We start from the raw sequence: 72089 nt of genomic DNA on the forward strand, positions 1-72089 counted from the left end.
GCCCAGGTTCGCCTTAATCCAGAAGCCTACTGTGTGGGTGGCAGTGAAGCCTGCACTGCTGTTGCTTACGTTGTCCCTGATCTGAGTGAAGCCAGACTCCAGAGCCACCACCCCAGCACTAAACACTAGCTTTTAAAGAGCTCAGCTCCCATTCAGACAGCAAAATAAAGTGGCCAGGTTTGCAAAATAGCTCAGCATGTTGTACACTGCTCACTTCTGAAAATCTGGCTATAAGCATCATAGAGGGAGCATCAAGGCTCAGCACTCCTGAAAATATGGCCCTTATTAGTTGCCTAAACAGGAGCTGAGCTATTCTGAAAATGTGGCCCCACAGTCACTATTTAAATATTTTAAAACAAATTGGCGAAACCCCTGCTTTCTCTGAGTGGTTCAGAGTAGTGATCAGCAGATGTTACATGCTAAACTGGGGGCAGTGGGAGGAGTTAGTGGTGCAGGAGGAGAGTCCTCTGATAGAGATATAAATACTAGTATGTCGCTTATGTTTGGGAGCCACATGTAAATAACTTGACATGCTGAGAGAAGCAGACTGGTGAGGGAGAGTGGGCAGCAAAGCATCTTTCAGGAGGAACTGCTGAGATCAGTTTTCGAGGAGGAACCAGGAGTCTGCCTGTTTCATTCCAAAGGAATGCATGCAGAGTGTGCTTGTTCTCCCAGTCTGTATTCCTACAGAAGAGAAGCCTGAGCCTGATGGTGCCACTGCTTCTCCTGCTGTTCTCAGAATTCAGGTTCCACTGCGGGGCACATTTGCAAGGAGCCTGCAGCAAAAGCCATGGCTCCCCTACAGCAGAGGATTTTGATCAAAGGGGGGAGAGTGGTGAATGATGACTACTCGCAGTTGGCTGATGTGTATGTGGAGGACGGAATAGTGCGGGCAGTGGGACCACACCTGCAGCCTGGGGCACCTGCTGGGCTCCTAGTTATAGACGCTTGCAACAGACTGGTGCTGCCTGGGGGGATTGATACCCACACACACATGCAGTTCCCCTTTATGGGCACCCAGTCCAAAGATGACTTCTACCAGGGAACAAAGGTAAATCAATCTGTCTTGTCTTTACCAGGAAGAAAATTCATTACCACCATCTCAACTCTTGCTCTAGGAGAGAAGTCATCTCCTGAACACCTTCTCTCCCTTTTTAGAGGGTCAGCACAGGAAGGAGGAGGGTTTTCTCTTCCATGTTTTACTACCTCTGTCTCTCTACCAAGGAAGGTCCAGTTTATATCTGCCAGTGATGTCCTCATTTTCCTGAGTTCTGTACTTGGGTTCTGTTTGCTTCACCTTTGCAAGCCAGGTAAATTACATGAGCAGCTCTAGTGTAGTGAGGTGTTTGTACGTTAGAATTTATTGAAATTAGTGAATCAATTTAATTCCTTATGCAACGTGCTGATATCGTGCCCTAGAGACTGAAGTTCTCTGTCCCCAGAGCAGCTACAGCACTGCAGCTGCTCAGCATTCCTCACTCTGCCCTTCCAGTAAATTTGGCCCATCACCAGCCTCCATGGGAGTCAAACTGATGTCCCAGAACTGAGTCTGTATACCATTACCAGTCCCCTGAACCATCCAGTCCTCTAAAGGCAGAATTGCTGTTTGTAGAAAAGAGAAGAATTGCGTACCCTCATAAGGAGGACTGGGTTAAATTAAGTCTAGATTAAATTCTTATTTCATGTACCTTACATTGTAAAATATATCCAATAAGTTAAATTAAACTTTAGTTCTGTTATGTAGTGATGTCATTCAATAACCCTACAATTATGATTTAAGGCATTTTAGTATCCGTGATCACAGATTAGATTTACCTGATTTTTAAACACAGATCAGATTTTCATTTCTCGCCCACCCTGTGTTTTCACCACAGATCAGAGTTAAAGTTGTTTGGGTATCTTAACAATGCATTTCCGTACTTTAACCTATTTGGGTTTCTTTTATGTTTAACCTTAACTCTGAATTTCAGAGTTTGTAATGTTTGTTTTTTAGGATAATTACAACGGTCTTGTAATGAGTGTTACCCTTAAGTTACCAGTATACACTGGACTTAATATTGAGAGTACAACATATTGTATAGGGATCCTTACACTGCATCTTTCATTATTAGTGTGCTTTTTCTTAACATGCACCAAGGCCATTTGCCATTGTTAAAATAGATGGATCTTAAATTTACTGCAAAGAGTTCGGTAAAGAATGATTTTTGTATCAAAGCAAAGCTATTTTCTAGCATAGTAAAATAACTTGTATGTCAAACGTGTCATGTTTCCTGTTTTAATGTAGATTTATAACAGTTTTAAAAGACACTAAAATATTTAATCTCTATATTCATGAATATTTATTAAGGTTGACAACTGAAAGAGCATTTTAAACTTAATCATGGGTGTTTTGCAAAATCCAAGCTCTGTGATGGGTAGCTGGTAGATATGAGAGAATAATTAGCAGTAAATCTATTATATGAATTTCATACCTTTTATATTTGTAAGCTGTCTATGAGCTGATTACATTTTTCTCAAAAACAGTCGTCATACAAATAATTTCCAAAAATAACTCTTGGTTTGTAAATTGTTCAATGAGCAGCTTTCTGTGTGTACTGGGTATTAGAAATTGAAAATTCAAGTAGTTAGTTTTCCTGGGACATATGAATCTCCTGGCATGTTTCTGTTTCCTGATTGGACAAGCAAAACTCTTCAAATCAGGTTTATGGACTAAATATTCATGTTAATATATACAACATTCGCTATCTGTGAATATTCTCCAAAACATAAGGCTTACTGTTACCACAGACATTTCTGCCCATAAACTTGTTCACTAGAATATACTCTGAATGGGTGAAATTCTAGATGTGAATAAAAATCTCAGGGTTGTGGTTCAGGCTTCATCTGTGGGAAACCTAGATGATGCTGGCTGGCAGAAGGAAACATTTTGAAGAGCTAGCAGAGACTATGACCTTGTTGCAGTTGAGGGCATCTGTCTTTTATTCATCAATGAGTCACCCAAACTTTGGTACCTGGTAGATTCAGCTCAACTTATGGATAACAACTAGAAGCAAAAACACCTTTACCAATCTGTGGATGGCTAAGTGATTATGCCTTTTCCTGTCAAATGAGGATCAGATTATGGGGATAATTCTTCTTCCCCTCCTGATGCTGCCCTTGAAGTTCAATGGTTATATTATGCCACTGTTCACTTGCTCATAAAGCATGCCATAGATTTCTAGGTTTTAAGTCCAGAAGGGACTATGAGCTGATCTAGTCTGAGCTCCTGAATAGCAGTGGCCATAGAACTTCATCCCATTATCCCTTTATTGAGCCCAACTGTCATAAATATAAAGGGAAAGGTAACCACCTTTCTGTATACAGTGCTATAAAATCCCTCCTGGCCAGAGGCAAAATCCTTTCACCTGTAAAGGTTTAGGAAGGTAAGATAACTCTGCTGGCACCTGACCCAAAATGACCAATGAGGGGACAAGATTCTTTCAGATATGGAGCGGGGGGAACAAAGGGTTCATCTGTCTGTGTGATGCTTTTGCCGGGAACAGATCAGGAATGCAGCCTCACAACTCCTGTTAAGTTAGTAAGTAATCTAGCTAGAAATGTGTTTAGATTTCCTTTTGTTTAATGGCTGGTAAAATAAGCTGTGCTGGATTAAATGTATATTCCTGTTTGTGTCTTTTTGTAACTTAAGGTTTTGCCTAGAGGGATTCTCTGTTTTTTTAATCTGATTACCCTGTAAGGTATTTACCATCCTGATTTTATAGAGGTGATTCTTTTACCTTTTCTTTAATTAAAATTCTTCTTTTAAGAACCTGATTGGTTTTTCTTTGTTCTTAAGATCCAAGGCTTTGGGTCTGTGTTCACCTGTACCAATTGGTGAGGATTCTTATCAAGCCTTCCCCAGGAAAGGGGGTGTAGGGCTTGGGGGGGTATTTTGGGGAAAGACGTCTCCAAGTGGTCTCTTTCCCTGTTCTTTGTTTAAAATGCTTGGTGGTGACAAGATAAGGTTGAAGGACAACGCAAAGTGTGTATCTTGGGGAAGTTTTTAACCAAACCTGGTAAGAATAAGCTTAGGGGGTCTTTCATGCAGGTCCCCACATCTGTACTCTATAGTTCAGAGTGGGGAAGGAACCTTGACACCAGTAAACCTGCATTTGACTGCCTTCCAAAAAATCTTTATTTTAAGACTTCAAGAGATGGAGAATCCACCACTTGCCTTGCAAGTTTGTTCCAATGGTTAATCACCCTCAGTGTTAAAATACATAAATTTATGCCTTATTTCTCATAAGGATTTGTCCAGGTTTAACTTCCAAGTCTGTGGATCTTTTCATGCCTTTCCCTTTAGATTAAAGAGCCATTTAGTACCTGGTATTTTCTCCCTGTGTTTATGCACTGTGATCAAATCATATCTTGGTCCTTTTCATAAACTAAATAGATTGAGCCCCTTAAGTCTCACTGTCTGACTTTCTCTCCAGCCTCAGTCTTTTTTTGTTTTTTGCTCCTTACTGCATCCCCTCCAATTTTTCAACATTCTTTTCAAAAGTGTGAACACCAGAACTCTATGCAGCATTCTAGTATCACTCTGCCCTATGCAGAGGTAAAATCGTCTCTTTCCTCCTACTCACTATTCCCCTCTTTATACACCCTAGCACCGCATTAGCCCTTTTTGCCACAACATCGCAATAAGAATCATATAGAATCATAGAATATCAGGGTTGGAAGGGACCCCAGAAGGTCATCTAGTCCAACCCCCTGCTCGAAGCAGGACCAATTCCCAGTTAAATCATCCCAGCCAGGGCTTTGTCAAGCCTGACCTTAAAAACCTCCAAGGAAGGAGATTCCACCACCCCCCCAGGTAACGCATTCCAGTGCTTCACCACCCTCCTAGTGAAAAAGTTTTTCCAAATATCCAATCTAAACCTCCCCCCGCTGCAACTTGAGACCATTACTCCTTGTTCTGTCATCTGCTACCATTGAGAACATTCTAGAGCCATCCTCTTTGGAACCCCCTTTCAGGTAGTTGAAAGCAGCTATCAAATCCCCCCTCATTCTTCTCTTCTGCAGGCTAAACAATCCCAGCTCCCTCAGCCTCTCCTCATAAGTCATGTGTTCTAGACCCCTAATCATTTTTGTTGCCCTTCGCTGGACTCTTTCCAATTTGTCCACATCCTTCTTGTAGTGTGGGGCCCAAAACTGGACACAGTACTCCAGATGAGGCCTCACCAATGTCGAATAGAGGGGAACGATCACGTCCCTCGATCTGCTCGCTATGCCCCTACTTATACATCCCAAAATGCCATTGGCCTTCTTGGCAACAAGGGCACACTGCCGACTCATATCCAGCTTCTTGTCCACTGTCACCCCTAGGTCCTTTTCCGCAGAACTGCTGCCTAGCCATTCGGTCCCTAGTCTGTAGCGGTGCATTGGATTCTTCCATCCTAAGTGCAGGACCCTGCACTTATCCTTATTGAACCTCATCAGATTTCTTTTGGCCCAATCCTCCAATTTGTCTAGGTCCTTCTGTATCCTATCCCTCCCCTCCAGCGTATCTACCACTCCTCCCAGTTTAGTATCCTCCGCAAATTTGCTGAGAGTGCAATCCACACCATCCTCCAGATCATTTATGAAGATATTGAACAAAACCGGCCCCAGGACCGACCCTTGGGGCACTCCACTTGATACCGGCTGCCAACTAGACATGGAGCCATTGATCACTACCCGTTGAGCCCGACAATCTAGCCAGCTTTCTACCCACCTTATAGTGCATTCATCCAGCCCATACTTCCTTAACTTGCTGACAAGAATACTGTGGGAGACCGTGTCAAAAGCTTTGCTAAAGTCAAGAAACAATACATCCACTGCTTTCCCTTCATCCACAGAACCAGTAATCTCATCATAAAAGGCGATTAGATTAGTCAGGTATGACCTTCCCTTGGTGAATCCATGCTGGCTGTTCCTGATCACTTTCCTCTCATGCAAGTGCATCAGGATTGATTCTTTGAGGACCTGCTCCATGATTTCTCCAGGGACTGAGGTGAGGCTGACTGGCCTGTAGTTCCCAGGATCCTCCTTCTTCCCTTTTTTAAAGATTGGCACTACATTAGCCTTTTTCCAGTCATCCGGGACTTCCCCGGTTCGCCACGAGTTTTCAAAGATAATGGCCAATGGCTCTGCAATCACAGCCGCCAATTCCTTCAGCACTCTAGGAAGAGCTCCTGGTTCCATTTTTTATCCAATATGTTCCATAAATCCTTTCCAGAGTAAGTGCTTTCCAGGAGCTAGTCTCCCATTGTGCAGTCATGGACTGCATTCTTTGTTCCTAGATGTGACTTTTTTCTGAATGAGCCCAGCTTACCAAGAGAGCCATATCATTCTATATAACTGTCCTGTCCTCATCATTATTCACCACTCTCCCAAATTTTATCAGCCCTGATTTTATAGTTACCTCTGGTGGCAAGGTGATGACTCACTGGTGCGATGCCTCCTGCTGGTCATCTCGGGAATTAGCTCTTTCCAGCCCAGCGTGCCCTCTGCAGGCCAGTGTTTCACCTGCCACTGGCCCTGGGTCCCTCCCAGACCCTGGTGCCCTTTACCCTGGGGTTCTGCCCCAGCAGTACTCCCACACTCTGGGTCTCCCCTCCCAGGGGAACCCCCAACCCTCTAAACCCACCTTGCCTCAGTGGCTACTGCCAGTCATTATCTAGCCCCCCGCTCACTGGGGCAGCCTGCAGTGTAATGGCCACTCATCACTGGCAAGGGGTTAGGACCTGCTTTCTTTGCCTATCCCCGGGCTGCATCTCTGCAGACCCAGTACCTTTTGGCCGTAAACAAGGCCTGCAGCCTGGGGGTTTACCAGGCTGGAGCTCTCCAGCTCCCTTTGCCCTTCCTCAGCACTGTTCCACTTCAGGTACCTTGCTCCCAGGCAGCTAGCTCTTCCCACTCCAGGGCTAGAGTGAGACTCTCTCAGCTCCTGGCCCTTAGCCCTCTTATAGGGCCAGCTATGGCCTGACTGAGCTGGCCACAGCTGTGGCTGTTTCCCCAATCAGCCTTGCCTTTCCAGGGCTGCTTTAACCCCTTCCGGGCCGGAGTGGGGCGACCACTCCACTACACCTCTAGATCATTGCCAAAAATATTGAATAGCATTGGGCCTAAAGTCAATCCCTGAAGAACCCATTAGAAATACCCCCATTCGATGATGATTCCCCGAAGACCATTACTTTTTGAGATCTGTCAGTAAGACAGTTCTTAATCCATTTAACATGAAATGTATTGATATTGGATAGTGATAATAACAAGAATACACCCACACAAGTACTCCACCAATGACACTAATGACATGTTCAGTCCCACATCCAAGTTATATAGTCACATAGTGGTGAAATACTGACAGCATGTGAACAGATGAAGTGCACAGGCTCAGGCAGCCAAGAGGGCTGAAGCACATTTGAAGCTATAAAGGCCAGACAAGCAGACAGCTGAAAGAGAGATCAGGAGTTCTGAGAGGGCCTGGAAGCAGCTGGGAAACACATTAAAATTCTTGTGTTAGTTGCTTATGCCCATATGCAGTAGATTGGATAAAAAGAACTGTCAGTCCTTGTGCCTCAGCATAATCTGATCACCAGCTGTATCAAGAAAAACTTTCCCCTATGGTGGAATATGCACACTTTGCCAGCTGCATAATAGATTTCATTTGGTTTTACTTCCTTTTAAGCATCTGGAATAGGCTACTCTTAGAAATGGGATGGTGGAACCCATGGATCTGTATTAGCTGCAGGAAACAGAACTGCTTGGTTGACTATCCAGAGAAGGGTTGAATCTTATGTGGGTTACAGCTGAGTGAAACATATTTGTCTATCTTTTTGACATGATTATCTGTGACCAGAGAGTAGTCAAGAAGAGCCCTCATGTTCTTAAGAGACCCTCCTTTTAAAGTGGACACAGAAATCTTTATAATGGTGATCCTGTTTACTTCTGCCTTGGTCACATTAGGAACATCAGATTTTCCATTCTGGATTAGACCTAATACCCATCTAATCCAGTGTAGGATCAGTGCTAGCCATTTAGTACATATCACTCTGTAGTTTCCCCAGTTTATCAACTGACAGAGCAGCCTTGAATTCCTAAATCTTAATCTTAAACTTAAATCAGAGAAATCATTTCCTGAGTGAATTAAATTGGGAAGCTCTGTTATGAAACTGTTATAATTGATCATTAGGAAAACTTTGGCAGCGGGAGTGGTATTGCGTTGTTTGTCCTAGGTAACTTGGAAAGGTTAATGCAAGTTACCTAATTTTTCTAGGAAGTTTACTTTGGGCCTGAACTTTTCCTCTATTATTCATGTGAGCAAGTTTTGAAACAATGGGCCTTGTATGTAACTACTTCATGTCTATAACTAATTCATGCAGAATAAACCAAACAAATTATTTATTTTGTAAATATAAATATTTCCCATGCAAAATGGAAAATAAAACTTGGCTCCAAACGTCTATTTAAATGTACTACAATAGCCACCAGACATTATTTCAGTGGAACAAACCTGTGTTGCAAAGAAACATGAAAACTATCCAGATGCATACAGTCTAGCAACTTCTCTGGACAAAGACATATAAAAGACGCGACACAGGTAACTCTGATTGTGAGGCTATAAACACATATACATCAAGAGGTTCTAAATTAAGAACAGAGTGCAAGTGTTTTATGTTGTCCCTGGAACCACTGAGTTGTGCATCTTTTAACCTGCGCAGGCTTGGATGAAGTTCTGATGAATCACAAGGTTTTAACATACATTGTATGCAGTATAGTTGTAGCTATGCCTGTCCCCGGATATTACCTCACCCACCTTGTCTCTCTAAGGTTTTAGGCTTCAAAACCGAGAACGAGGCAGGGTCCTGCAGAAATATCAGCGTTGCTATGGAATTTCAGGCCATGTTTAAAGCATGTGCACAAGCAGGCAGAGTGGAGAATGTAAATGCAACAACTGTGGCATTTTCTGAATGCCTCACATTGCAACCATGTGATTCTTTTGACATTGGTTTTGAATAGAATATATCATTTTACATATCTTATTTTGCATGTCTTTTTATAAGAGGTTCTCAACAGCGCTTAAATATTAATTGTCCTAGCCTCCCAGCAAGCTAGAGAAGTATTAGTATCTTCATTTATAGATAGGAAAACTGGGGCACAGAAATAAAGTGACTTGCCAATCATCCCCACATAGTACTATGTGGCAGAGATGGAAATAGAACCAAGTGTCTTGACCCTGAACCATTGCTTAACTCCAGGATCAAATACAGCAATAATAAATGTTTGATTATACAACAACATTTAAATATTGCAGTAAATTGTTCAGCATTATATAAGGCTAAATTGCAATTGTTCATTTTAACATCCCAGCTTGGTTTAGTTGAGTCACTTTCCAATTGCATGCAAGCTGTCCCACTGAAAATTATTTTAAACCAAAACATTTTCAGATATTGAAAGAGGATCCTGTGCACACTTCATTTGAGTTTGAAAATATAAAATCAGACAACGGTACATCAGAATGGAAACTGCATGACTTGCCCTTATGGTTTTTTTCTGAAAGAAAATTGCACATTGTGACTTTTCACTCCACTGAGCTTTCCTGATGTTAAATTTCAAGAATGAGCTGGGAAGTGGATTTTTATGAGACTGACATGACATCAAAACCCAATCATTGTGATTTGCTCACTTTTGCCATTTACTGTGCCTTGATCTTCCATAGGCACAGAGGGATTGAAAGGATGTGAAATTAATGCAGTGAAATCCTTGGAGAATTAAGTTACAAGAAACTAAGGCTACTTTACCCCTGAATGAGAGGATCCACACAAGGGTTAATACACTTTAATGCATATGCATTGACTTCACACCTCCAGTTTACATTTTTTCAAAGCTGATTCTAACAGTTTTTCAGAAATTACACAATTATTTAAACTTCTTTTCAAAATAATCTCCCTTTTAAGGGCTCATTCCTGTACATAGTATTCACATTCTGCTAGATTAACTTTTCAGCTGGTTTGCTCAAAAGTTTCCTAGGTCATGGGTTCTCAACCTGGGATCATGAACTTGAAGGGGTTGCAAAAAGGTCAGGGGAGGTCATGACTAGAGCGGAGTGACATTTTTCAAACAGAAAAGGAGTACTTGTGGCACCTTAGAGACTAACCAATTTATTTGAGCATGAGCTTTCGTGAGCTACAGCTCACTTCATCAGCTGTAGCTGTAGCTCACGAAAGCTCATGCTCAAATAAATTGGTTAGTCTCTAAGGTGCCACAAGTACTCCTTTTCTTTTTGCGAATACAGACTAACACGGCTGCTACTCTGAAATTTTTCAAACAAATAGTTCATTTGCTGGAAAACGTATCTTTGGTCAACTCAAAAACGTGTGTGAATTTGACACTAATTTGCTGCATGTTTTTTGCCCCCAAAATAATTGTGGGGTAGAGTGGTTAGATTGGAGGTAGTTATGCCACCCTACATAAAAATTTTAGCCCAGTGGTAACCACCAGGCTATAGAGTCATTTTCTTTCTCTCTGGCCCGAAGTATTTTATTCAAAGTGCAATAGCTCCAACAGGAGAGATTGAGCAACACACCCTAGAATATGCTATTGACTCGTCGTTAGGGCACTCACCTAGGAGAGGGGAGACTTGGGTTTAAGTTCTTGCTCCAGAGAAGGGATTTGAATTAATGTCTCTCACATCACAGGTGAGTTCCCTAGTCCCCGCTAAAGGTCATAAGGGGGTTCTTTTGGAATCTAGCCCTTCATTTCCTTTGCTGTTATTTAAAAAAATGCCCAACAATTAAACAAAACATTTCAGGTCAAACAAAATGTTTTTCTTTGTTTACCCAAAATGAATTTTTTTCAACTTGTTTGAGACTGAAAATTTCAAAACATTGTGATTTTGGTCCTGGTCAACCCAAATTTATTTTAGGGTTTTTGGAACTCTCAGGAAACTGAAACATCTGTTACTTGCACAGCTCTAGTCATGATCATCTTCCCTTTCTTTATGTTTAGATGGAATGGAAAGATCCCACATGTATGATAGAGGTTTATAAAATCACAAATGGTGTGATAAAAGTAAATAGTGAAGTGATATTTCCCTTTCACATAATACAAAAACCAGGGTTCACCTTATGAAAATAAGAGGCAGCAGGTTTAATACAAACAAAGGGGAAGTACTTTTTTTACACAGTGCACAACTAACCTGTGGAACTCAGTGCTATGGGATGATGTGATGGCCAAAGGTATAACTGGATTAAAAAAAGAACTGGATAAATTCATGGATGATATGTCCATCAATAGCTGTTAGCCAATGTTGACCACTGGCCTTGTTTCCTGCAAGTTTCAAAGTCTGCTGTAAGTAGAAGATATTATAAGGGTATAATATTAACCGGTATGCATTACTTGCTAGTTTGGAACATGCATAAGTAACTGGGTTACTTAAGGGCCTGCTATATTAGTTTGAGGCCTTGTAAGAGTAGTTATACTGAGGGCTGAGCCTGGTTGAGGTGCACGAGGGGATGCAAGCTCTGGGAAGCAGTTTGGGTGCTGGAGGGGGCTCAGGGCTGAGGGAGGGGGTTGGGGCGTGGGAGGGGGTGGGGGGTGCAGTCTCCAGGACGAGGCTCAGAGCTAGGGCAGGGGATTGGGGTGAGGGAGCATGTGTGGGCTCTGGGAGGGTGTTTGGATGCAGGAGGGGGCTCAGGGCTCGGGCAGGAGGCTGGGATGCGGAAGAGGGTGAGGGGTGCAAGCTCTGGCCAGGCGGTGCTTACCTTGGGTGGCTCCCAGTCGGTAATGCAGCAGGGTGAAGGCAGGCTCACTGCCTGCCCTCGCCACTCCCAGAAGTGGCCGACATGTCTCTGCAGTCCTGGGGGCTCCACATGGTGCCCCTGCCTGCATGCACTGCCCGCACAGCTCCCATTGGCTGCAGTTCCTGGCCAGTGGGAGCTGCAGAGTCGGCTCTCTGGGCGCAGGCAGTGGAGACCCCTGCTCCCCTCCAGGGACCTCTAGTAACCAGGCAGTTAGATCATATTTACACATAAGAATTAAGAAATATGTGGTCCTATAGAGAAAGAGACATAGAATCCTTTGTAAGAGAAACTTCTGTGTAGCCCAATTTGGGGAAGAACCTATGTTAATGGATAAAATATAAGTGTGATCATCAATAAACAGTATAGCAGTGTGAAATATACAGTGACTTAATTTGCCAGGGCTACACCAAGATGGTCAGGGATGGAACCCTATGCTTGGGGTGACCCTAAACCTCTATCAGAAGCTGGGAGTGGAAGACAGGTGGATAATTGCCCTGTTCTGTACACTCACCCTAAAGCTCTGGTACGGGCCACTGTTGGAGACAGGATACTTGGCAAGATGGACTTTTTTTTTTTTTTTTTTTGTTGCTTCTGTTGTATCATGGGATCATAGTACGGACAACATAAAAAACTGCTGCCCTAAGGCATCATTAAGCACATACTTTAGCAAGAAGGATCACAGGGCCACATTTATATCAGAATCATTGTGAAATGTGAGTAAATGATTAGCTAGGGGATTGAATTGTGTCCTTCTGGTTTCATAAATAAAAGCTTTGCATATCTGTAGTTGCAGATGTCAAGGAAAAAAAGATTGGCAGACAGACTAAGGAGGTGGAAATACCTATTTTTTAAAAGTGCTCACCAACAAGGTTTTATTGTATTTTGTGTTGAGAGATGGGCTGTTTTGTTTCAAAATAAAATTCACTATAAAGTGAATGCAAATGTTTGTGAAAAGTTGCACTGACATTGACAAAAGTGATTTGCAAAACCCAAACCAATTGAACGTTCAAAAGTCTCCTGACTGCTCTGTTAAGAGCCTTGTTTTGAAATCCACAAAGAGAAACAGAAAAGCTGTTGTGGCAAAAATTTCTCCAATTCTGGCATCCAGATAGTGGTAGGTAGAATATTAAATTGTTCTGGAAAACAAAGAAGGGACTGTGAGGTTGAAAGAAATAGCTCTACGGTAAATTCTGGTGGCTTCAGCAAACAGGTTTAGGAAAGGAGAAGACGCAGAAACAGGCTGACTGAGATGGAAATAGGAAAAGAGTATTGCAATGTTAATGTGAACCCCAGTGTATTTTGATCTGACCTGGGCTTAACAGCTATGCAAAGGGATACTATACAGAGGAGGAGAGCTTCTGGCTGATCAAACTAAATAATAAGAGCATTGACAGGCTGGAGCAGATTGGTGCTTTATTGGTGCCAGTATCCTATTTCTCACAGTGACCTACTACAAGATGTTTCAAAGAAAACTGCAAGAAACCCCACATGAATAATTAATGAATAATCCTCCCTAGAAGGCAAGTTCCTTCCTAACTCCATGCAGATAGTGGTTGATTTATGTCTGAAGTATGAGTGTTTGTGTCTCCACCAAAAAAAGATTTTTTTTCCATGTAAAAAAGATATTTCCATGTAACTATCTAATCTTTCTGGAATACAGCCATGCTTTTGCAGTTGCTATCTTGCGGCAATGAGTTCCAGAGGTTAAATGTGGACTGTTTAAAAATGTGTTTCCTGAATCAATCCTAAATTAGTTGTCAGTGAATGTTTCCTTATTTGTGCACTATGTATGAGAGAGGATGAATAAGAGTACCTGATTTGTTTTCCCTGCACCTCATGTCCCCTCTTAGTCTTTCCCTATCTAAAATAAATGGTCCCAGTCTTTTCAATCATTTTGTATTTTTGCCTTTCCTAATTATTTTTGTTGCCTCTCTCTGAATCCCTTCTATTTCTGCTACCTTTTTTAGATAGGGTGACCAAAACTGAACCTAGTATTCCAGGTGGGGCTGTTCCACTGATTTATACAAAAAGCATTATAATTACTGTTTTAAACGGAGGTTTCCATTCAATTGTCCACATTGAGATGGAAGTCTTTTACTGAGTGGTTACAGTTAAGGAAGAACCCAGCAATGTGTTTCTTCCGCCTGTATTACTCTACATTCCTCAACACTGAATTTCATTTGCCATTGTGAAGTCCATCACTTACCTTTTATTAGGTCTTTCTGAGGTCTCTCATAGTCCTCTCTAGTCATGACTTACCTAGCTAACTTTGCGTCATCTGTGAGTTTTGCCACTTCCCCGGGTTATCCCCTTTTTCAATTGAAAAATGCATTTAAAAATACGTTTAAAGTAATTTTGGTTTCCCACAGGACTCAGGTTTTTAAACTGATGCTGTTCTGTATTGGAGGTACAATAATTCAAAGGCATCCTTTCTGTATCCCTTGTTGTTCTGCTGATATTTGGATTTATTTTGCCAACTCATCAGACCCTGGAAAAACATATCCACTTTGATTTATGTGTTTCTGGCATTCTTCTCCCTGTTTCATGTACCAGCTGGTTACAGACGTTCAATGATGCAGGAATGCTGCAGACTCTCAAACCTTTAGTGCAGTGTGGGGCCTGTGTAACGATCTAATTTGTTTAGTCTTAGTTTCCTGTGTTTCTTCTGAATGCCTGGTTGGGACCTCAGTCCTCAGCCCTACTTCATTACTTGGCCCTTTACATCTGTGACACACCTAAGCAGAAAATTAACGTCCTATTTGATGGAAACCAAATAGGTCTCTGCACCATCACACTCTAAACTCAGATTTCATACAAGATGAGTCTTAAATTGCATATAGATTTTCAATGCATGGACAAAGGTGGGCATAGAGAGGAAAATTTGATTTTGAAGATATACAAGATGTATCAACATTATGGAGAAGGAGGAGTGAGAGGAACCTTTCTTCACTGATGGCTAAATAACTGCAACTCCTGTGGTTTCAGGCTGCTCTAGCAGGAGGCACTACTATGATCATCGACTTTGCAATGCCTCAGAAAGGCTGTTCCCTTGTTGAAGCCTATGACACATGGAGGAACTGGGCAGATCCTAAAGTCTGCTGTGATTATGCACTGCATGTGGCAGTTACATGGTGGAGCAGCAAGGTAGATACAATAGTGTGTTAACGCTATATTGATTTCTGAATGTTAAGTTGAATTATTCATGACTAGATTTCAGATGTAAAGTGTAACTTGCTAACATAAGTAAAATGTATAAATACTTACCTGTGTTTGCAAAGGCCTTCAGTAGTATTGCCTTGGTCTGTGAGAGATCTCCAGGAAAACCCCATTCATTCTTGTGTATACTGGGCCTTACCAAGAGAAGTGCTAAGACCCTGATGATCACCTAAAATTTCCATTGATTTCAACGGGACTTTCAGGAATTTTGCATTTCTTAGAACGAGACCCATTCTTTGGGATCATATAGAATATGAGGTGCTATATTAATAATGGTATGATACTAATATTAAATACCAGAATATGGTTCTTCTAGTTCCAATTTTTAACTCCTCAAATTACACACTGAGACCTTAGTCCTGTAACATCCCAGGCATGGGATTCTGTGCACTGAGCACTTAATGCATTGGTCACAACTTTGTAATTGTATAAAAGGTATAAAATAAATTAGCCAGTAAAACTTAATGCATGAGCCTTAGAAGCTCAGCCTTAGGACCGTAGAAATACATTGAAAATACCATTGACGCTGGCTAAGTGTAAATTAGTGAACTGCCCTGGTTTTATATTTATAATTCCATTCATTTTGTTCTGTAGTCTTGGGCTGCATAAATGCATTTAATTTATCAAGAAAAATGGAAGTCCCTACATTTTTCAAACAGAAAGGGAAAGCTAGGCAAACCAGATGAAGACAAGTACATATGTCATGCCCTTTTGATATGCCACCAGCTCCTCATGCTCTAGCAGCTACTGCATCTAATTCTAATTTAATGCAACAGAAAACTTAAATTCTTGAGAATTCCTTTACCAGATCCTAGAGTTTAGAGAAAGCAGACCTATTAGTTTGTCATCTCCACTGCCGCCCGTCCCACCATACTTATATGAATATAGCAAGTGTGCTAAATGTTTGACATCTCTGATCTCAGAGCGAATGTTCTAATATTTTTATCCAGTTAAGAAGTCTTTCTTGGGTTTAATGGGTCTCATAGGTTCCCTGGAATAGACCCACCCAGATGTTAGAGATCATAGTTAATGATCATTTAATAATAATCCTCAGAGGATTGCAAAGCACCATGCAAACTAACAATCAGAAGTATTGTATTATCTTAATTTTATTGAGCAGTTAATGCTCCAACCCCGCAACTGGTTACATGTGGGCAAATCCCTGCACCTATGCAGAACCCCGTGGTTCCCCCCATGCAGAGTCAATTGCAGGCTCAGGGTCTAAATGACTTGTCCAAGGTCCCAGGAAGTCTGTGTCAGTTCTGATAATAGAACCTAGGTGTCTGGACGTTCAGCACTGTTCCTTATCTATGACACTGCCTTACATCACTATATGAAAACCATTTTAGTGGGTGACCAAGACCAAGCAAAGTGGTACTGTCATGTGTCTCCTACTAATAACACAGATTGCAATTTATCAGGCATATTCAGGTCCGTGGGGAAGGAAAGGCTTCCCAGACTGGCATATACCCTGGAATAATGGAGAGGGGGGCAAGAGGGGCTTCCCAGATGGGCACATATGTGGATATTGGTGAGAGAGGTTTCCCAGATGGGGCATATTCCCTCCCTCTCTCCCCTCCAGTTCCAGGGTCTCTTCCAAATTCTGTAATTTAGCTGTTTTCAACCTAAATATAAATTGACATTTCAGCTATCTGCAAAACACACAGGGACTGGGTCTGGAAATCCTCACTTGGTTGCCCTCACTCTCCCAAGTTCCCTGGTGGCCTAGCAGCTATGACAGGCTTATGCCTTTAAACCAGTACATTTAACAGACCACACTACATGGGGGGGTCATTCTTCCTATTTGCTTCTGTCTTGTGTCAGTCCAGAATCTGCTAACTTCCCAAGCTGCCTGGAAAGAAGTTACCTGTAAATCCCAACAGTAAAATTCAACCTGCCCGCAAAACAAATTAAAAAAAGCAAGCTGAAGTTTTTAAAGCACCAGCCTGTGAGAACCCCTTGGTTACCATGGAGAGGGTTGGGGGCTTAGAAGATGCCTCTGGATCCAGTTAGTACTTAGGGCAGGGAACACAGGGGTATGAAACGTGAATCCTTTGCGGCTCCGGGATATACTGTTAGTGATCAGGACTTTTGATTCTACCGAGCCCAGAGATCCCATGACCTGGGATCCCATGCAAGAGACAAAGGAGGCTTCCATGTAGATAATGATTCGAGAATTGGAACAAAATATCCCAAATGACTGAATATTACATAGCCCCCAGGTCACATTCCTAAAGAGCAGAAACCTTTTCCTTGTCAGTCATTCCAGATTTGTCCTTACTCTTTGAGTGCCAGAGATTAATTCCCAGCAGGGACAAAGCAGGTTTAGCATCTAGTCTGAAAGATCTAAACTCCCGGATCAAAACTTGCCCAGACCTACACTCTGACCTTTTGCGAGAGAGAAATTGAATACTAATTAGCATACGGTGCAGAGCTCTTTCTACAAATTCCAGGCTCTTTGCACCACTTTCTTTGGTAAAAAGTCCAGTCTTTGAAAATCCTTTGTGTATTGGACATCTGTATGTGTGTATATGTAGTTTGTGAAGCACTTTGCTATAAAAGGAGCTATGTAAATTGGTCTGAAACATTTTACTTTCCATGCTTGCTTGGTCTGAGTAAATTTTTTCTTGATGGGCAAGTAAAATATCATTGGGTTGTTCATTATCCTGATCTCCTCATGGCAGTTTAGCAAGGCTGATAGAAGGGGAAAAGATAATTATATTTTTCATAGCTGCATTGTGGGAATTGTTGACACTGCTTTTCTTTCAGGTTAAGGAAGAAATGAGAATTCTTGCTGAAGACAAAGGGGTCAACTCCTTCAAGATGTTTATGGCTTATAAAGATCTGTATATGGTTGGAGACAGTGAACTGTATGCAGCTTTTTCCCAGTGTAAGCACATTGGAGCCATTGCTCAGGTGCATGCAGAGAATGGGGATTTGATTGCAGAGGTAGGTGTTGGATGCAATGATTTAAAATTTGGAAGTCAAAAGTACTGACATGTCCCCCATTCCCACACTACCTGGCTGCCTTATGTCTTCACAGTTATGTAGGAAGTGCTATTATCCCCATTTTACTTATGGGGAATTGAGGTTAAGTGACTTGCCAGAAGTCTCTGTGGTAGATCAGGGAATTAAAGCCAAGTGTTCTGAATGCTACGCTAGTGTCCTAACCAGTGGGCCCATTTGATTTTGGATAGGTGCTTGATGATGCCAAGTAGCCTACATAGTGCAAAGTAATCATCAAATTCTTTTTAGGGCCTGACCCAGACACCTTTGAAATCAACAGGAGTCTTTCTATTGACTTTGGTGAGCTTTAAACCAGGCCCTTAATGTTTCTGAATTTTTTTTAAGCATGTCAGATAACCACTATGCATGAACATGAAGGCTAATGTTGTGTTTGTTTATTGTATATGTAGTTTAGCTCCCTTAAGTAGTTAGTGGGTTGTGCTTATATGCATAAAGTGAAAAGCGCTGAGTAGGGCCAGGAATATGTGATAGGGTGAGAAATGATCCTTCTATAATGAGAGCATTACCACACAGCTGCCAAGAAGAGTGAGCACAGAAGAGCAGGAGTGAGGTCAGTGGGAGGAACACATGGCTAAGTGCTTCAGTGGCATGATGAGGCTAGGACTTAACTCCAGGTTTTCAGAGTTTCTTCAACTACTCTAGCCAAAGATACTTCAATAGACTCCCGAGTCCCTCAATAGGGAATGCATTTGTCACTAAACTACAAACCAGTGAGTGTTTAAGCTCTTGTAACACAATGACAATTATAATACTTTGTGCTCACCTAGACCCTTTTCATCCCTAGACCCCAAAGTACTTTACACAGGTAGTTAGGTATCTTTATAATGTGGGTAAGTATCTGTACTACTGATTGGTCCACTCAGGCATATAGATGTTCAGGGTGGGCTTTTCAAAAGCAGCTAAGCATCTTTGAAAGCCAGTGGCACTTGTGCTCCTAAGTCACTTAGGCATTTTTTAAATTGCACTCCTAAATATCGGAGTCTGACCTTTGACTTCAATGGTAGCAGAAGTAGGCCAGTGCTGAGTGCTCTTGAAAATCCCATCCTAAGTGAATTGCCCAGTGTCACTCAGGAAGTCGGTTGCAGCATCTGGATTAGAACCCAGATCAGCTGACAGCTCAGTTGGCCAAACCACTGCTGCACTTATATAATTAATGCTGCTAATTAAAGCAACACTAACATATATGCATTCTTGTGTGGTCTATAGGGTGCAAAGAAGATGTTAGCACTGGGGATAACTGGCCCTGAGGGACATGAACTGAGTCGTCCTGAAGAGGTGGAAGCAGAAGCGACACTGAGAGCAATCACCATAGCAAACTTGGTGAACTGCCCTCTTTATGTAGTTCATGTAATGAGCAAATCTGCAGCAAAGGTGATAGCTAATGCACGAAGAGAAGGTAACTGTCCTATGGCACGTTCATGCTTGGTCCAGAGCATGAGAGTAATGGTCATGCTTGTTGAAGGATGGTCGCAGGAAGGTGTCTTAGCTGGCTCCTCAGTTGGGGTTTCTGTCAGGGGCTGAGGGTGAGGATGATAGTTGGGAGGGTGGGTAAGGGCATTTTAAACTGCTGCTGGAACGGAGAGAAAGACAGTGGCTCCGAGCAGTGTATAGAGGTTGAGTGTACTTGTCCTCTGTGTGTTAAACATACGCGGCTGGTTACTGCTATGTCATGGCACAGAGATATAAAAATACTGTGACTTTCTGAGTCAGCTGCTGCTTTAATAAAAATAAAATAGTTTGTTTAATTGCAAGAGGAAAATCTCTCTTTAATTTTCACTATCTACTTGGTATATGAGGAATTGCAATAGCAGGAAACAGGAGCATTTGAGGGTAGCCTGGACATTAACTTCATGCTGCCCTTGTGTACAAAAGCTTTAGTCTGGCCCTTGCACTGATGCTCTGAATTATTAGTGCACTTGGTTTTTAATCAAGTTGTGGGATGTCACATACATGCTGGCGAACGCCAGTGTTTGAAAAAGTGCTCACTAATTTTGGGTGCCCAACTTGAGGCACCACATGCCAGGTGAGTGCTCTCCCCACTGGGCTAAAGTGTGTGTGTGGGGGGGTGGGGGCACTGTCTCCCCTGTCATTTTCTTCACTTTTAAACAAAGTTCAAAAAATGACTCAAACCAAAACATGTCAGTCAACAGGATGTGAAACTTTTCCAACCTTTTGGATTCACCAAAAATTTTGAAGGATTTTGGTTTTAGTTTGACCTGAATTAAATTATTTTCCAGATTTTCTGACCTGCCAGCAAACAGAAAAATCAGCTGTTCACACAGCTCTAACCATGATGGAAGGGGCCCAAATCTTTATGGATTACGAGCCTTTTCAGATCCCACTTGGCTTCCCTCTTGATCCAACTTGATCCAACTTGATCCATGTATGCCTCAGTTTCCCTGCCTATACATTTTGGCTACCAGCCTACCTTATAGGCTTGATTAATTTCTTTAAAGTGTTTTGAGATAGTGGATGAAGGTTCCACAGAACAATAGTAATATTGTTACAAATAGGATTAAAGTAATGTTTACCCACATCCTGTTTTGAAGTATAGACATACTGGAGATAGCCAATGTATTATGGTATTCTAATAAGATTCTGTCTTATTGATTCAAATATGTAAAGGAATCTTTTACCTGTATCTTATTTAGCAGCAAAGATTATCAATACTGTGCTAAACTAGATTTGTCCACTAGGTGACACTCCTGGTAGTAACGTGGAATCTAACTTGCTGTATGCCTTTGCAAATTCATTCAGTCAAGTGGTATCAGAATCAAATATAAGAAACTGCAAAATCAGTCAAAATATCCATCTGAAAGCAGAAATTTTGACAAGCAAATGTAAAGGCCTGATGACAGGAAACGCTGTGTCAGTACAGAAGTCTGTAATGCTGGCAAAACCTATAACACTTATAAAGTCTCCTTCATGTTATATGTATGTCCTGGAGTCCATGTAGGATTACTGGTGACTAGGCACAAAGAACAAACTGATTGCATTCTGCTCCCTGCTACCCTGAAGAAAACTGGAATTACTTCATTCAGTTGCTCCAGGCTTACATGAGAGAAATGAGGTCTGGCCTACACTTAAAAAGTTTTACGGGAAAAACTTTTACTTCAGTTGGACGTGTGGGTTTTTTGACTGAAATAGTTTGTACCAGTAAAAGCCCCAGTGTGGGTAGTGGTATAAAGGTGACTGGTATAGCTTATTCCGCTTCCCCTACAGAATAGCTATACCAATATACAGTAAGTACTTTGTTTCTGGTATAACTGTGTCCATGTTTTATGGGGGTGGGGAGAGAACCACAAGAGTTAAAGCACAAACCTTTCTAGTGTAGATAGGGCCTGAGAGTGGATTTTGACCAATTAAAAAATCCAGCCCCCTGAATTTTTAAAAGATTGATCCAAAAACAACATACCAAAATTGGCCAAATTATAAACAGAATGTCACTGTAGAATAAGAAGATTGCTGGACTAAACATACAGAACAAAGCCCTTAAAGACCACCCCAGCTAAGGCTCAGTTGACAGGTCAGATTAGGCTCTGAATTGCAGATGTGTGAATCACACTTCTGAAAATGGGACTTAGGCTGTCACGTACATGCTTCTGAAAATTTTATCCCAATAAACAACGTGCAAGGATCAAATCTTCAAGTGTGACATGATTTCAGCTGATGGGTCTCAAGATTATGCCTCTCCTTGAACTGCAGAGAGATTTGACAATAAATCTGAAGCAGGCAGTGAGCTTAGGGATAGACCAGTTCGTGGGGAAGCAGCCAGTGCCGGCTCAGCTAAATGTTTAGTGAAGAGACAACTAAGAACCTATTTTCAAAGAGACCTGACTCCAGAGTACAGCGAAAGCAGTCAAAAAGACCGGAAGGGGCTTGCTTCCTGCTTAGTATTTTTATTAAATACAAGAAAATGTGACAAAATGCAATGGTATTATGGGTCTGATCTGTCACGGCACTACCCATTATAGTGTCTTTAGGCACAAGCAGGTTGAATTACTAGAGCCTTCCCTCAGAATGTCCTTGCTTGTTGGTTTAAGGCAGTTTCTAATATTATTTTACCACTAAATCCAGTGAGTCATGGTCAGAATGAAATGCAAGAAATAGTAAAATCAGCAAAAATGTCCAAATTTAACCTGGCAAAGTTGCAGCATGCTAGACTCAAGGCCATTACTGAAAATGAATCTGCAGGTTTATGCTCTTTGCCACTCATGGGAGCGCCTCAGGTTATGTTCTGATTGCAGAAACTTCATCATGAGTGATGATACATGAGCCAGAAAGAACCAGCTTGACTCATGCATCCCAGAGGGTGCTGGGCTAAGAACTGAAAACATCTATGCACTTGTAAACACTGAAACTCAGATATGGAACTATTGGCAGACAATCACGGAACCCCCCCAGTGCCGTTTTTGCAGGCTTTTTTCCACAGTATTTCACGGTGAAGTTCACTCTAGGAGGAATTCTTTCCTCTGCTGCTGAGCCAGCCCCAGCAAGAGAGAATTCCCCCAGCACAGGCATTGCATAAGCACTGCCGCCACAAGACCCAGGGTAGGTGGCATGGTGAGCGTGGGAGAGGAGTGTTGCAGGTTGAAGGTGTAGGTGGAACTGCCTCCCACAGGCAGCTGAAGACAGGCTGCTGTAACCTCAGCAGACCCTCAGAAATGTCTGTTACGTCGGGAGGCCCCTGCGGCCTAAAGTCACATTACCACCTGCTCCCCACCCACCTGAACCATGGATGTGAATTTTGTGCTGTGTCTCTTAGAAGGCAGTGCAGAATCCCGTCCTTTAAAGTTTGAAAATAAATGGACATAATGAAAAGGATCTACTGCTTAGGTCTTGGAAGAGAGTCCTGGGGTTCCCATCCCATCGAAGAGAGGGAAGAGCATCTTTGCGAGCAGGCTGGCTAACCTAGTGAGCGGATCACTGCGGACTACGTGGCTCTGGGAAGAAGGATAAAGGAGTTTGAGGCGCAAGTGGTGTTCTTGTCCATCCTCCCCATGGAAGGAAAAGGCCTGGGTAGGGACCGTCGAATTGTGGAAGTCAATGAATGGCTACGCAGGTGGTGTCGGAGAGAAGACTTTGGATTCTTTGACCATGGGATGGTGTTCCATGAAGGAGGAGTGCTGGGTAGAGACGGGCTCCATCTGACGAAGAGAGGGAAGAGCATCTTTGCAAGCAGGCTGGCTAACCTAGTGAGGAGGTCTTTAAACTAGGTTCACTGGGGGAAGGAGACCAAAGCCCTGAGGTAAGTGGAAAAGCGGGATACCGGGAGGAAGCACAGGCAGGAACGTCTGTGAGGGGAGGGCTCCTGCCTCATACTGAGAATGAGGGGCGATCAGCAGGTTATCTCAAGTGCTTATATACGAATGCACAAAGCCTTGGAAACAAGCAGGGAGAACTGGGAGGTCCTGGTGATGTCAAGGAATTATGACGTGATTGGAATAACAGAGACTTGGTGGGATAACTCACATGACTGGAGTACTGTCATGGATGGATATAAGCTGTTCATGAAGGACAGGCAGGGCAGAAAAGGTGGGGGAGTAGCACTGTATGTAAGGGAGCAGTATGACTGCTCAGAGCTCCGGTACGAAACTGCAGAAAAACCTGAGTGTCTCTGGATTAAGTTTAGAAGTGTGAGCAACAAGAGTGATGTAGTGGTGGGAGTCTGCTAGAGACCACCGGACCAGGGGGATGAGGTGGATGAGGCTTTCTTCCAGCAACTCGCAGAAGCTACTAGATTGCACGCCCTGGTTCTCATGGGTGACTTTAATCTTCCTGATATCTGCTTGGAGAGCAATACAGCGGTGCATAGACAATCCAGGAAGTTTTTGGAAAGCGTAGGGGACAATTTCCTGGTGCAAGTGCTAGAGGAGCCAACTGGTGGGGGGGGGGGGAGCTTTTCTTGACCTGCTGCTCACAAACCGGGAAGAATTAGTGGGGGAAGCAAAAGAGGATGGGAATCTGGGAGGCAGTGACCATGAGTTGGTTGAGTTCAGGATCCTGACGCAGGGAAGAAAGGTAAGCAGCAGGATACGGACCCTGGACTTCAGAAAAGCAGACTTTGACTCCCTCAGGGAACGGATGGCCAGGATCCCCTGGGGGACTAACATGAAGGGGACAGGAGTCCAGGAGAGCTGGCTGTATTTCAAGGAATCCCTGTTGAGGTTACAGGGACAAACCATCCCAATGAGTCGAAAGAATAGTAAATATGGCAGGCGACCAGCTTGGCTTAACGGTGAAATCCTAGCGGATCTTAAATATAAAAAAGAAGCTTACAAGAAGTGGAAGGTTGGACATATGACCATGGAAGAGTATAAAAATATTGCTTGGGCATGTAGGAATGAAATCAGGAGGGCCAAATCGCACGTGGAGCTGCAGCTAGCAAGAGATGTCAAGAGTAACAAGAAGGGTTTCTTCAGGTATGTTGGCAACAAGAAGAAAGCCAAGGAAACTGTGGGCCCCTTACTGAATGAGGGAGGCAACCTAGTGACAGAGGATGTGGAAAAAACTAATGTACTCAATGCTTTTTTTGCCTCTGTCTTCACTAACAAGGTCAGCTCCCAGACTGCTGCACTGGGCATCACAACATGGGGAGTAGATGGCCAGCTCTCTGTGGAGAAAGAGGTGGTTAGGGACTATTTAGAAAAGCTGGACGTGCACAAGTCCATGGGGCCGGACGAGTTGCATCCGAGAGTGCTAAAGGAATTGGCGGCTGTGATTGCAGAGCCATTAACCATTATCTTTGAAAACTCGTTGCGAACGGGGGAAGTCCCAGATGACTGGAAAAAGGCTAATGTAGTGCCAATCTTTAAAAAAGGGAAGAAGGAGGATCCTGGGAACTACAGGCCAGTCAGCCTCACCTCAATCCCCAGAAAAATCATGGAGCAGGTCCTCAAAGAATCAATCCTGAAGCACTTACATGAGAGGAAAGTGATCAGGAACAGTCAGCATGGATTCACCAAGGGAAGGTCATGCCTGACTAATCTAATCGCCTTCTATGATGAGATTACTGGTTCTGTGGATGAAGGGAAAGCAGTGGATGTATTGTTTCTTGACTTTAGCAAAGCTTTTGACACGGTCTCCCACAGTATTCTTGTCAGCAAGTTAAAGAAGTATGGGCTGGATGAATGCACTATAAGGTAGGTAGAAAGTTGGCTAGATTGTCGGGTTCAAGGGGTAGTGATCAATGGCTCCATGTCTAGTTGGCAGCCGGTGTCAAGTGGAGTGCCCCAGGGATTGGTCCTGGGGCCAGTTTTGTTCAATATCTTCATAAATGATCTGGAGGATGGTGTGGATTGCACTCTCAGCAAATTTGCGGATGATACTAAACTAGGAGGAGTGGTAGATATGCTGGAGGGCAGAGATAGGATACAGAGGGACCTAGACAAATTGGAGGATTGGGCCAAAAGAAATCTGATGAGGTTCAATAAGGATAAGTGCAGGGTCCTGCACTTAGGACGGAAGAACCCAATGCACAGCTACAGACTAGGGACCGAATGGCTAGGCAGCAGTTCTGCGGAAAAGGACCTAGGGGTGACAGTGGACGAGAAGCTGGATATGAGTCAGCAGTGTGCCCTTGTTGCCAAGAAGGCCAATGGCATTTTGGGATGTATAAGTAGGGGCATAGCGAGCAGATCGAGGGACATGATCGTTCCCCTCTATTCGACATTGGTGAGGCCTCATCTGGAGTACTGTGTCCAGTTTTGGGCCTCGCACTACAAGAAGGATGTGGATAAATTGGAAAGAGTCCAGCGAAGGGCAACAAAAATGATTAGGGGTCTGGAACACATGACTTATGAGGAGAGGCTGAGGGAACTGGGATTGTTTAGTCTGCAGAAGAGAAGAATGAGGGGGGATTTGATAGCTGCTTTCAACTACCTGAGAGGTGGTTACAGAGAGGATGGTTCTAGACTATTCTCAGTGGTAGAAGAGGACAGGACAAGGAGTAATGGTCTCAAGTTGCAGTGGGGGAGGTTTAAGTTGGATATTAGGAGAAACTTTTTCACTAGGAGGGTGGTGAAACATTGGAATGCGTTACCTAGGGAGGTGGTAGAATCTCCTTCCTTAGAAGTTTTTAAGGTCAGGCTTGACAAAGCCCTGGCTGGGATGATTTAATTGGGAATTGGTCCTGCTTTGAGCAGGGGGTTGGACTAGATGACCTCCTGAGGTCCCTTCCAACCCTGATATACTATGATTCTATGATCTTCTTCTCTTTGTGTCTTTCTCCTCCTCTCTTTGCCTAACTCCATAATACAATTAGATAAATGGGACTGGAAGCTTAAAACTCCACAAGCCAAAGACGAAGCAATAATGAGAAAAATAACATTCACCAGTATGTGACAAAGCGAAGCAAATTGAGCCAATGGGAGAAGATTACTAATATCTGTGTCCTGAGAGATGCTGAAACCATCTGGTAACGGGTGTAACTGGAGAACAAAATTAGAGCAGCACTAGAAGCCATACACTAATTAATAGTTGCAGGCATATTGGGATTGATCAAAGCTTAAAAATGGTCATAGAGCATTTTTGTATACCTAATCCTCACAGAGCAATTGAGGAATAATGGTACAACATCTGCTGAGAATGTAAGTTAAAAGAATGCCAATCAGCAAAGAAAGGCACTGCTTGCATGTCTGAAAACTTGAGCCCCTCTTGAACAGGTGGCACGAGATTAGCTTGAAATTGAACGAATGGGATGCTTTTAGTGCCTTTCATTGTCATCTCACAGGCTTTCACAAATAAATGAATTACACACCGGTAATGCAATAACTCTCTGTGCAAATAAAACAGTCCCACAGACATCAGAATCTGGCTATTGAGATCTAGCTTGTTGATGAGGCTATGCCTTATCCCTTTCAGAAGGTGTGAGTGGACATTTAATTTCCACTGGGAGAGCTACAGGCAGAGGTTGCCTTTGAGAGGAGACCTTAAATTGGGGTAGCACTTGTCACAGTGCAACATCCTTCCCTCATACTGCACAATGCTGTCAACGCTGGATAATAACTCATGCCCTTGAGATGGGAACTTTCCCAACAATCTTGTGGCCCAGAGAAAAATGATAGAAATTGAGCCATGCAATTGTCTGTGTGGATACTGTACCCTGTTTGTAGTAATACATCAATTTACTCTGTGGCATACCTTCACCAATATGGGTCCAAGCTCTTTGACAGCCATCACAGCATGAATGTATGTATCTCTCATACTTCTGTGATAGTACATATACTTGTACAGAACACATACTTATGATTAGAGCTGGGCTTTTCTGTCCCACAATTTTTTCCCCATTCTGCATCACAGAGGGAGGAGAGGTGGGACGAGAGAAAAGAAAGTTATAGGCTGGTGGTTAGGAGACTCATGTGGGACATGGGAGTCTGGAGTTCAAGTGCCCTGTTCTGAACCTGAGTCCCCCACATCCCAGGTCTGTGCCCAAACCCCTGGGCTATCCAATGTCTTCTCTCTGGCTTTGAGCAGAATTTCCATCCTGTACCTGAAAAACCTTTCCCCACAAGAGTTTTGGTTTTGACACATTGTGATTTTTTTTATTGAAAAATGATTACATCCAAAAATTCCTGACCAGTTCTCCTTATAGTCGGCAGTATCTGAGCACCTCACAACCTTTATTGTATTTCTTCTCCCACTCCCGCTCTGAGACAGGACAGTGCTATTATCCCCGTTTTGCAGATGGGAATCTTCAAGGCACAGAGCGAGTGAGTGCTTTTCCCCGAGATGACACAGGAAATCTGTGGTAAAGTAGAGAACTGGACTAGAGTCCCCTGAGCCCGAGCCCAAGCCCAGTGCCCTAACCACTGGACCATCCTTCCTTCCTTCCTTCCTTCCCTGCACTTTCCATGCCAAGTGTGATGGTTAAAAATCATGATAATCCTGCAAAGTGTCACTGCATACAAGCCTGCTAATAAACAAATCCTACATCCTTCAGTCTAGCTGTCAGGTGTAGATGTGCTGTGGCATTCTCATGGACAAATAAAATACTGAACCAAACAGAGGACCAGTGTTTAGAAACCTCATGTGTTCAAACCTTGCAGTCCTGTTTTACTATGGCTCATATCAAAGCATGCAGATAGCTCTCCACGAGAGATACAGTTATAGTTCATTAAGTTTCCATTAAGCTTTGTAGGTGCACCCATGAAGGTTCATTAATTCCCCAGCAGTGGGATACCAGTCACCCCACAAAAAGGGCAAGTATAGTATTGTGCCAGCAACTACTGAGTTCAATCCTGGCTCTGACGCTGAAACCTTCAGTGATCTTGGGAGAGTTGCTTAGCCATTTTTGCCTTATTTACCCCATTTGCAAAATAGGGTTAGTAAAACATACTTATCTCCTTCATAAGGGTATGGTGAGGATTATTTAGTTTATGCTTTTAAAGTGCTGTATATAGATACATAACAAGTATTACTGTTTATTCCTTTAAACAGGCTGTAGGGCAGCTGCAGAGCAGAATGAAATTCTCACGCACCAGGGAACATAGCCAGTCGCACGTGGAACCATTATGATATTTTGGGCAGCCTGATTTCAGTTAACCAGCTGTAATGTTACTGACTCCAGATATATTGCATCTTTGATTTCAATATTCTGTTATAGAGGTTCACCAGAACTAGGGCCTTATCAGTGAATGTGCAGTGCTAATACCAGTGAAAGTCATCTAAAATTATCTGATCTCATTTAAGTTTTTGATAATGCTTGTTATTTTATTTTTTCCATTGATTGTGTGGTGAATTAGCCACTCTGTAATCATGGTTGATGCTAGCAGCTTTTAGTAACAATTTTATTTTCAAGCTCCAACATTGCCACCTTCCCCAGAAAGAAACATTCCCCCTGAAATTTCATATGATACATCTGGGTAGAATTTTCCTGTGAGGCTTTTTTGTTTTTTTGTTAAAAGACTTTTAAAGTTACAGTGATTAAAAATGTCCCTGTGGTTGACCAGAAGTTTTCTTAGCTTTTTTAGCTCAACATCTCTCCAAAATTACTCCAAGTTAGTTTTGTTCTCTTGATTGCCTGTTACACAATTGTAGTTCAGACAGTTAAAAATGTAAACTTGGAAGGTCTCTCTCTATACACCTATACCACCACATAATTGACACATTTTATAATACCAAGAAGAACAATCATTCCAAATTTATTTATCCCACTATGAGGAAACTTCCAGACCTCTGATATAATTTAATATAACCTGGGACTATGTTCCTTTTGAAATGTCTTCTACACACGAAGCAAACCATACAAAAAAATCAATACTAGTATATCTGACAGAAATATAATTGAAAAAGCTTTCCCAAGCAACATAAGAAAACATAGCAGAGGATGATCAATAATATATTCACAATGGAGACACTGTATTGCAGTTTACATGTTGTATTCTACTGTACCTAAGTGTCTAGTTTAAGATGACAGAGACTATACATGTTTTTTCAAACTTAAATCCACCATCTTCAGGAAGAGCAGGGAAAAGAAACTACAAAACCAGCATTTTACAGTATTTGTTGCCTTAAATGCTTTTTAATGATTATATTAACTTGTCATGTTTGTTTTTCAGGGAAGGTAGTATATGGGGAACCTATTGCTGCTAGTCTTGGTACAGATGGCACTCACTACTGGCATAAAGAATGGCATCACGCCGCAGGACATGTCATGGGACCTCCACTGAGGCCAGACCCTTCAACACCTGATTTCCTCATGAATTTACTAGCCAAGTAAGCAGACTAAAAAGCAGTGACAAGTCCTGCTGTATTGTGTATGGGACCTATTAGATGATTTATTAACAGGTCACAGCTACAGCACTTCTGTATTCAAATAAATAAATAAAGTTGCTAGCAAAGCAGTAATGGGGCAGCAAGGCTGCACATTGGCAGGTGTAATCAGTGGCAGGATCTGTAACCACACCTTGGGATGCCCGGCTCCTTAGCTGACCCTTTTGGTTAGCAGGAGTTTGAACCCTGCATCAAACTGCTGAGTAAATTCTGCTGACTCATTGTGCCAGTTAGGGCTTGTTCACTCCAGTGGCATGACCCTGTATTCAGAAGGAAGTAGGAGCAGAGACTGGGGCGTCCTGCAGGAACCCTTAGGAAACCAGCCATGAGGAGAATGCTTAAGCTGAGACTTTATTGGTGACTGAAACAACAAAGTAAGTCAAACCTCAAGAAGGGAATTAATTTGTCATTCTGCAGTATTTGCAGATCATAGACTCATAGAAGATTAGGATTGGAAGAGACCTCAGGAGGTCATCTAGTCCAATCCCCTGCTCAAAGAAGGACCAGACCCAACTAAATCATCCCAGCAGGGCTTTGTCAAGATGGGCCTTAAAAACCTCAAAAGATGGAGATTCCACCACCTCCCTAGGTAATCCATTCCAGTGCTTCACCACCCTCCTAGTGAAATAGTGTTTCCTAATATCCAACCTAGACCTCCCCCACTGCAACTTGAGACCATTGCTCCTTGTTCTGTCATCTGCTACCACAGAGAACAGCCTAGCTCCATCTGCTTTGGAACCCCCACTTCAGATAGTTGAAGGCTGTTATCAAATCCCCCCCCCTCACTCTTCTCTTCTGCAGACTAAACAAGCCCAGTTCCCTCAGCCTCTCCTCATAAGTCATGTGTCACAGACCCCTAATCATTTTCGTTGCCCTCTCTCCAATTTATCCACATCTTTTCTGTAGTGGGGGGCCCAAAACTGGACACAATACTCCAGGTGTGTGGCCTCACCGGTGCCAAATAGAGGGGAATAATTACTTTCCTCGATCTGCTGGCAATGTTCCTGCTAATGCAGGCCAATATGCCATTAGCCTTCTTGGCAACAAGGGCACACTGTTGACTCATATCCAGCTTTTCATCCACTGTAATCCCCAGGTCCTTTCCTGCTGAACTGCCGCTTAGCCAGTCGGTCCCCAGCCTATAGCAGTGCATGGGATTCTTCCATTCTAAGTTCAGGACTCTGCACTTGTCCTTGTTGAACCTCATCAGATTTCTTTTGGCCCAATTCTCTAATTTGTCTAGGTCCCTCTGTATCCTATCCCTACCCTCCAGCGTATCTACCTCTCCCCCCAGCTTAGTGTCATCTGTGAACTTGCTGAGGGTGCAATCCATTCCATCATCCAGATCATTAATAAAGATGTTGAACAAAACCAGCCCCAGGACCGACCCCTGGGGCACTCCACCTGATACTGGGTGCCAACTAGACATCGAGCCGTTGATCACTACCCGTTGAGCCCAACAATCTAGCCAGCTTTCTAGCCACCTCATAGTCCATTCATCTAATCCATACTTCTTTAACTTGCTGGCAAGAATACTGTGGGAGACCATATCAAAAGCTTTGTTAAAGTCAAGGTATATCATGTCCCCTGCTTTCCCCATAGCCACAGAGCCAGTTTTCTCATCATAGAAGGCAATCAGGTTGGTCAGGCATGACTTGCCCTTGGTGAATCCATGTTGACTGTTCCTGATCACCTTCCTCTCCTCCAAGTGCTTCAAAATGGATTCCTTGAAGACCTGCTACATGATTTTTCCAGGGACTGAGGTGAGGCTGACTGGGCACTATATTTGCCTTTTTCCAATTGTCCAGGACCTCCCCCGATTGCCACGAGTTTTCAGAGTTAATGGCCAATGGCTCTGCAATCACATCAGCCAACTCCCTCAGCACCCTTGGATACACTGCATCTGACCCCATGGACTTGTGTATGTCCAGCTTTTCTAAATAGTCCTTAACCTGTTCTTTCACCACTGAGGGCTGCTCACCTCCTCCCCAAACTGTGCTGCCCAGTGCAGCAGTCTGGGAGCTGACCTTGTCTGTGAAGAGCAAGGCAAAAAAAGCACTGAGTACTTCAGCTTTTTCCACATCATCTGTCACTTGGTTTCCTCCCCCATTCAGTAAGGGTCCCACACTTTCCCTGACCACCTTCTTGTTGCTAACATACCTGTAGAAATGCTTCTTGTTACCCTTCATATCCTTTGCTAGCTATAACTCCAGTTGTGCTTTAGCCTTCCTGATTATGTTCCTGCATGCTCGAGCAATATTTTTATACTCCTCCCTAGTCATCTGCCCAAGATGTGGGGCCTGATTCTCTTCTCATTGACACTGGTGCATATGAAGAGTAACACCATTGAACTTCAATAACACTGGTGTAAAATTAGCATGAGAGCAGAACCAGTCCCTTTGGTTGAGGCAAAGTGGGGATGCTACCTGCGCACAGAAGGCCTTTGAAATATCTAAAACAAAGCATAGAAAAGTTGGATGTGGGTATGGTAGGAGAGAACTGCATTGCAGAGGAGGGCTGGATGTCTCTACTTGGAAGAAGTTACTCTTCATGGGGGCAAGGAACTGAACTCAGATTGGCAGGGTTAGCTGCTCTTTTCAGGAGGGATAGCTGGGCATGGCCAGCCTTCCCATAAGCTCTCATGTCCATAGGAGTGTGATGGCATACTTCACTTCATGGCATATCTTGTTTCTTTATAGTGATGACCTAACTGTGACAGGAACTGACAACTGCACTTTTGACATCTGCCAGAAAGCCCTGGGGAGGGATGATTTCACCAAGATCCCTAATGGGGTGAATGGTGTAGAGGACAGGATGTCTGTCATATGGGAAAAAGGAGTGGTGAGTATTTTTTCCTCATGATTAAGCTGATGTTGGAGCAGAAAAATCCACCCTGTACCCCCAACAAAAGCTAAAATAACTTCTTAAAAATACTAGCTTCCCAGATCCCTTAGAGTAGCTATTACGGCACCTGGTTAGATGAAGTGGCAAGGACCCAAATGCAATTTTTGGTAATGCATTTTCAATTCCCATTGACTCCAGGATCCAGTGCCCTCAAAGGAGGTGCTCAGCACCTCTCAGGATCAGGCCCTTTGGACTATAACCAAAAACAGAAGCTGAAAGCTAGCAGTCACATTTTTCAAACATTTATGGGTAAAGCTAGAAATCTAAATAAGTGACCTGGCTTTCAGAAGTGTTGATTATCTTCCACACGCTGAGTGAGTTGGCACTGGAATGTAGAACACTCTGACCAATTCAGTACTATTAAAGGCTCTAGAGAACACTGGTTTAATTGAATTTGAATTGAACTCCTTTTACCTGGTGAATCTGAATTTCATGCTGGTAATGTACATTCAAAATATATTAATTTATCACTTAAGAAATGCCCACCCCCCTCTCTATTGAGTATGATCTATTTTGTTATCCTGGACTTGGGATGCAAAGCAAATATACATCTTATACACTCTGGGTGGTATTCTGCCCTGATTTACACTCTGTGTAACGTCAGGGGGATTCCCAAGGGCGTAAATCAGGACAGAATTTGCCTCCAGATTTACTATGCAAGTGAGTCATGAAACACACCTACCATTTGCTGCTTTTGAAAGTGTAACAGTGTGGTCAAAGTAACTTTTCAGGAAAGATCACCAAATGGGACTTAGTCATGACAGCTCTCTCTTTTCATACTTGTAGAATGGTATGCTGATTTTTTATAGCTAAAACTTTTCTCCTTCCAGAGCACCAGTGCAATTAAGGCTGTCACAATTTCTTTCCTTTCATTTCTCTCCCCACCATTCTATACCAGGGGTGGGCAAACTTTTTGGCCCGAGGGCCACATCTGGGTATGGAAATTGTATGGTGGGCCATGAATGTTCACGAAATTGGGATGCGCGAGGGGGTGAGGGCTCTGGCTGGAGGGGGGTATGGGTTCTGGTGTGGGGCTAGAAATGAGCAGTTCAGGGTGTGGGAGGGGCTCCAGGCTGGGGCAGGGGAGGTGGGGGGCGGTGGTGGATGAGGGCTCCGGCTGGGGGTGCAGGCTCTGGGGTGGGGCTGAGGATGAGGGGTTTGGGGTGTAGGAGGGTGCTCTGGGTTGAGACTGAGGGATTCAGAGGGTGGGAGGGGGATCAGGGCTGGGGCAGGGGGTTGGGGTGGGGGAAAGGTGGTTCAGGGGTGCAGACTCTGAGTGGTTGGCTTTGAGATCAGATCCATTACTCTTTTGGAAAGTTAAAAGAAAATTATTGTATCAAACTCAGCTAATGTACATTACAATGTGTGTGTCAATGTCATGATATTCGTGTTTAATTTAAACTCATCAATACAGCACAGATAGTTATTGAAAAGATTGGTGTGTTGTTAGCTGAGACCTCTACACCACTCAGCCATGTGGTTTTGATTACAGGAATTTATTTCCTTCCTTCCGGACAAAATTAGTGTTTTTGCTTCCATGTACTGTTTTGCAGCACAGTGGTAAAATGGATGAAAACAGATTTGTAGCTGTTACCAGCACAAATGCAGCTAAGATCTTTAACCTTTACCCGAGGAAGGGAAGAATTGCTGTGGGTTCTGATGCTGACATCGTTATTTGGGACCCAAAAGCTACAAGGTATGGTCTGAGTAATCCAATCTTATCCGTCCAGCCTTTTATGTGGAAAAGGAAATATGAAAGCATTTTGTAGTGCAATAAGTCCCTACGGTGGGGTGAAAGAAGGTCTTATTTTAACAGCACTGCACATAAATTATTTTCAGGTTATTTGGCACTTACAGTAGTGTATCTAAACAGACGTCTTTGATGTCTGGACAGACTGTAAATGTTTTTCTGGACTGCTGACCTTATAGAAAAACAACAAGCTTTGTACATTATACTAAATACCCGTGTGTCTGAAGAGTAAAACTAACTAATGGAGTGCTAAACTCTATTATACAGTTCAATCACAAGGTGGCGCTGGGTGTCAAATGCTGTATGTAAGCTAAACTTAGCCAAACCTTTCAGAGCATTAAAAGACCTTATGGTGAACACATCTGAAGTGTATCTCTGAGAAGGAAGCTTTGTAATCCATGTATATCTGATACAGAAGCCTGACCAGCTAGTAGCAGCCAGGCATCCAACTCTAAACAAGAAGTACATGACACTAACTACACTGAGACCTCTGTGTAACTATGATCCATGCTGGCTAAGTTCAGCCTCCCACCAGTGCAAGAAGACGGGAACAGGAAACAAGCATCCCTGGCTTCCCTGCGAAGGGCTCTAGCACAATCCTAATCCTTGAACTCAAGGAAAGTGCGAGGGGTGCTCTGGGTTAGTGCCTAGTCTAAGAAGGTGGAGACCAGGCCTCATTCTGCCCCTGCCCCAACCAGTTAAGTTAGTGTCACCCACTGGTGAGTGTACGTTATAAGTTCTTTGCCACGGGTTTCAGTTCCAACTACAAAGGTGCAGTTTTTCTGTGGGTATCTTTTCAGTCAGCAAGGCTCTGCTTCCTTATTTGGACAGATGAATTTTAAGTTCAGAAAATGCATTTTTTGTTTAGGATCTGATCCTGCTCCTGTTGCATGGGATGGGAGCTTTGCCTTTGACTGTAACAGGAGCAGAATTGAGCCCATACAGTGGTTTGTGAGATGAGTACATTACTAAAGCTATGTCTACACTAGTACTTTTGTCGGTGAAACTTTTGTCAGTCAGGAATGTGAAATAAACATCCCCCTGACCGACATAAGTTTCACTGACAGCAGGCCTGGCTCTACATTTTTTGCCTCCCCAAGCAGCAAAAAAAAAAAAAAAACCCACCCAAAAACCCCCCAAACCTGCTGAATACGCCGCCGCCATAGAGAACAGGAGGGAGCTGCGGCCGAATTGCCGCCGCGGGAAACAACGGAGAGGGGCTGCCGCCGGGGATACTGCCGGAGTGCTACCCCAAGAACAGCCGGAGTGCCACCCATTCAGCAGCACCGCCCCAGGCACCAGCTTGCTTAGCTGGCGCCTAGCGGCGGCCCTGACTGACAGACATGCCGACGTGGACAGTGCTATGTCAGTGGGAGACGCTCTCCCACCAACATGGCTACTGCTGCTCATTGATGGGTGGTTTAATTATGCCGACGGGAGAGCTCTCTCCCCTTGGTATAGAGCAGCTACACGGGAGACCGTATAGCCGAGCAGCTGCAGCAGTATAGCTGTGCTGCTTTAAGGTCTGTAGCGTAGACACAGCCTAAGTATATAGGTGATGCTAATTCTCACTGGTAGCATCTTTATATGTTTCACCAAAAATCCTAAAGAGGGCACACACAACCTACTGGAAAAATGAAGCTAGCTGACAGCCTTCAACCATTTGAAATATTACGCACAGCCAGCCTCACGAGCTTTGTTGCATTTTGGCAATGATTTGAAATTTCATAAGAGCTGCGTTCTTCTTATTTATTAATAAATGTTAGACGCTGGTCCATTTGAAACAAAATCATTAGCATCACTAACATGCCTCAGTCCCCATGGTAGGATGCAATGGGGCTGCAGTTTTAAAGCATTGGATGATACTAGCGGAAAGAATTGGTCAAGTGCTGATTCGTAACTATGGAGAATTGAGAGTGGAGCCTGACAGAGGAGTCCTGCAGGGGAGATTCTGACATCTCTCTGAAAGATTACCAATGGTGATGTGAGGCAGTTAAAAAAAACCTACAAAATCAGCTGCATTAGCCCTTCTGTGTCATTGCACAGTAACAGCAAGTTGGGTGTTTTCGGTGCATGCTGAGTGTTTTGCTTTGCTTTGCTTTGCTTTGCTTTGCTTTTCTTTTCTTTTCTTCCTCAGGTTATAAGAATCGATAGGATTCAGAGTGACAGCTCAATGAGCCAGTAGCTATTGCACTTGACACAGGTTCCATTTCTAACACTCCACCAGTCTGGCCAAGACTTCCATTTTAAGGGTCCATTTCACATTGAAATATTTGGCCTATTTCTGCAGGATTCACTAGTTATTTTTGCAGAAAAAGTGTGGTGCATAAGTCTCAGTTGTGTATGTATTTAAAAACCTCAGTCTCCCAGTTGTAATGCTTTCTGCGTAGGGGCAAGCAGTCCGAGCAGAGACATGTCAAATGTACAAACTAAAACTACTAGAAAAGATATAATAAAAATTACTTGGAAGCCCAAGGCAGCAGCAGTAGTAACTTATTTTCTACCAATTTAGGATTATTTTAAGCTCCTATATTTACGTATTCATTAAACAGCACTTGGATAGGAAAAGTACTGTAATATTATCGTATTTATGCTACATGGCATCTTCTTACAGACCCCAACACACACAGCACCCCTGAAAATCCTGTACTTAAATGGTGAATGAAGAGTCTTAGGGAAAATGTGTGTGGGTAGCTGTACTCACTGACCTGTATTATTTTTAATTCAGGCTTTGCCCATGAACGTGCAATACATGTTGATTGAAACTTCCCCCTCACCCCTGATTGCTCTCATTGGCGGTTGTATGGTGTGTGCATGCTGACAACCCAAACCCCAGTGAAACAAAAGCAATTAAGTGTTACATTCTAAAGGGGAGGGACAGTGGGGAGCGCACAGCAATGTGCATATACGAACACACAGTCAGCTCTTGTTTCACTGACACCTTTTAATGCCTGAGAGACATTGACAAGTAGTGATTTGGCCCTGCAAAGGCACTGGGAGCAGAGCTTCTTGTAGGGTCAGGCTTTAACAGGCTTAATCTAAAGATCACTGAAATCAATTGGAGCCCTTATGTTGACTTCAATAGGCTCAGGATCAGGGCCTAAGTGCCTATGCATTTATCTAATGTTGGTGGACAAATCTGCGCTCATTTAAAATAAAAATTAGCAACTTGTATCTGTCACGTTTTTTGTCAGTCTTCAGCCCCAGCTGCACACGACTCTTTGCCAAGAGACTGCTTGTTATTTTTCCTAAGAAAGAGAAACACAACACATTAGCAGAGCAACTTGTGCTGTCACGGTGTTCTTAACCCCTTTGAAATGTGAGCATAATTTTGAACACTTCATACGTTTAATACCAGCAATTAGATACCATGGTGAAAGGTGTCATTAAAAAACTAGGAAACATACAATTGTGTGTGTGTAACACATGTGTAATGATATTTTCAGCAGATCTTATTCTTTTATATATACCCACGCACACTCACTCAAAATCAAAAGTAGCTTTACTGAAGTCAGTATAGTTCCAGTGAAGTGAGCAAGAGAAGAACCAGGCCTGATGACTTTAATAATCCTACTAAACCAAATGGCTGTGTTCATTCTGTCCCAGTATGGTTGATCTCAGTCTGCATTTGATAATGTCTAGCTTGGAACAAGAACCTATGTAATTAGTAACCAAAGCTGAAGTACTTAAACTCATCAATGTACTCTCTTGTTCAGGCTTGGATGCTTGCAATCAGATTATACCTTCCTTACATTGAGTAATTCCTTAATCCAACAGAAATCCCATTGCTCAAAATGTGGCCATTTGCAGCCCCAATAAAGATGGCAGATTTGGGCACTTAGATTGAACATTGGCAGCAGCAGTTCAGATGCAAGTGCCATTAGCTGAGCAGTGAATATCATGCAGACATTCAAAGCAAATACAGGAACTTTCAGAAGCTTCCTGGTAATGATGCTCAGTGATGATCTTGTCAATGATAACCACAAACACTTTGATGCAAAATTGTATTGTCATGCTCTCTGGGTCAATCAGTGCTGCTCTGGCTTCTGTTTAATCAGGTGTTTGGTCATTCTTTCTACTTTTGCAAGTCCTGGGACACTTCAACTATTGTGGCTATTACCAGGGATTCCTAAGGGTCACATGTAACTATGGAGAGTTTTTTAAAATTAATCAATTAATTTATTTTATCAAGGGCTATTAAGGAGACTGTACTAAGCTTATGCAGTACTTTCTGAAGATTAATACCTATATTACACAGGTGTAAAGGAGCTTTGTGGAAGGCAGTGTCCAGAAAATCCATTATGTCATCTAGTAAATTTTATCACTGCCATTGGATTTCTTTCTTATTTGTGCCATCTCCCATGAATTTCATGTCTCTTTTTGTTTAGCGATATGTCTACCTGATGTGCCTCTGCTATAGTATGCTGAAGTAGCCTCCACGATGAGTGTAAGGATTTTAACCATCTTACTTTTGTGACTAGCTTCCACATCTTTTTGACACCTTTCCAAGTTTAGTGGTTCAGTGCTAATGTATGATAGGATTTGATCCCTAAAGATAATTCCATCACGGGCACTGTGGCAGTTGTACCCATAAAGGTACTGCAGAAAGCTACTCACGGAAACGCACTCTTTCTATAGTTATTGTTAATGCCAGTGCGTGTGCTGGTTCAAAGTTTTTGGTGGGATTGATCAATATTGAGAGAATGTTCTTGAGCTTTTCCTTCCATCTTGGAGATGCGTATAACCAAGACTCTAGAAGATGATCTTGACACTGAAGCATGTGTACATGTCTGCTTTCTACTTAAAGTGTGCTAAATAAAAAGCATCTTTTCCCTTGGGCAAAGCAGCCATTGAGAATACAGCACATGTGAGGCATCTAATGAAAAGTCAGGGGCCACTGAGATTCGCTATAACGCTTAAAAGCAATCACTTCCACTAAGTCTTCATGATTTACAGATCAATATGAAAGGACAACTACGCGTTCTTCCAAAAAACCTGGAAAAGTGTGGTAGTTCGGTCACTAAGATTTTCCTGCATCTGTTTGCCTAATTAATCCTTTAAGTACTTGAAGCATGAACACTATTGAAAATGGTAAACCCTCAAGAAAATATTTATTCAAAGTCAGTCAGGTGTATTAAGATTTTTCGTATTGCTCTTATTAAAAATATAATTATTGCTTATAATTGCTCTTCTGAAAGCTGATGAACATAGGGAATACCATCTTAGCTTTGTCTTTGAAAACTCTTTCACAAACCAAGGCCTCTGAAATAATGTTAAGGGCTGTATTTTCACATACATTATACCTCTTTGTACAACATGAGTGGCCAAGGCTGAAAATCTCTGGCTACTTCCAAAAGATGTTCAGTAAGTGAAAACATAAATGTAAATGTAAACAATGAAAAGGCAAAACGCCCAAGTAAAAATAAAACTGAGAGGGGAGACAAAAAATAGCTAAATAAAAATCACATTCCCAATCATACACTTAATGGGAGGCCATGCATCAGGCCTGGGGGAAAAGAGCCAGGACATCTGAGTTCTAATCCCAGCTCTACTGCTGACTCTCTAGCCATTTAGGGCTTCTCAGTACGGAAATAGCTATTGCAGAATAAGCTATACATAAATCACACTAATTATTTCACAAGATGGTGATTTTTATTCCAGAATAGAATGTCCAGACAGGGAGCTATTACAGAAGAGTTATTCTGGTCAATTTCTTCGTTAAGACAATCCTTTCATCTTTTAAGGTTCATCTATACAGGGAGTCTCACAGGCCAGGTTGACAGACTCGGCTTTGGGCTATGGCACTTAAAATAGTTCTGTAGGCATAATGTGGCTTGGGCTGGAGTTCGGGCTTTGAAGCTCCTCCTTAAGCTTCAGACCCCAACCTCCAGCCCAAACATTTACGCAGCTATTTTTAGTGGCATAGCGTGATCCCAAGTCTGTTGGTCTGGGCTCTGAGATTTACAACCGCTCACTGGGTAGATGTACCCTTAGTTCTGTCTCTTAGTCTGCCCATCTATAAACTGGAGATAATAATGCTCCTTTACCTCAAAGTAGTATTGTGGTGTTTATTTAACATAAATTGCTTTATATCCTTGGAGGAATGGTACTACAATAGTGCAAAGTAGTATCATCATAGCCCCAGTATAGTAAAGTAACACAGCGTAGGGACATGGTGTTGAGCTCTAGGTCACCAGTTCAAATCCGGGCCAGTCTAGCAGTGACCAATATTCATTACCAACTTCTGACTCTCCAGGGTCTTGTCTTGTTAATACTTCTCAATCTCTTACTTGCCAGAGCCAAACTTTTCAAACCAGAGGTTGCAAGCTCACTTTGGTTGAAAGGACACATTTTTTCCAGGCTGTAATTTTGAACATAGACATATTTGTTAAATTATGAGATAAATCCAAAAACAAGGATCTGATCTGTTTTTTTACACTAACCTCTTTGCAGTGGAAAATTCTGCATTTAAGGCTGCAAAGTCTCTTGCATTTGAAATCCCTTTTTATTCTTTTGAAATGCAATTACTTTTCAATGAAATGTTAATGCTGTATTCTATTTTTACAGCTGCTTCCATGATCTATAGTGCAAAGCTGCAGTTTAATAATACAGCTAAATTCTCTCCCCCCTCCATTTCTCGGAGCTTTATGTTGGAGTCGAATGTAAGGATAATAATAATTTGTTTGGGTTTCTGTTTGTTTTGAAAACAGGACTATATCTGCAAAGACACATCACCATGCCAACAATTTTAATATATTTGAAGGAATGATCTGCCATGGGCTCCCAGTTGTGACCATTTCAAGAGGCAAAGTGGTGTACGAAGGTGGCGTTTTCAATGTCACAGCAGGAGACGGCAAATACATTACACGTAAACCATTCCCTGAATATGTCTACAAAAGAATCAAGCAGCAGGATGAGGTTAATTAAAACAATACATTGCTGTAGCACTTGCTATCTTTGTGCAATATGAGGAAAATTAGCTTTTTTGGGTTGTGGGGGGAGGAGGTCTGGGTTTCTGTGATTATTTCACTTGCCTTTGTGATCGGAATGTGTCCAGACTGGAGAAAGTGAAGCTGTAGGTTAGAGGTGAAGCTATAGGTTGCTCTTCCTCTTTTCACACAAAAACACCTGGGGCTAACTCCAGTTCTCAGGTATATCTGTGTAAGTTGGAGGTTGGGATCATGTGCCTTTGAAATCTTGGTCCCATTCATTGTACAAGTGGTCACACTGGTCTAATCATGATAAGCTCTGAGCAGCAGTAATCGCCATTGACTTAACAGAAGTTATAGATGTTCAGCACCTCACAGAATGAGATCCTAAACTGTGAATAAAGATCAGCAATTTTCTAGCTCTTTCATAGTTAGATACTTGGGGCTCAATCCTGCAAGGTGCTGAAGACTGTAGGATTTGAGGCTCAAATAGGTAAAGAACAAGTTAAGAATAACTTAAACAAGTGAGATGTCTTCAGGTTGGCAGGGCCTGATAAAATACCTCCTAGAACACTGGTTCTCAAACTAGGGCCACCGCTTGTTCAGGGAAAGCCCCTGGTGGGCCGGGCCGGTTTGTTTACCTGCCGTGCCGTGTCCGCAGGTTCGGCTGATTGCAGCTCCCACTGGCCACAGTTCACCGCAGTTGCAGGAAGGGCGGCCAGCACATCCCTCGGCCCACGCTGCTTCCTGCAGCCCCCATTGGCCTGGAGCGGTGAACCGCAGCCAGTGGGGGCCGCGATCAGCCGAACCTGTGGACGCGGCAGGTAAACAAACCGGCCTGCCATGGGCTTTCCCTGAACAAGCAGCGGCCCTAGTTTGAGAACCACTGTCCTAGAATGCTTAAGGAACTGGCTGAAGAGATCTCTGAGTCATTAGTGATTATCTTTGAGAATTTATGGAGGACAGGAGAGCTCCCAGAGGACTGGAAAGGGGCAAATATAGCACCTATCTATAAAAGGGGGAATAAGGACAACCCAGGGAATTATAAGCCAGTCATTTTAACTTCGGTATCTGAAAAGATAATGGAGCAAACAATCGATTTGTAGGCATGTAGAAGAAAATAAGAAACATTCAACATGTATTTATCAAGAACAAATCATGTCAAACCAACTTAAAATCCTTCTTTGACAGAGTATCAACCTTGTGGATAAGGGGAAAGCAATAAATGTGATATATCTCAACTTTAGTAAGGCTTTTGATTCTGTCTCACATGACCTTCTCATAAACAATTTACGGAAATATAGTCTAGATAAATTTACTGTAAGGTGAGTGCACATCTGGTTGGAAAAGTTTACTTAGAGCAGTTATCAATGGTTTACAATCAAGCAGGAAGGGCGTATCAAGGGGGGGGGCTCTCAGGGATCTGTCCTGGGTCTGGGTCTATTCAATATCTTCATAAATTATTTGGATAATGGCATAGGAAGTACACTCATAAAGTTTGCAGACAATACCAAGCTGGGAGGAGTTGCAAGCACTTTGGAAAACCAGATTAAGCAATGGGACAAATTATCCAGGGACATTGTGGACTCTCAGTCATTGGAGGTTTTTAAGAACAGGTTAGACACATGCTTGCCAGGGATGGTCTAGATAATCCTTAGTCCTGCCTCGGTGCAAGGGACTGGACTAGATGACCTACTGAGCTCCCTTGCAGTTCTACATATTTATGATTCTATGATCCAGCAATGCACAGTCCCAGTAGTGGGATTACACATATGCTTAAAGTTAAGCATGTGCTTAATGCTTTGCTGGATCAAACTGATGCTCAGCATTTTCCATGATCAAGTTCTCAGTGTCTAAATTACTAAAGGAGGAAATCTGTGAAACATTTAGATTGACTATCTTATGCCTGTTCACCATGTACTACTGGTCATGAGACATATTTTTGCTGCTTTAGCCTTGCTGCCTCGGGGGGTGGGATTTCAAAAACACCTAAGTGACTTGTGCTTCTAAAGCACTTATGTGCTTTTGAAAATCCTGCCCTGAATCAGTAATATTCATAACACTTTCTTAGCCCTGAAACAGATCAACATACATGTGAGCTTTTTGCAAGTTTGAAATGTTTCCAAACCAATTAATTGGGTATATTGTTTGCTCCAATACTTCCCTCTTCTGGCCGGATGAAATATATGTGCCAGAGGTTAAGTGGGTCTTGCTCTCTCTTCCAACTGACTTCTGCTCTGTAAACGCATTTCCTGTAGGAATTGGTAGCCTGCCTGCTAATTGACATACATAATACAAATAGGGTTACAAAATGCTTTTTTCTCTCTGCCAACCTCCTAAAAAATATATTCTTTTTGCTGAGAATTAAAAGGAGATTACTGTTTGTTTAGCTTCACAAAGGAAAAAGAAGGGCTGGATCCTATACAGATCTTGTATAGATTGGTATAAATTGGTAAAATGGAGCTATCTTGATGTACACCAAATGAGGATCTGACCCAAATTATTCTTGATTCTTTGCCTGATATTTGCCTTGAAATCAGGTTCTTCATTTAAACATCTCCCCAGGTTCTTATATATATTATGTTCCCCTTTCAATGTTAATAAGAATTTTGTGTTTGGGAACCTCTGCTTTACATAACATATCTATAGTGTACTTTCTCAAACATTCCTAAAGTAGTCAAGCTTTTTCCAGAGCTCTGCTTAACAATTGTCACCTTTGACCCAATCCTGTGAGGTGCTGAGCATCACCTGCAAGGTGCTGTGTGCCCTGAATTCCACTGATTTCATTGGAAGTTGGAAACATTCAGCACTTTGCAAGTCAGGGCACTTTATTACTAGTACTCTGTCTTCATTGTTTAACTTTGACTCTGTGGGTTTCTAATGCAAAATAAATGACATTTAATGCTAATGCTAGTTTACTACTGAAACCATTTCTGGAGCCATATTACACCAGCAAATATACAAGATGTTCATCTGCACGTCTGGGAAAGGTCCATGATTTATTTAATACATAATGAGAGGCTCATTTAGCAGGTCTCCGCAGCAGGGCTGAGCCTTGGTATCAGAACACCATTACATCCAGATTCTGGTATTATGGCTAAAGCAACAACCCACATGTGGAATTGAGATTAGTTGTGGCACTTGAAAAACAAAAGAACAAAACTGGACTGTATGTATCTTTTCAGAGGCAAATTCACAATTGAGCTAAGGACAGTCTTGGCAGTCACAGGATTTCTGAGACTACAGTAACTGTGCCAGTTTACATTTCCCATCAGAAAGAACTGGGGAGAATTTTCCCTAAACAAAACATGAAGAGAAAATGTCTTTACAAGTGACTTCAATCAAACTTGATCTCTTTCCGACAAGAGCTAGAAATGCTGGAGGGGTGGTGTGCAGATCTGCAGGGGAGGGGACATCTTGCATCACTATTGGGCACCATTTGTCTTGCCTGCAGTCAGAGCAACATTGACTAGTTACTGAGGGATCCCCCAACGCTCTAGGCCCTGTTTGGACTACAGGCTGGGAGTGGAAGGGGAGTAAGAGTAAAATGAGATGGGAGAAGGCCAGCTGTTCCTAAAAATGGCTTCAACAGCACTTAAGGGAGTTAGCCAACCAACCCCAGTTAAAGGTTGATAGGATTTGAGTGTCAAACTCTCTTGGGCACTTTGAAATACTGTAGGTTGGGATTTTCAAGAGAGCTGATGAAAATGTTGTGAGGCATGAAATGGGCAGCTAGGAAATAACGGGCTTCATTTTCAGTTACGTGCAATTTTCAAATGCAGAGGGAAACAAATAAGAAAGAACTGAACTGTTCTCTTGTAGGTTTGCCAGCCTGTCCCTGTTGAGCGAGCACGATATGGAGAAGTGGGCTCAGTCCAGTCCAGCAGGGGCGGAAAATAGACATATCCCTAAAGCGTGGCTCTTCCAGGTAACTCTTTTCTACTTTCCTTTCTGCACCTTTCTGAACGAGATTAGGAACATAAGTCAACGGGAGAGTGTCTCCCATTGACGCAGCGCCGCGTAGACACTGCAGTAAGTTGACTTAAGCTACGTCAACTCCAGCGACATGAATAACGTAGCTGGAGTAGCATAACTGGGGTTGACTTACCCCAGTAGTGTAGAAAAGGTCTGAGACAGCAACAGGAGCAGTAACAAAATCTAAACACAGAATGGCTCAAAATCCAACTCAAAATTTTACCGAAAAATTGGAAATAATCTGATGTTTTTTGTAAAACGAGCTTTAAAAAAAAAAAGAATGTTACAGCCCCCCTGTTTCGTAATCAATACACTCACCAAGGGGTATAATGTTTCTGGCAAGCACACAAACCTCTGTCAGAAGGAGACAGATGAGCTCCATGTCAGAGACATTTTAGTTGACTCAGAAGGTACAAGAGAGAAGAAAGGAGTTAATATTAGCTGACTGACTATATGATAAGAAGGCAGTGCAGTCCCCCGTGAGAGAGCAGGAATCTTCTCTATCCCCAGTTCTGCTCCTTTCTCACTGTGCGACTTAGTGCAAGTCATTTAACTTGTCTATGTCTCAGTTTCCCCATATATTCAAAAGGCATAAGGAGGCCCTACCTACCTAATGAGTGTGTTTGTATATAAAATGCTTTGGTGAGTGAAGACACTGTGTAATTGCCAAGTATTAATTATGATGATACACATTTTATACTCTTTAGTAAGCATGCTAAGTAGATATACTTCTACAATGTGCATTAGTAAAGTGAGTTGCATTAACCAAGTTACCACACCTTAGTATCTAAGTTACAGTTCTTTTTGTTATTCCCTATTCTAAGCAGAGAAATGCAGGTTTATTTCAGATACTGCTTGTGGCTACTGTTGGTAAATGTCAATTTTTTGGTGGTGACATTTTCAGCACCTTTGCCTCAAGGAAGATGGGCTCCACTAGAAGGGTATTGGTCACATCTTTTCTTTCCTACAGAAAAATGCCATTAAGTGTTTAAGAAGCAGAAGGGATTGACTCAGAAAGAAATTTTTAAAAAGTTATAGTTTCACTAAACAGTAACGAGGGGGCAAAATGACCGCAAACAACAAGTATGTGAAGGGTGTATGCCTCATGGCAGGGGAATAATTGAAGATGGGCCAAGCACGTAGGAGTCATCAGATGAAAAGTAAGCAAAGGAAAACTTAGGCTGATCATTGGGGGAGAAATTTGCTAATAGTGAGGTCTGCAAGCCAGTGGAACAGTATCCCAAGAGACAGGGAAGAAGCTCCATTACTTGCATAATGTAAAACGCAGCTATACAAGGCACTAATGAATAAATATACTGCAGGGAACAAACCTGCAATGGCAGGATTATGGACTTATCTTTTCTATCTTTAATTTCTATGGTTCTGTGAATGTCTCCAGCAGTGTGAAGCTTCATCCAGAGCATCAGTTGCAGTAACAATGAACAGCATGTTATTTGTTTTCCTCTGTCATACGGGAGAGAGCTCTTGTAACAGAGAGTAACAAAGGCTAAAGCTACAACAGAGCAAGGGAGCTGTAATCCTTCTTTCCAGTTCTTAGTGCTCTCCCTCTGTTGTTACCACTTCCGGAGACAAAAGGCAAAGTAGAAAAAAAAAGGGGGGGGGGTGAGAGAGCCTGGATTTGAGCTGGGCATGGCCCACCTTGATTACCATGCACATTGTAGGGAGAGTGGTCACTTTGGATGAGCTATTAACAGCAGGAGAGTGAGTTTGTGTGTGTGTTTTTTGGAGGGGGGTGAGGGGGTGAGAGAACCTGGATTTGTGCAGGAAATGGCCCAACTTGATTATCATGCACATTGTGTAGAGAGTTGTCACTTTGGATGGGCTATTACCAGCAGGAGAGTGAGTTTGTGTGTGGGGGGGTGGAGGGTGAGAAAACCTGGATTTGTGCTGGAAATGGCCCAACTTGATGATCACTTTAGATAAGCTATTACCAGCAGGACAGTGGGGTGGGAGGAGGTATTGTTTCATGTTCTCTGTGTGTATATAAAGTCTGCTGCAGTTTCCACAGTATGCATCCGATGAAGTGAGCTGTAGCTCACGAAAGCTCATGCTCAAATAAATTGGTTAGTCTCTAAGGTGCCACAAGTACTCCTTTTCTTTTTGCGAATACAGACTAACACGGCTGTTACTCTGAAACCTTTTGAAAGATTGTATCATATTGTCTTCCTTGTTTCTCTGTAGATAAAGCCAGATGAAAATGATCCTGCTTGCCCCATCTAAGCAATGCATTCTGGTGCCCGTCGTGAGTAAGTCCAGCATCAACTTCTGAAGAGCCAAAATTTACCAGCTGCCAAAATAGGCACTACAGATCTTAATATGCTTTAATGAGTGAATGTTGTCATTCTAGGAGTACTTGTGGCACCTTAGAGACTAACAAATTTATTTGAGCATAAGTTTTCGTGAGCTATAGCTCACTTCATCGGAGCTGTAGCTCACGAAAGCTCATGCTCAAATAAATTTGTTAGTCTCTAAGGTGCCACAAGTACTCCTTTTCTTTTTGCGAATACAGAGTAACATGGCTGCTACTCTGAAACCTCTTGTCATTCTAGTAATTGCTTTAGAGGAATTTAGTTAGTTGAACCAAACATTTATAACAGAAGAGTAACACAAAAAAGCAAAGCTATGTTAACACTACAGCTACTTGCAAAGTCTTAAACTCTGACTGCTGGGATGGTATTTCTTCACATTTTACTTTTTAAAAACATCACCTAGTCGAGCAAAATAATAAGGCTTTAATACATTTCTTTCTAGGGCTTAAACACAAGTTTTCTTTATTCTCGCCCCATAAAGCCACCATAGATTAAGTCTAAATCTCTTGCTTCACTTGGTAGAGAGGAGTTCTGTGTTCACGAATTCACAGATTAAGGCCAGTAAAGGACCATTATAATTGGCTGGTCTGACCTTCTGCACAATACAAGCCACAAATTTCTCCCAGTAGCTCCTGAATCTAGTTCAACAGCTTGTGGATGAATTACGGCAATCTTGCTATCAAGTGCTGTACTTGGTTCTGCCTTCCTGGAAGAAGTTAGATGCTGCAAGAGATTATTCTGATCTAGTAGTGCTATCACTACTAGATGTTGGCCCTCCTGGGGATCTGTTCCAACCAGTCTGGTCAGGTGCTTCTTTTATCCCCTCTCCCAGGCTAATCTAGGTGGTGAGAAAACTGGTGGTGATCCTACAAATCTGCTAGCATTACCCAGCTGCAAAGGAGCGTTTCAGGGGACAAGACAAGATGTCACATTTATTATAATAATACAATTTGATTTATGACCAATAACTAATATCTAATATCTATGTATACATACACACACACACACATATATATATATATATATATCAAATGTTCTGTAGCTGCTAGATAGTTACCAGTCCTGAATGTAGCTTCAGTTCGTGGCTTGGGTTTGTAGCTTGTGGTGGCTAACTGGCCAGGAAAGCCGGACGCAAGGAAGGGCTGGGTCTCTGTTGGGCATGCACCGATGCCCTTCCATGTTGGCAGCAGAATGTTACCCTCCAAAGTCTTCCATCTCACCGATCCTTTTTGTAGGCTTCAGTTTGAATCCAGAGGCTGTAGGTCTTGCTGTGTCAGGCTGCCTCTGGGTTCGGTGTGATTGATCACCCGTCAGTTGTAGACATGACTTTCAGCCTGGGACCTGGCTTTGATGTTTCTTCAGTTGTACTTTTGCTCTTTTCTTTTGAGGGTGGACTCTGCTTGCTTTGTCAGGGCTGTTGTCTGGATCTTCAGCCCTTGGTGTTTACACTTTATTTCATCAGGACAGTCTGGGGCTGGAGGTTGATTCTATCATCCATACATACCTCGTTCACACATCTAAACTATACTAATCGGATTACAGCAGGGTTTTGCAAAAATGAAGTGAGCATTTTAAAATGGAGTTTGGGACAAGTAAAAATGGAGTTTGGGTTACAACATGGATAAGTGTAAGGAATGGCAAACAGTGAACAGAAGTTACAATGTTGAAGCAGTGCAAGTTTCAGTGATTTAAGCAGCAACTGGATTGAAAGTGAAACTCAATTAGCCAGTTGTTGGGGTACCTGGTTTTATGAATGAATGTAGTTCCATTCATAATACTTTACTTATGAAGTTATATTAATAAAGTGAACAATTAAAAACAATTTCATTGATCAGTTCTACAATGCACAATGACACACACTACGCATAGAGAAGCATGAGAACTGGATGCAATAAAAGTTTAACAGGGCAACTTGGTCCAGAGTATGTTAGCAATAATGAGAGCTGATTTAAAAAAAAAGCTTCAAATTTTAATTTTTTTGCAGTACTTTCAATTTTGCGGAGTTTGAAACAGACCTATTTTCAATGGCTTTTTTATTCAAAATCATTGTTGGATTTTTTTCATGGACCAAAACCTGGGTTTTGACAAAGGAAATGTTAACAAAAGTCAGTGTTTCCTGGAGTCTGTTTCTTAAAAAAAAAAAAAAAAAAAGATGAAAAACTTCTCATTTGTTAAATTTCAACCCTTTTTCTTCTTTGGAAGGTAACTATATTCCCAGAAGGCCTATGTTACTGCTAATATCATGGTTCGACATTATATGTGTATTCTGTTCCTATGTAAGCAGCCAAAAGTAGGGCCTTTGCTACACATCAATCCTGTTTTGTGTGTTTTTTTCAAAAACTGAATGTTTCCTTGTATTGTCCCTTATTTGACAGCAGTTGCTGGGAAAGCATGTGCTTCAGAAAGCTTGGGAGAGTGGTGAACCCAGCAAACCTTCTGTCATGCATGGAGCCATTGGGTCCCAACTTTGAAGTGTTAGGGAGCTCCCAGTCCTATGTGTGGGACCAGTAGAAGCTTTCATGAGGTGTGGGAAGATTTTTGTCCCCACTCTGCTTTCATGTATGGACCAAGCAGGAGAGGAAGTCAGCTCAGAGGCTGATGGTGTTTGCCACCCATCTATGAATACTGCAGCTTTAATAGAAGTACAGAAGAGGCATGGTAGGGGCTGTGATGCTAGATCTGACAGTTAAGAATCATGACTTCTGCTTTAAAAACAGTCCCAGAGTCACTTACTGGCTTGTGGGAGAAATGAGCTCCTGGAAGGCCAATAAAGTCCTATGCCTATGGATAACAATGTAGAGATATCTCAGCAGGGTGGTCAATAGGGACATTCAGGAGGAACTAAGTTGGATTCCCACTACTCAGATTAGCTTTGAGGGGGCAGAGGGAGCAGGGCAATTTATCCATACAGTATTGCTGAAATGTTTGTGATAACTCTCTTCATCTCTGATGAGTGGAAACGTCAAACATGTGTGAAACCTCAGATTCTTGCAGTCTGCCCCACTCTGTGGCTCCTGCTGTCAGTCACAGAGCCACTACATTTTCTTATTAACATCTTTTGCTATTTGCCAGGGAGGCGGGGGCAGGGGGGGGAGATGATGGGACAGAAGTGTGAAAACAGGGAGGGGACAGGAGAAGATAAACATTTGCATGTAAAAATAGTAATTTGCATTGGTAGGCTGCCTTTCATCCAAGGGTCTAAAAGCCTCACACCACATACCTGTGGGGCTCATAGATCTCATTACACTGATTGTATGGTTCTGGGATCTGTGACTGTTCAACACTTCTGCACATCAGGCCGCTCTTTTAGCTAATTAAATAAAGATGTTGATCTCAAGTTTGAAAGTGTTGGCCTCTGTGATTTGCCCAGGGTGACGGTCAAACAGTGACTCTGTGATAATCAAAACTAGAGCCTGGGAGTCAAGACTGTCAGACAGCTGGATAGTGTAAGTATGCCCAGAATTTTCAAATGTCCTTTGGGCTCAGGAGTTGTCTGAGGTGGCCCTGCTGAGATCAGAAGGCTGCAAATCATTACAGGAATTGTTAGTGATTTTTCCAAAAACAGATGTTTTCACAGTGTGATACAGAGAGTAGTTTTATGAGTCATATAAAAATGTATGTAAACTGAGCTCTCTAAACCATGAAAGTATATTATCTGTGAAAAATATATAATCTTTGAAGGCTCCCTGAACATATTTTTATGGCAGGAGAAATAAAGAACCTACATTTCATATCTTTACCACAAAACTTGCCATTTCTATTTGGATTTCTTCAGCTTTATGCCAGAGTTTGTACTCCTTAAAGGAGGAGGCCTTGGGTTATTGGTCATTAATGAAGGGATGAGATGTCTATTAATTTATATATGTTTTAAATGTAATTAGCGTTTTAACTAATGTATAGATTTCATGAATACAAACTACGCTTTTATTCACAGACTGTAACTGGGTTTTGCCCTTATGTATGGTTTTTAGCTACAAGAAAATTTATGATGTACTGCAAGATAGCTAGGTCATCTCATTTGCTGTGCTAAATGGTCATTTTCCCATTGCAGATACAGACACTAAGGCCCTAATCATAAAATCTTAGAAATTAGGGCTGGAAGGGACCTTGAGAGGTCATCTAGTCCAGCCCTCTGAACTGAGGAATGACCAAGTAAACCTAGACCATCCCTGCCAGGTGTTTATCTAACCTGTTCTTAGAATCATAGAATATCAGGGTTGGAAGGGACCTCAGGAGGTCATCTAGTCCAACCCCCTGCTCAAAGCAGGACCAGTCCCCAACTAAATCATCCCAGCCAGGGCTTTGTCAAACCTGACCTTAAAAACCTCAAAGGAAGGAGATTCTACCACCTCCCTAGGTAACGCATTCCAGTGCTTCACAACCCTCCTAGTGGAAAAGTTTTTCCTAATATCCAACTTAAACCTCCCCCTTAAAAACCTCCAGTGACTGGAATGCCACAACCTCGCTTAGGAACCTATTCCAGTCTTTAACTAATCTTAGCGCTATTGGGAAAAACATTTTATTTAACCTAAATCTCCCTTGCTGCAGATTAATTCCATTACTTCTTGTCCTACCTTCAGTGGCCATGAAGATCAATCAGTGACTGTCTCCTTTATATCAGACCATAACATATTTATTAGGTTGCCTTTCAGTCTTCATTTTTTCAAGATTAAACATGCCCAGGTTTTTTTTAGCTTTCTTCATAGGACATACCATCATTTCTGTTGCTCTTCTTTAGACTCTTTTTCCAGTTTGTCCACATCTTCCTTAAAGGACATGTTACACCAGCTGAGGCCTCACCAGTGCCAAGTAGAGCAGGACATTACCCCCTGGGTTTACATACAACGCTCTGGTTAATACACCCCAGAATATTAGCCTTTTTTGCAGCTGCATCACATTGTTGGCTCACACTCAATTTGTGATCCACTACAACTCCTTGATCTTTTTCAGTGGTATTACAGCCTAGTCAGTTATTTCTCTGTTTTGCAGTTGTTCATTTGATTTTTTTCCTTCCTAAGTATAGTACTTTGTATGTCTTTCCTGAATTTAATCTTGATGATTTAAGTTCAATTCTTCAAAGTCATCTTTAATTCTAATCCTGTCCTCCAAAGTGCTTGCAATCTCTCCCAGCTTGGTGTCATCCACAAATTTTATAAGCCTATTCTCCACTATATTATCCAAGTCATTTAATGAAAATATTGCCTTGTACTGGATCCAGGACAATCCCCTGTAGGACTCCACTAAATATGTCCTCTCCATTTGACAGCAAACCATTGATAACTACTCTCCGAGTGTGGGTTTTCAACCAGTTGGGCACCTATTTTATAGTAATTTTATCTAGACCCCATTTGCTCATGAGAACGTCATGCGGGGCTGTCTCAAAAGCCTTACTAAAATCCGTCACTACTGCTTCCCTCCTATCCAATAACTCTTTCAAAGAAAGAAATTAAGTTGGTTTGGCATGATTTGTTCTTGACAAATCCATGCTAGCTATTACTTATAATCCTTTTATTCTCTAGAGCTTACAAATTGATAATTTAATAATTTGTTCCAGTATCTTTCCAAGAATTAAAGTTAGGCTGACTGGTTTATAATTCCTAGGTCCTCTTTGTTCCCCTCTTTAAAGGTCAGTACTATGTTTGCTCTTCTCCAGTCATCTGGGACCTCACCCATCCTCCAGGAGTTCTCAAAGATAATCACTAATGGTTTTGAGATTGCTTCAGCTAGTTTCTTAAATACCTAAGAGTGAATGTCATCAGGCCCTGCTGATTTGCCTACATCTACCTTGTTAAAATATTCTTTAACCTGTCCTTTCCCTATTGTAGCTGGTGTTCCTTCCACTTTAATATTAATTGTGTTAAGCATCTGGTCCCAATTAGCAAAGACTGATGCAAAATAGGCATTAAAGAGCTCAGCCTTCTTGGTGTTGTCCTTTCTTGGCTTTCCTTCCCTGCCAAGCAGTGGACTTATGCTATAAACAATAGATTTCAGCAGCCTAAAATGGAAGTGATTTGTTACATTGTTGTTGAGAAGAAAGGTCATCACACCCTTTCACTATTAACAATGGTTAGCACCTCTTCATCAGGGTGAAAAGAAACAACTCTGATTCTGTGTCCGACCTCCTCTCCAGTATTGTCCATGCAGAGGAGACTTCAGGTGCACTTTTATAGTCACAAGTACTTATACTAGTTCCCTTAGTCAATCAGACTTCAGGTTCATCAGAGATCCACCCACCCTAGATTAAAGCTCTGTGAATAACTGATTGATTCCCTGGCCATACCAAAAAAAGAAAATTGTTTTGGGTCAATCTGAAATGAAATTTTTTCAAAATGTTTGGTAAATCAAAAAAACAAAACAAATTTAGATTTGGACTTTTTATTTATTTATTTATTTACTCTTTGGATGAAGAAAAAGCTTTGGATGAAAACTTTCACCAAGCTCTACTCCACATGCATAGATTTCATAGGCATCAGCAGTGAGATAATTCCAGGCCTCCTGCTCCTAAAGTAGATACCCGCTGTGACTTGAACTAAAGAAGAATCTCCACTGACAATCATAGTATTATGGTGTATATCTTTTCTGGGCCACTGGAAGGCAGTTCTGATATTACATATCTGGTAGAGCAGGGGTGGCCAACCTGAGAGGAGAAGGAGCCAGAATTTACCAATGTACATTGCCGAAGAGCCGCAGTAATACGTCAGCTGCCCCCCATTCGCACCCCACTCCCAGCGCCTCCTGCCCGGCAGCCCCGCTGAACAGCACCTCCCCCTCCCTCCCCGCACCTCCCAATCAGCTGTTTCGTGGCATGCAGAAGGCTCGGAGGTGGAGGAGCGAGGGCACAGCAGGCTCAGGGGAGGGGGCGGGAAGGGATGGAGTGGGGGCAGGGCCTGTGGCAGAGTCAGGGGTTGAGCAGTGAGCCCCCCCCCCCCCGGCACATTGGAAAGTTGGCGCCTGTAGGTCCAGCCCCGGAGTCGGTGCCTACACAAGGAGCCGCATGTGGCTCCAGAGCCACAGGTTGGCCACCCCTGCAGTAGAGGGAAGTTGGTCACAAGGACATTAGGCAGTACATTACATACTTTCTGCTACTTCATAGCCTATTATGATTACCCTCGTTAAGGTAACACCCTGACTCTCAGGCTTATTTTAATAAGTGCAAATTAATCTGTTCACCCTGACTTTTAGAACTTTGTAAAATTCATAGATTCCCAGGGCATAAGAGACCATTATGATCATCTAGTCTAACCTCCTGTATAACACAGACTATAGAATTTTGCTCAAATAATTCCTAGAGCAGCATATCTTTTAGAAAAAAATATCCAATCTTGATGTAAAAATTGTCACCATGATTCTTGGTCCATCATTCCAGTGGTCAAATACTCTCACTGTTAACAAAAATATGCCTTATTTCCAATCTGAATCTGTCTAGCTTCAACATCTAGCCATTGGATGTTTATAACGTAAAACAAAACTGAAGGCTTTTTATAATGTTTAATTTCTTAGCGTGTAACTGCCTCTGGGCAATTTAGACTGTACTGAAAACAAAGTGAGTCAGTATGTCACAATAGTTGCAAGGCAGGAGCAGAGTAAGAGCCCCTTGTAAGCCCTGCATCCACTCTTAGGTATAATACCTAGCCCACCCACACAAAATTCAGCAACAACACTAACAGAGAAACAAAGGCTTTAACCTGGCCTTGAAGGAAGACAAAGCTGGAGCATGGCACATTTAGTAGTGAGGGGAGAGAGTACACAGACTCAGACCATTGGTGGTTAATACCCTTCTGAATCCCTGTTCTCCTCACTTAGATCACACCAGTCTCAATAGACAATCAGGTCAGCTTTTCATTAATTTTACAAACAGGAGTTGAATTGATTGGGAGATTTTTCACAGTAAACAAAACACCTTCCTTACTGACCAAGGGTGTCTAAAAAGGGAAGCTGAGCACTGGAGTATCAGGCAAAAGAGAAGGGACAGATGAATCAAAGGGAAAATCCAGCCGTCTGGTTCATTCTTTCAGTGTGAGTCTTTGCTGTGTGAGCTGTACTTCTGGGACTCACTTCCTAGTGTTTCTCTCACCGCTGCTTCTGACCACCCCCTCCAACCTCTCTCTCAGAGTAAATCCATTAACTATTGGCTGCAAATAAATAAAACCCTTAATTTCACATTTATACTGAGTGAGTCAGTGTTGAGTTGAAAGAAAAAATTAATGTCTTACATCTGTGGAAAAACTGATATAAAAAGGCTGGTGGCTGGGGGACCAATGTAACTTGAGCAATCTGTAAAAGGAGAGGTAAAATCCACCAAAACAAACTGGAAAACAGCCAAGGAGGAGCTGAGGGATAGGGGAGAAAATATAATGTTCTGTGTTGTTTGGAAATGTAAGGGAGAGAAAGAGCAAGAAGTGAGACCCAAACAGCCTTTGGAAGCAGGACAGCACCAGAACAATACTGTGGTGGGGGATGTGGCATAAAATCATAGGGCCAGATTCTTCCACCATTACTCACATGGAATAGGACCTTCTTCCTTGGGTAATCAATTGGAAATGAATGGGACAAACCATGAATGGGACAAACCATGAAGTAAGATACAACCCCGCGTAAGTACGGATAACAAAATCTGACCCTTGGATAACTAGATCTCATGTTCCCACCACGATCATGATTCAACCTGATAGCTTATTTCTTGAGCTCTTTAGTTTCCTACCTTCTCCAAGTCACATCTGTGCCCAAGTTCCCTAAGCACAGAATCAAACAAATGGTCAGAGGAGCTCAGGTGCTACTAGTCCTGCAGACACAGGTGCCGGTCATACATTTTTCATTTAAATTCAATGAAACTTTATTGGCAAATTATGCAAGTGTCAGCAAAGTATCAGGGAGACCTATCCCTTGAGTATCTGTCAGAGGTAGGTATGCTTCCCCCACGGAAGGGCCGTATGGTGTGTTTGGGGTTTGATCTACCACACTTTGCACTGTACACTGGGGACTTGACCTCAGCTCACATAGACAGTGGGTTACCCTCCTCGCCAAAAGCATTACCAGGATGGAAGATGAACCCTCCTACCAGAACTTAGACTTTGTCTGCAGCTGAGAAAGGTTGAACAGAGTTTACAGAGGCAGCTGGTAACAGATTTCACAGCACAGACCTTTTGTAATTAAATATGAGCTATGTATCAAAATGGAAGATTATTCAGATAGCACCATATGTATGTATGACAGTTTGCAGGTATGACACAAGGTTGCTTCCCCAAGAAGCTTGCAGTCTAATAATATCAGAAGTGCCACAGACTTCATTTTTCACATGCAGGCCTCATAATTTATTCGCACCTTCACTCTTCATGTCAGCCTTTCTTCTGGGTTACCCAGTCTGTAACTGCCATGCATTGCAACTGATTCCTTTTTGATGAGTCCTCAATATCTCCACTAGCTGATTTGTACAGCCTCTTGCAAAACAAACTAACTCCATTAAAAAAAAAAAAAGAAAATTCCCCACAGAAAACCCATATGGGAACATTCACCACAGAATGATACCACTGTACAGAAGAGGCAGGCCCACACCTGCCAACTCTCCTGGTTTTCCTAGGACTAACTTGGGTGGTCTCAATCCCAGGTGAAGTCCAGGGCAGCTGGTTTAGCTCATTAGATAACAAAGTGGACTTCCAGTGACTAGGGGCCACAGTGGGGAGCTGGGAATAGATACAACAGTTTCCTGGGTCCTGTTGTGAGCGATGAGGGAGATGGTAGTTCAATTTTCCTACCCCTTCCCAGTTCATGGAGATGGAGAAAGGAAGACCCATTGGAGGATATGGAGCACATGGGAGAGGAACAGAATGTTTTGCAGGAAACTCACAAGAGAACATAAGAGGATCACTGGCAGCAAACACACTTGGACATACACACCAGGGGATGAGGAACACTGAAGGGGGATATGCAGACAACACTCCAAGGGGACACTGGAAGATTAAGAAAACTGCAAACCTCCCCTACTCACAGGACAGAGACAAACAGGAGAAAGACCAGGAAGCCCAGAGACCCACCTGTCCCCTGAAGACTCCAGAGGGGAGATAGACCTGTCTTTCCTCTCTGAAGGTTCTAGAGGAAGGGTTTCAGGCCACTGGGCTTCCCCCACCCCAGAAGGCAACTGAGATAAAGGGGGTAGGTAAGGAAGGTGACCAGATAGCAAATATGAAAAATCAAGACAGGAGGTGGGGGGTAATAGGAGCCTATATAAGAAAAAGACCCTAAAATCAGGACATCTGGTCACCCTAGTAGTTAAGGAACAGAGGATCAAGGAGTCTCCATAGGTTCAGTTCTGTATCCAAAGCTCTTAGTGCTGGTCTGAGCCCCAGTCTGTTTGAGGCCCTGAAGATCGTTATATTTAGAACACAGAAGTCATCAGGAAGCATAGAATTCTCCCTTTCCCCCTGGGATAGCCAAGCTTTTGTTAGAATGTTCCCTAGAAATTGTTTTTCTTTAAATGTTGGTAACCAGGCAGACTGCTCCCCAGAAACCGAATGTGGAAGACAGCTGTGAGTCTGCCATTGCCCCAGAAGAGCAGCATAGCGTTCCTCATCATCCTTTAGTGGCTACTCGTTCATTCCTCACCAGTGGTTTGTGGTAGGCAAGAGGGCAGATGAGCAAGTGACACGTCAGTTAATTAAAATATTCCTCCAAGAACTGGGTGTAACAACGATAGAGTTTAGGAGAAAGCACCCTAGAGTTTGCACATTAAATTCACAGACTAACCCAACCTTTGGTAGTACATTTCTAGCCATTTACATTTATGGAAACCTCTTTGTGAGAGGGGTCATGCAGCTGGATAAAAGTGAGTCTATAACTCATCTGAATAGTTATTGCAATTTTATTCTTAGCTGTTCAGGGCAGAGATTTGTCTTTACCTTCTCTCTTGTAAAACGCCAACCATATTGTCAGGCTAAGTAAATTATAATTGGCCAACCAAACAGCAAATAACCAATGAAAAGCACTTCCAGCTAGCAGCAGCAGCATTTCCAGCTGATGCTACGCTTTGTAAACATTTCTAGCCCAGCTGAGCTAGTAAGGACCAACAAGCTGTTATTTCTCAACCAGCTATCCCAGCAGGCCTAGTTTCAAGGAACACTAACATGAATGCAGTATAAATCTAGTAGTAAACTCCTAATCTTAAAATTCCCACACCCCTCATTGTAGGCATCTAGCCCAAGTATAATCCCCTTCTGGCTGTTGTAGGACAACTTTACCGTTGCACCATGAAACTTTCCTAGCCATCTTACATAGAAGAAAGAAATACAAGAAAGAAGAGCCAGGTAAACAGCTATGCACAAAACACAGAGAGAGACACATGCACACACTAGTCATACAAGGTAAGTAGTTTTGTATTCCTGCTACCAAGTATGCCACAATCCTTCACATCCACACTAGTAAGTCTGCCAAAATAGCTGCTTCTCTTTAGTATCCTAATCAGTGCCATGGAAGGAAATACAAGGAGGACGAGGGAGCCCCTGTCCCCAGCCTGCTCTAAAAGCTCTTCTTTCAGGGATCACAAAGAATCACACCAGCAATGAGTTTGTCAGTACTCGGTCAACTTGCTGATCAATTTTTCCTGAGAATTAATGCCTTTTTGCCATCCCCTATCACTTTCCATATAATAACTAAGGCAGAGGAATGTGACCCCTCCACACCCCTTTTTATGCTATTTTAGCCAAGACTATCAATGATGCCAGAGTAGCCCGCTGGCTTTGTGGCATTCATACATGGAGCGAAGGATGGACACTCCCAAAGGCTGCAGGACTGGAGGGAAATTTGGAGTTTTCCTCCTATACTTTTGCCCTTCTGCTCCATTCTCTCCTTCTTCACCAGTATTATGGCAGTACTTCTTACCATTGGTCCATTCTTTTCCCCCGCATTACTAGCCACCCTCCATGATTTGCCTGGCACACGTGGTCAGAGTGTGGGAGCCAAGCAGAGATGTTTTTTTAAAAAAGCCCCTGCAATGATTGGGGCTTGTGTGTCATGCAGAGTGGGTAATATTGACGAGAGAAGTCATTGCAGGGGTGGAGTACAGCAGTAACTCTTCTGCTATCTGTCTGGTTTTCCTCTCTCTGTTGCCTCTGGCCTCTTCCCACTCATTTTTCTTCTTACGCTCCAGTTTCACTTCAAAGTGAAATTGCTGTTAGCCCAACTAGAGGCAGCTCAGCAATACTTGGTGACTACCTGGACTTCTGTAGCTGGCCAATGGCAGGCAGTGTTACCAGGGCGGGGTCATGACCAAGACGCCCAGAAATTACGCTGATTCAGCACATCCCCTAGGAAGCCTAGGTTTACACTCTAGAGCTCAAGTGTCTAGAGTCAAAAGGCTGATGCACTGGGTCACCCCACCACCAATATCCACAAAGGAGCTCGTGTTGTTTTAGAATTCGTAGTATATATGGACCACATGGACTTCGATGCTTAGCTTTAGCATTTGATAAAGATGTGAGATCTAACAGGTGACAGCAGTCAGTAACTCCTGCTTAAAGTAGACATCAAAATTAAATCCACTTCTCTATTTTTGACTTGCCTTGGAAAGGAAGTTCAGTTCAGCATTCAGCATCAGAGCGTTCCCAAGTAGCTGATGATGACTAATCCTGTGCAGATTTACTTCTCGGCACTGCTTTGTGTTGCACAATGCACCATTCATGCTGACTCATCATAAATTTCTTCATGGGACAGGGTGGGGAACTGAGTGGTTTGGGGTAGCCGGTATGTGTTTGTTAATACCATTCTGTGGGGGATTAACCTATTCAGAAGCAGGGTAGAAAAGCAATATCTCTCTGCAACAGGGTTACTTACCTATACAGTTTTATTAGCTTCATAAGACAGCCATTTCCGGAGAGGAACCACATATTCATACATCAGTGCTGGAAAACTTTAAATATGGCTTTATTACTGTAGGTTGGAGAGCCTTGTGTTAATGACTTAATGGGGTTCATGCACAAAGTACAGCGTAATGGTGTGTAATTGCTATTTTGAGGTTGCATAGGGAGGAAAGATGCTCTTATGGCTAAAAGCACAGGACTGGAATTCAGGTGTTTTGGGTTCTAGTCTTAGCTCTGCAATAGACTTCCTGTGTGATCTTGGTCAAGTCAGGTATAATCTGTCTGTGCCTCAGTTTCACCTCCAGTAACATAGGTCTTTGAAGGATTAATTTATTAATATTAATAGACTGGATTTTTAAAAGCACTCAGCAGTGGCCTAACTCTGTTCCCATTGAGGTTAATGGCACTTTATCACTGACTTCAGTGGAAATAAAGTTAGGTCATTGCTAAGTACTTTTGAAAATCCCATCTGCTAAATCCATTTGAGACCGTCAGATTGAAGACTTCAAAGTACCGCACAATTCTTCTCCTACCCTTGCTACATACGCTCCTAAACCTTCTTCACAGAATCAGCTCCCTCTGTGCTCCCCTCCATTACCCTCACGTGTTGGAAACACTCTCCTTTCTTGTTTGCCATGTTCCCTCTCTCCCCATCGTCACAGTTACTGAGCTAACTGCAACTCTGACCCCACCTGGTCTTTTGGAGCATGCCTCCTCTCAGGTATCAGGCGTCTAGCCATCACCTGTCTTGGGGTGGAATCAGGCAACTCTTCCGCTCTCAGACCGGGCTCTGGGCTGAAGTCCCCTTTGATCAGCTGTGATGACCTCAGCAGGCCTGACTTGGGTTCACTGTCTGCAGGTCATCTATGTCTGGGAGCTATGGCAGTGTATCCAATAATGAAACAGCCTTCTTAAAGCAGAGTATTAATGATTTTGCACCAACACATTTCAGAGAAAACCTGTATTAAAATAATACAGCAGTCCTATACACATGTCTGGTTTACCGGATACCTATCCATCTTCCACATGGGGTGCCTGGTAGGCCTAAGATTCCTATAGCTCCACTCCCTTGAGACGGTCTGATTGGCACAGTCTGTTCCCTTCATTCCCAAACCATTTCTCCCTCCCCATCCTACTCCTCCCCCCAGCTGCAAGGAGAGTCTACTGTAAAAGCTGTTTAGTCTTTTTGATCACCCTCCTTCCCAGAGACAAGGTCACTTTTAAAATGTTTATAGCCCTTTGGTCTGATAGTTCCCAGCATTGCCAAAACAGCTGTGTCACTTTGGGTTGCAGACAGGATATAGGATGCTCAAGGCTGATAGCTTAAGTCTTTCAAGAGTGTGCTGGGAAGTTCTGATCTTGAGAATCACTGAGTTACCTTCCCATTTGTTCTTCCCTCAGCCCCCATTGAATTAAAGCAATATAGGAAGAGTGGATATTACTCCAACGTAAGCATACAGGCTGTCTTGATAGCTAGGTTAGACACAGTATTCATAACTTCATTACAACTCAGAATTCTGAGATTATTACATAGCAGCTGCCCGACGATCACAATCACCTTCAAAGTGCATTTCTACCCTAAAAAGTGACTGTAAAATTAGCATGCCTATCATGCCTGTTGATGAGTTCATAGCAAATTTGCTTAGTTTACAATGAAAAAACTATAAACTCAACCTGGAATCTGCGAGTCAAACTGTCCTCCTTCCAGCCCATGCCTCACCCCCACTATTACAAATACTGTCAATGGAACTTTACCAACAATTTTGTTGGTGATACACGAACCAGAAAATAATCCCTGCAGAACTCAAATGTAGTAAATGAGTTTGTCTCTAAAATCAGCATATTTGGCTCTCTATATATACACACAGTGATCTATGGAGTGGGAAGGAGCCATTTTAATATGCTCACTTTTCCTCCCATAACTGTACTTGAAAATATGCTTCTTCCCTACGGCCATTAAGTGAAAATCCACCAAGTATAATTCACATATTATATTATAGGAGGGGCTAATATTAAGGTTGCCTGACACTTTGCATTATAAAACACTTTTTTTCAGTTGCTCATAACTTTGCCAAACTTTAACTGTTTAGGCTGAACTTTTACATGCCAAGTGGCTTCCTCAGGCTGAACTTTTCTTTTGGAAAAATCTTAGCCAAAATAGTTTAGCCATTCGTGAGAAGGAGGCAAAGGAGAAATATATTGTTTGGCCCATATTAAAAATTCTGGCAACCTTTTCTTTGAGCAGCTCTAGAGCCTCCATGCTGTGAAACAGGGACTTGAAAGTTAGCAAGCAGGAAATATTGTGTCAGGGATTGGCCTTTTGCCATCCCCATGAAAACCCACCCACATTTGGCCAAATTATAAGCCTTTAAAAATCACAGTTTGAACATTCTCAGTAGAGACTTGTTTTACTTTAGCAGCTAAAATGTCCAAAGATTTCATCCTCATTGACCATGCTTGAGCTTCTCACAGCAACTATTACTTAGGCTTTGTCTACACTACCACTTTTGTTGGTAAAACTTTTGTTGGTCAGGGGTGTGAAAAAAAACCGCACCCCTGGCCACCATAAGTTTCACCAACAAAAGTGCTGGTGTGGACAGTGCTATGTTGGCAGGAGAGGCTCACCAGCTGACATAGCTAATGCCACTCATTGGGGATGGTAAAATTATGCAGGTAGGAGATCTCTCTTCTGTTGGCAAAGAGTGGCTACACAGGTGACCTTACAGTGGCACAGCTGTAAGGTCTGTCGTGTACACGTAGCCTTTTTAGACTGTGCACGCACCATCCCTACAGAGCACCTGAGCATGCTCCGTCCCCTTACAGCTACCATGTGGAACTGGAGTGTGCACATGCCATCTTCGCAGAGCAGCTGAGCATACTCCACCCTGTCACAGCGCAGAACATGCTTCTTCTGGCCCAGGCCTACAGGGGTGAAGCTGGACTTGTCTCGTAATGGCTGCTCTGAGCCAGGGTGGGGCTGGGCACTGGAACTGAGAGCAGGGGGTCTGACTCTCCTATGTGATTGATGACATCCCTGCTGAGACCCAGGCAGCATGGAGGAGGAAGCCACAGGAGTTGAATACAAAAGACGATATAAAAGCTGGACCAGGGGGAGGAAAAGGAGTAGATTGTAACAAGAAATTTGGTGAGAATGGAACTGGAGTGAGGAAGAGAGAAACCATGACTGGGACGGGCTGGGAAAGGATACTGGGACTGGGGAGGCTGGGCCTGGGAACTGTGGGGGGGAAGAGGTTTTGGACTGGGAGCCAGAAAGAAGGGAGGGGAGGCTGGATTTGGAGCTGGTGAACCAATTGGCTGGGGTATGACACTCAGATCAGACAAGGATCTGGGGGGAGATTGGGACTGGCTGGAAAAAGAGACTGTGAATCTGTGGGTGGGGGGAATGAGAGCAGATGGAGGTGACTCAGATCTCAGAAGGAACTGAGGTGCAGGGGAGAAATGCGACTGGCTGGGCAAAGACACTGGGGCAAGGCACCAGAAAGGGTGTAGGAAGGAGACTAAGATTGGATGAGGGGGCCAGGGAGTGAGATTAGGATTGGGAACCAATGGGGTGGAGGGAGACAGATCAGACAAGACACTTGTAAGGGGGCACTGGGACTGGCTGAACAAGGGAACTGGGCATGGGATGAAAAACCTGGGAATGGAGACTGGCACTGATTAGGCAAAGAGAATGGGACTGGGACAAGGAGCCAAGAGTAGGTAAGAAACAGGACTGGGAAAAGGACAGGTTGGAGGGGATGGAGCAGGAGAGGTCAATCTTGAGGCAAATGGGCAGAGATTCTCTGTGCCCATTTGAGCACATTCTACTCCAGGACCTGGAATGGAACCCAAGATTCTTTGAGTCTCACCACTCTTCTACTGTCAGTAAAGTTCTGGCAAAGAGCATGCCTCATTGTCCTCTAATGCTGGTCCACATAGAGGACAACAACCTACTTCTGCTCTCAGTTACTCTATTAGTTCAAGTGTCAGAGGTCTGTGTGATGGATCTAAAGATTCTCACCTGGCAGATGAATAATATGAGTATCAATAAGCTGCCACATGATGGAATTTATGTTTTTACAGTTTGCTTTTTTAAAAACCTAGGAAATTACAAACAAACAAATAAAAAACCCCTATGTTCACAGAACATTATTAATATTGCAAGAAGAAAGTTAGGAAATGCCAGAATCAAGGTTGCCCAGGCAACCTTATATTACCCTAACCATATATATGACCAGTGTAGTCCCCTGAAATTGCTTGGGGGAGAATAAATTAATCCAAGAAAAAACAAGGACACAGAAGGCCTGATTTTCCAGTTCCTTGCACTTCGTAGCATTTCTGTATGTGTAAAAAGAGTCCAGAGTGGTTGTCAGATGCTACCAGTTCAGAATAGTAACATCTTGCTCTCACTTCACATGTGTGTAAGGCCACCAGTTCAGCAGGATACTTAAGAAAATGTTCGGCTCAGTGATTTCAATGGGACAGCTCATACTGTTGGATTGGAGACTAAGAGCCTGATTCTTATTTTACAGTAGAGCCACTTTACACACTGTGGCAGAATACAGGGTATTCAAGGTGGGTGCAAATGTAAATTGCAGAGTAATACTGCCACAACAACGTATGGTGGTCATACCAAGAATGGTAATCAGGCCCTAACTGTCTGCACAATGTACAAGGCAGCGTAGAATCAGAGTTGAAAATGGATTAAATAATAGGATTAAATATTATTACAGTTTCCCAAATTTTACCAAAATATTGCAGGCTGCTATCTTTTGGCATCTATTTTTACTTATTTAACATATATATATAATATGCAAATTAACTGGCAGCACTTCATGGAAATATTTTAACAAAGCTGGAGCAATACAGGTGCACTATACAGGGACCTGTTGAACCAAAGAACTGTGAACTTATCCGAAAGGTTTCTGGGACTTTTTCAAACATTGTTGATGTTTATCATGTCTTTTTGTTTCTTCGTGACCATCCCCATTGCCTTGAATACTGGGAACCAGAAGTGGAGCTGAAAAGACAGAAAAGGTGTGTTAGCGATATGTTACCACTGAGTACCAGTCCTTCACAGACCCTGCCATCCAGCATCTTAAACACCAAGAGCTATTTTTGCATAGAAATCCATTAAAATATGTATTTGGGTAGTTCATTGTTTTTTGTACGTGAAAATAAAAAGTTCTTCTCGCTATATGCTATTTGCAGTATCCATCCAATTGTGTTTTACAAAGAGAAGTGTATTAACCATAGTGCATCTTGATCTGCTAGAAACTGAACATTGTTAGCAGTAAGAAGCTGATTACTAATACCAGGTATTTCATGTTTGGATCATGAGAACACCATTTATAAAGTAGGCACTTTCCACACATATATGAAGACACAGTCCCTGCCCTGAAGAGCTCAGAGTCTGGGAAGTCGAATATGCCAGTGCATGATTATCTGGCCTGTTTAGGTGTGCCTGTGTGTTCAAAGACAGTTCATGTGTTGTGTGGATAGGACAACATGGTGACAGAACTGCAACTTACCTCCGGCCCCAATACAGGAAAACACTTAAGCATGTACTAAAGTCCATTTCTATTCAGGAAAGTATATTAGCATGTGCTTAAAGTTAAGCTAATGTCTAAGTACTTTCCTGAACTGGGGCCTTTATGATCAAGCAGACCAAAACCCTGGATTCAGCTACACCTGGACTTTGGAAAAGTTCTGATCTGAATCTGAACTGTGCAGTTATTCTGAGAAAGCATGTGTGTGAGCACACACGCGCGCGTGAGAGAGAGAGAGAGAGAGAGAGCGAGAGCAAGCTCTTTTTCCATAGTGTTCATGGCTTACCGTTGTAGCAAATGAGTTCAATTTCCTTTTTACATTTTTCTGTGGAAACTTTGATCTTTTTCTCAGTAGTTTTGCATGCAGATAATGTATCCGTTTCATCTCTATGTTGGGATAAAATGAAGTTGACACAAGTATTTTAAGTTGCGTCAGGGTGGTGGAGAATAATGCAAATATTATTAGACAAAAGATGATGCATCCAAGCTGGATCCATGTTGAGGAGAGCAAAAACTCTGGCTTAGGGAGGCATTCATGCTTAAACAGAGAAGAGCTAAAGTTAAGATTCATTGTCTTGCGCTCCCCATTGTTGAAAATAAACGTGTTTTCATTTTTCTGTATGGGGGGAAAAAGCTGGTTTTAGTACTAATTACTTACTTTTAAAATAGTTATTGCATTTAATATTCATCTGTGCAGTTATCTGTATTAGACATGATGATCATTCTAGCCCATCTCCGGTCAATGAAGGATTGTTCATAACAGTATGTTTACTAGTGAACTCTCCAGTTGTGTTTGAAATGTGCCAAATGATAGGATTTTCACCATGTCTCTTTGGAGTCTGTTCCTCAGTCTAAGGGGTCAAACTGTCAGGAGCTTTTTCTTGATGATATTGTCCCTCTCCTTAATTTTATCCTTTTCCTACTGTATACCATTTCAATTATTCCTCTCTGGTGTTTGCACCCTTCAGATATTTGTAGTCATGTCTCTGCTTACTTTTCAGTTAGGCAAGAGCTAATTACACTCTCCTTTAGTCCAGATTTACAGGAGTGTAAATGAAAGTGATATTTTACTTCTTAATCTTTCCTCATAATCTACTCTCTCTACCCCCCGCCCAGTAACTTTTGTTGCTTTTCTCTGATCTCTTTGGTATATCTGATGATTAATAGCTAAAGAGCGGGTGAGGGAAATTTATTCACAAAGATACTGTGTAAATGAGCCAGTGGATAAGAGAAGAAAGACCACATTAGACATTCAATATGAAACATAGATACAAAAAATGGAGCTAGATTGTGCCTGCCTTTATCAGGAGTTAAGTGCTCAAGAGGTTGCAGGCTTCATTCTGCTTGACTAGTCTTTGGCCTCTGTCTCTGAGACTGACAACTATGGGGCCAATTGTGGTGAAGATAGGGTGGTTTTTTTCATGTGGATACCTGCCTACAGGGTACTAGAACCGCTCCATAGGATCCAAATTTCATAGACTTCAAGGAAGTTGAAATAAAGGTTTGAACTTTGCCGCCTGGGCTCAAATCTACCAGGAATTGTACTCATTTCCCACACAGCAGAAAACTGAACAGTAAGCAGAAGGCTACATTGTTCAGTCAAATCCATCTCTACGTGACCAGACAGCTCTCTGCAGAACACAGTTTGGATTACCCTGTTTGTGTGCTACTGCCCTCTATTACAGAGACTCAGTACTGCTCATTTGTCCAGTACAGGTAGAACTGATCAAAAGTCAGAATCTCCATCCCATGAAATTCTGGTATTTTGACAATCACTTATGTCCAGGTTCAAATATTGAGTATTTTTGGGAAATTAAAAGTCCTGAATGAAATGTGGAAACGTTTTGCTTCTGCTCAGTGAACTTCACCTGAGCTGCCCTGCTGCCTCAAAGGAGTTGCAACTCTAGTGCCTCATATCCCCATTCTCATCTTTGGATCTGGCCCCGCAGCCAGATTACATCCCCCATGATGCACCTTGACCACAGGATTCCCATTATATCCCACCGTGGCCCACCCAGAGGGGAAACTGCAATGTATCATGTATGTTATCTGGACAGAGAGCCTACCCAATAGGGGAAAATGAAGCCCACAAACTATAAGTTCCCTGAGACACTGCAGTAATACAAGTAGATTTAATTAGACAAACTGTAATGTTTCAACTGGGGAAAATTCCAATCCAAAACGTTTTGTTTCAATTTTCCCACAGAAATCTTTGATTGTGCAGAAACCATGCTTTCCACAGGAAAAACATTTTGTTTGCAAATTCTTGACCAGCTGCAGTTACTAGTCTTGTAAAGTGAACAGCTCTCTACCTTTGGAGAAGAAGGGTTGGATTAAGGCAATTGCCTCTTAGTAGCCCCATTCCCTTGCAACCCCATCCACATCCACTCCTGTAAAGGGTGAGGGGAAAGAAAGAAGTGCAGAGCCTGCTGCTTATAGTATGGTGGAGGTGGAGAGCTGTTCACTTTACAAAGCACACTCACAGATGCCACTACTTGAAAAAATAAGAAGCGTGTGAGAGTGCCATAAAGCACACTGTTTGGGAAGGCTGAGGGACCATTATCCCCAGAAAGGCCACTGCTCAGGAGGGCAGTGGACCAGCATCTTCATGGAACCCACTGTGTTGGGAATTCCTCTCACCCTTCCTACAGAACCTATCGCTGTGCTGGGGGATGTTCCCACAACAGTCCTCTTTGTGGGTGGGGGCTGCCCCCTACAAAGTGATCTGGGTGTGGGACCTTCCCTGTAAAGCCCTCTGCTCAGAGCCAAGAGCATCCTTCAAGGACGCCACTGTTCTTGTCTGAGTGACACAGTGAAAATCCCTACATGGATCTTTATTTACACAGTTTGGGAGAAAGCCAGAGCATTAGAACTCTCTGCTTAGATGCAGAATGGAGGGAGGAGGTCCCCAGCCATCTGGTTGGGGTTGTCAAGGTCTCTCCCTCTGAGTAGCTGTGGGTCCCAAAGAACAGCAAGTGTAGCCCAGAGCCCTCTTCCCCAGACCTACCATGCTTATTGCTTAAAATTTGTAGAGGCAGGAAGTCTGGCCCTTTGAAGAAGGGGGATCTGAGGTTCTACCTCATGCTTGCTGTGAAGATCAGCAAGCATGAAACCTGTGAAGATCAGAGTGGCCCTGATGTGCAGTAGAGCTGCCATAGTACATTCCATTATACTGTTTATGCTCACATACTTCCAGAAATTTTGCAAATTGATTTCAAGGACTGTATATGAGAATCCTTTGCAGTGCTCACTGGCTAGGGAATAAAAAAGCAGTAACTGGGAGTGAAACCTGAACTCAAGTTTTCTCCATAGCATTGTAGACCACCCCCAGAAATATGAGAGGCAGTGGATTTGAATTTAGTAGTCTCTGGGTTTTAAAGGTGAGTTTCTTCTGTACTTCCCTTTTGAAGAGGGGCCATCAATTTTATTTTATTTATTGAAATGAGTAAGAGAAAGGAAAAAAATCCCTTGGCAGATCAAATATTAAGTAATTTTAAATCCCTTTCTGTTTGGTTGTAACTTGAAGCAAAATACCTAATTATTTTCCTCTTTTTAAGAACCCTCCTCTTCAGAACACCTGAGATTTTTATAATTGTTTCTTGGATAAATGAACTCTTTTTTTTTTTTTTTTGGGGGGGGGGGAATTAACCCCAAGAGGAAGTAATAAGAAATGTACCTGCTGAGCAGCAAGAAATCAACAGTAGAGGAATGAACATGTGCTACACATAGCATGGTACACATAGTTAAACATCTTGAAATCCCTTTGAAACTTCTTGATTCCCCAAGGTATCAAGAAGTTGTGTACTTTATGTAAGGTTTCTAGGCCTTAATTCTGCAAGCCACCTGGGGCGGGCAGACCTCCTGTGCCTTTGCAGGCCCCACTGATCTCTATGTGGCTCCACCCATGGAGCAGCTTGCAGGATCACAAACTTTGTTTGCAAGTATCAGAATTTGAGGGTAAAATGTTGATTGTTCCCCCCCTGTGGCATTCCATTGTGAGATCCACTGTAGGTATTTAGCAAAAAGAAAAGGAGGACTTGTGGCACCTTAGAGACTAATCAATTTATTTGAGCATAAGCTTTCGTGAGCTACAGCTCACTTCATCAGATGCATACTGTGGAAAGTGTAGAAGATCTTATTATATACACACAAAAAGCATGAAAAAATACCTCCTCCCACCCCACTCTCCTGCTGGTAATAGCTTATCTAAAGTGATCACTCTCCTTACAATGTGTATGACAATCAAGTTGGGCCATTTCCAGCACAAATCCAGGGTTTAACAAGAACGTCTGGGTGGGGCGGGGTAGGAAAAAAACAAGGGGAAATAGGCTACCTTGCATAATGACTAAGCCACTCCCAGTCTCTATTCAAGCCTAAGTTAATTGTATCCAATTAGCAAATGAATTCCAATTCAGCAGTTTCTCGCTGGAGTCTGGATTTGAAGTTTTTTTGTTGTAAAATAGCGACTTTCATGTCTGTAATCGCATGACCAGAGAGATTGAAGTGTTCTCTGACTGGTTTATGAATGTTATAATTCTTGACATCTGATTTGTGTCCATTTATTCTTTTACGTAGAAACTGTCCAGTTTGACCAATGTACATGGCAGAGGGGCATTGCTGGCACATGATGGCATATATCACATTGGTGGATGTGCAGGTGAACGAGCCTCTGATAGTGTGGCTGATGTGATTAGGCCCTGTGATGGTGTCCCCTGAATAGATATGTGGGCACAGTTGGCAACGGGCTTTGTTGCAAGGATAGGTTCCTGGGTTAGTGGTTCTGTTGTGTGGTATGTGGTTGCTGGTGAGTATTTGCTTCAGGTTGGGGGGCTGTCTGTAGGCAAGGACTGGCCTGTCTCCCAAGATTTGTGAGAGTGTTCGGACATCCTTCAGGATAGGTTGTAGATCCTTAATAATGCGTTGGAGGGGTTTTAGTTGGGGGCTGAAGGTGATGGCTAGTGGCGTTCTGTTATTTTCTTTGTTAGGCCTGTCCTGTAGTAGGTGACTTCTGGGAACTCTTCTGGCTCTATCAATCTGTTTCTTCACTTCCACAGGTGGGTATTGTAGTTGTAAGAATGCTACATAGAAATCTTGTAGGTGTCTGTCTCTGTCTGAGGGGTTGGAGCCAATATAGTTGTATCGCAGAGCTTGGCTGTAGACGATGGTTCGTGTGGTGTGATCAGGGTGAAAGCTGGAGGCATGTAGGTAGGAATCGTGATCAGTAGGTTTCCGGTATAGGGTGGTGTGTATGTGACCATCGTTTATTAGCACTGTAGTGTCCAGAAAGTGGATCTCTTGTGTGGACTGGACCAGGCTGAGGGTGATGGTGGGATGGAAATTGTTGAAATCATGGTGGAATTCCTCAAGGGCTTCTTTTCCATGGGTCCAGATGATGAAGATGTCATCAATATAGCGCGAGTAGAGTAGGGGTGTTAGGGGATGAGAGCTGAGGAAGCGTTGTTCTAAATCAGCCATAAAAATGTTGGCATACTGTGGGGCCATGCGGGTACCCATAGCAGTGCCGCTGATCTGAAGGTATACATTGTCCCCAAATGTAAAATAGTTATGGGTAAGGACAAAGTCACAAAGTTCAGCCACCAGGTTAGCCGTGACATTATCGGGGATAGTGTTCTTGATGGCTTGTACTCCATCTTTGTGTGGAATGTTGGTGTAGAGGGCTTCTACATCCAGAGTGGCCAGGATGGTGTTATCAGGAAGATCACCGATGGATTGTAGTTTCCTCAGGAAGTCAGTGGTGTCTCGAAGGTAGCTGGGAGTGCTGGTAGCGTAGGGCCTGAGGAGGGAGTCTACATAGCCAGACAATCCTGCTGTCAGGGTGCCAATGCCTGAGATGATGGGGCGCCCAGGATTTCCAGGTTTATGGATCTTGGGTAGTAGATAGAATATCCCAGGTCGGGGTTCCAGGGGTGTGTCTGTGCGGATTTGATCTTGTGCTTTTTCAGGGAG

At 42.7% G+C, this 72089-nt stretch overlaps 2 protein-coding genes across 2 annotated transcripts in view; one reads left to right on the forward strand and one right to left on the reverse strand.

Annotated features, from left to right (window-relative positions):
* Nucleotides 1–675: 675 nt before the first annotated feature.
* On the forward strand, nucleotides 676–47799 carry DPYS (dihydropyrimidinase). The gene is made up of 10 exons (XM_075124978.1): nucleotides 676–1051; nucleotides 14808–14966; nucleotides 17808–17987; nucleotides 19272–19461; nucleotides 29624–29780; nucleotides 32537–32678; nucleotides 34295–34437; nucleotides 41202–41409; nucleotides 45243–45348; nucleotides 47598–47799. Exons 1-9 carry the CDS (start codon nucleotides 791–793, stop codon nucleotides 45318–45320), a joined length of 1518 nt encoding a protein of 505 aa, XP_074981079.1. The 5' UTR covers nucleotides 676–790; the 3' UTR covers nucleotides 45321–45348; nucleotides 47598–47799.
* Nucleotides 47800–65341: 17542 nt separating this feature from the next.
* The window catches only part of DCSTAMP (dendrocyte expressed seven transmembrane protein), a 23656-nt gene continuing 16908 nt past the window's right edge, over nucleotides 65342–72089 (reverse strand). Inside the window, exons 3-4 of the mRNA XM_048837193.2 lie at nucleotides 66409–66738; nucleotides 65342–65593 (exon numbers count right to left, since the gene is read on the reverse strand). Coding sequence (XP_048693150.2) covers nucleotides 65510–65593; nucleotides 66409–66738 — 414 coding nt within the window. The 3' untranslated portion in view covers nucleotides 65342–65509. The remainder of the gene's footprint in view (nucleotides 65594–66408; nucleotides 66739–72089) is intronic.

This window comes from Caretta caretta, chromosome 2 (genome assembly GCF_965140235.1).
Source record: "Caretta caretta isolate rCarCar2 chromosome 2, rCarCar1.hap1, whole genome shotgun sequence".
NCBI lineage: Eukaryota > Metazoa > Chordata > Testudines > Cheloniidae > Caretta > Caretta caretta.

Excerpts from the sequence above, each read along its gene's own strand:
- DPYS (XM_075124978.1), top strand. The coding sequence starts at position 791 with ATGGCTCCCCTACAGCAGAGGATTTTGATCAAAGGGGGGAGAGTGGTG. Across the intron at positions 14,967-17,807 it reads TTACATGGTGGAGCAGCAAG|GTTAAGGAAGAAATGAGAAT; the intron begins GTAGATACAATA and ends CTTTTCTTTCAG. Across the intron at positions 32,679-34,294 it reads TCATATGGGAAAAAGGAGTG|CACAGTGGTAAAATGGATGA; the intron begins GTGAGTATTTTT and ends ACTGTTTTGCAG.